Here is a 72089-nt window from a genome sequence, read left to right on the forward strand (position 1 = left end):
TTGCTTCATAATTTAACCTGGGATCAGTCTTTCACATGCTTGTTTCTTCCCTGTTAAAAGGGTGTTTTTCCTTGCCACTGTCGCCTTTGGGCTTGCTCTGGGGGTCAGGCATATGGGTTCTGTAAAGCGTCTTGAGACGATTTGACTGTAATTGACGCTATATAAATAAAATTGAATTGAATTGAACTGAATGCTTCCATTCCTACATATATATCTCCTCTGAAAGTAAAACCTTGTTCTGAAAATACTAATGATGCTATCTTTTCAGAAAGGAGAATCATCTACTTTCCCAAGCAGATTTACTCGACTTTCAAGCCTGCAGTGCTTCTACTTTCATGCAGCGTCTCTCATAGTTTGGCCACTGTTGCCTTCCACCATTTATGGGCTCTGCTAGAAAGCTAGGAAACTTCTGGAGGTGCAGTAGTCCTCTACATACGCAACATATAAGTGGTGCTGAGAGTTTCAATCTGACTAAAGATGACTTCGCTGTATTTCATCCCCAATCCTTCCTATTGCTTCTTTTATTTTCCGCTGTACACTTCCTCAACCAGCAGATACACTATAAAATATAATTGTTATAATGAATGTTTTAACTTGGGCTAGAATCTGGCCCTCTAGGCCCTTCTTCCAGACTGTGTGGTTTACTGATGCTAAGCAGCTCTTGGCATGAGTGTAACTCTACGATTAGTGCCCTTTTAAACACTTATAATTCACAGCTTATGAAAATATTATCAGAGAGGGCCAGCTCTCTGCCTGAGGGGGTCAGGAGGTTGTTTAATGGCACCGAGGGCTCAGTGTGTTGACCTCCTCAAGCTCACAGCATTACAGTTGCCTTAAATCACTTTCGATGGGTTGAGAATGCGAAGAAAAACGATACGAGATATAATCATACATGCTGTAATATAAACGTGAAAATTAGGCTTAATGTTCTGGTTATTAAAACCTTGACATAACTGCAACATGTGGAAATTATTTCAAAATTGTCACATGACAAATGGTTTGTTTTTTCAGAGTCGTGCATGAAGGAAAGCCTAAATTCTCATATGTTCACATCCGCACATGCACACACCCACACACCTCTGTTCAGACCTAAATTTCCTGTTAAGTAGTGGTAGGTGGTGTATATGAAAGATTTGTCATTTGGCTAGTGGCTCATTTCAGCCGACAGTTTACATAAGGAAGTTTAAATATCAATAAATACTTTGTCCTGCTACACAGGTGCTTTCGTTTTATAAAATATAATCTATGGTGTGTGGGGGAAAGAAATGAAACATGAAAAGCTGACCTCATGACAGCCAACGAGGCCCCACCACACCACGGTCCCACTAAACACCCAACTCTGTATGTTTTAGGTGATTTTTGGGGGTCTTACCTATTTCTAAGTCACCAGCAGCTCCCTATATGTTGTGTTTTAATAAAGGAAATAATTTGAGCTGAAGATTATGCAAAACCAGAGAGGAAACGGAACAGAATTTGCTTTTGCTGTGGGGATTTGCTGCTTTATGGGTCAGCCAAAAGATTAAAAACTGTTTGTAAATGAAATAAATAACAATGATTGTGTTATTACAGCACAGCGTTCTGCGAGAAAACCGTGTGTTCGGGCATTCATGTGGCAGTTATTTTGACACGTACCACCCACCTAGATTTTACTACAGAAAAAGCACATCCCCTGACAGTGGCAGCCTCCCCCAGCAAGCTATTTGCCCTCCCATGACACAAAAAATACTCAGTAGTGGCTCGAGGAGCACAACAGTCCTGACCTGGTCTTCAAATTTCCCAGACTTCAATCTAATTGAACAACAATGAGAAGCGTTACAAGCCCAGCAAGCTCCACCCTGAAGCCCCCAGGACCCAAATGATTTATTGCCAGTGCCATAATGTCAGACACTACAGGATGCTCCCAGATGTCCCATGTTCATGCAAAACATCAGTGGGGTGGTTTTAATGTTGAGGCTGATCTGTATGATAAGTAACAACCAGACCTGCAATGATCATCCAGTGGATGAAAAATCTCCATCTTAATCATTGGAGATGTCCAAAGCTATGAAATTCCAGTGTTAATCTGTTACCTGCTTCTAGATTCCAAAAACATGAAATACCTCTTTTTTTTATTTGAGTTATTAAAACCCCTTTAACTCCTCAAATATGGCAACTATTCAGAATAGCTTTTGCACTTTGTCTTGTTGTGCTTCATCATTGATTTATTCTGTTAATTCTTCTTATCTGATCTCAGCTGGCACAAACTTTCATTAAGATATGACATGTTTGTTCCAGGTAAATGGACACAACACTGACCTTCCACTGATGCCAGTTCAAACTGTGTCACTGCAAAGGGAAGTTCGCCCCCTGGTGCACAGAACTGAAGATAAATAAAAATCAAATGGAATCACAACTCTTCCATTTCATTATATGAAGATGCAGCTCTAGTGATTCTGTTTGATCGTCAAAATAGGCTTCATAGACCAGAAAAGACATAGACAGCAATATGAAAAATATGTGGTGGGCAGAATGTATGTCGCTTGTTTTACAAGTCTGATATGTTACTTTAAAAAAGTTGGTACACCCATCTTGATCAAGAAAACGTGACTAATAAACATACATTTTTTGTTCAACAGCAAAAGTCCCTTTAAAGTTTGAAAACAATGTGCAAAGTGATTGTTCTAATCTGTGCCAGTGCCTCCAGACACTGCCAGAAACATTCAATCCAACATTTACAGTATAGCACGTTACTTCTAAACACTTCCCTGCATGATTTGCTGCATTTGTGGGCTAAAGATTTGTCACACCTTAAGCAGAGTTGTTTAGTATGAAACTACTAGTAGTGCTATTCAGTGCAAAATCAGAAAAAAAAAACACAATGAGAATTTCAATATTTAATTCAATTCAGTTCAATTCAATTCAATATACTTATCATCCCACTTTGAAAATTTATCTTGGACTCAAAAGCTGTGCCATCAATGCCATCTCAACAACTACAAAACAGTATTGCACATATCCCAAACATTTCACTTAACACATACATACACCATTTACTTAAGATGACCAGAAATCCTCCATAAACACACGCTCAGTTTTCCTCTGTGCTCCACTGAGCTTAAACTATGCTGAGAGTCAACACAGTGATGTCAGTGTAGACTAACAAACTTCAGCTAATTTTTACTGCTATTTATCTTAATTTAACACCAAGAATCAACAGTTGCATACCGCTGTTGTGCTGCAGGATGGCAGACTGTCCAGGAGATGGCACCATCGCTTAACTTTTGGTCCTGATTGGGCCTCAGGGTGGTGCCAGAACATAAAAATTCTACAATTCTACAATTCTACAATTTCATTTAGCAGACGCTTTTGTCCAAAGCGACGTACAACACAAGCAAGAATTCAGATATAAGGAAAAACCTGTAGTAAGTGCAAAAAGTGCTTCAAGTGCGATTGGTCAAAGGTGTTGCCATCGAGCTGCAGAAGAAATTGCCCCCCGCCTTTTTTAATACTTTGTCAGCGCTAAATAAGTGCTGGGTTTTGGACCACCTGACTTATTCTACCCCTAAGGTGGAGTCAGATTAAGTGCCTAGGTGTTCTCTGAACAATTGAGTCTTCAGTTGTCTCTTAAAAGTAGAAAGAGACTCAGTAGAACGCACAGAGTTTGGTAGATTGTTCCACCAAAATGTTTGAAATCACACACAAAAAAAATATTATTCCGTCAAAAACTTTACAAGACAAATAAGAACAACACAGAGCCGGGGAAATCTTTGAATATGACCTGAACTTGATCATGTCTTCCAGTTCTACAGCATTCTGATGCACATTTAAACAGCCGACGCAGTTGTCAGTTACTGGTCAAACAAGAAAAGCACTCAGAGAGCACAGTACTCCACTAAGGCTGCTCAGTCGTCGTATGACTTCTGACAGATTAAATCTTTTAAAAAATCTTTAACAAATCCGTAGATCCAGACAATAAGCCGCATCACTGTCAAAATCTAATCACTTGGTCCTTGTGTCATTTCTGACTTTCTGTGACGATTTCATCAAAATCTGTTAGTCTGTTTTTGAGTAATCTTGCCAACAGACAAACAGACAATCCAGCGCTGACCGTCACATAGCTCCGCTCTTGGTGGAGTAATAAAAACCAAAGTCTTCAGTGAGCTTGCTATTAGAGTCCATCACTGAGGTTAAGCTGTCGCTGTTCACAAGATTGGGAAAGGATACAAAGTCATAATATCCAGCATTCATCTGGAGACAGTGGTCTCAGTGCAAATCAGAAAGCAGAAAGGGGCCCACGCGGTGAAAAATCTCAAAGGTCGGTAGCTGAAAGTAACCCCTGAACTGGAAAGAATGATAAAATCCTAGAATCACCACCAAGACCATGCTGATGAATCTGAGGAATTCTGAAACGCCAGTAGTCTGCCAGTATATTAATGCCAACCATGGAGGACTCAGCTTCTCCAGGACAGACAAAACATCACCAAACATATGCAAAAAGCTCATTTGGATGAAAAAGAAAGCTCTTGTCATCATTTCTGCAGTCGGGTGACATCATTTTATTGTTTGTTTTTTGAAAACAGGGATATGACTTTCTTTTTGCAAGTAGAAGCATTTAACCCAAGAAATCAAGAAACTCCCACAATCCTGAATGGTGGTAGCAACGTAATGCTTTCAGGCAACCTTATCAAAAGGAGAAATTAGGATGATATTAAGACTGTGGAGAAAAACAACAGGCAGTCTACAGAACAGTTTGGTCTTGGCAAGCATTAGACCTCTGTTAGCATTAATAAGAACCATTTTATTGTTGTACTACAAGCTTTCACTGACAGCTGAAAATTCTTCATTTGGAACGCTATAGAAGAACAGATATTTGGGACAATTTTGAAGAAGTATAATCAATCTTGGACATTTTAGTAAACATGAAAAATACATAGAAATAATTCAAACTTGTCTTTCATTTCCAGCCAGAAGAAAGATATTTGTCAATAACAATTCCCTATAGATCCAAATGTTGGCAATAGTATGAGTGATTATGGGATTAAGTGTAGATAGATATAATAAAACATACACTACCGTTCAGCAGTTTGGGGTCACTTAGAAATGTCCTTTTTTCTGAAAGAAAAGCAGTTTTTCTCGATGGAGATAACATTAAATTCATCATAAATCCAGTCTTGTCATTGTTAACATGGTAAATGACTATTCTAGCTGAAAATGGCTGATTTTTAATGGAATATCTACATAAGGGTACAGAGGAACATTTCCTGCAACCATCACTCCTGTGTTCTAATGCTACATTGTGTTAGCTAATGATGATGAAAGGCTAATTGATGATTAGAAAACCCTAGTACAATTATTGAGTGTGAGTTTTCATGGAAAACATGAAATTATCTAAATAACCCAAAATTTTTAAACGGCAGTGTACAAGTGGACCCAGAGAGGGCGCTGTAGGTCTAAAAAATCTTCACACTACATGGGAAAATATTTCTCCTCTGAGAGAGAAATCTAAAGCGGTTACCAGCCTAAACTACGTTAAACTGGATTCATTAAAAACATCTCCACCGCAACAAGGACCCGCCTGTTCTACACTGCGCAAGTCAAACGCCAACCGGAGATGATGAAATGCCAAAGAGGATGTCGTCGATCGAGTCGTCCTTCCTCGTTGCTGCGCTGCAGGGATTTCCCATGTTACTCTACTCCACTGTACACATCCTGCATCACGTAGGCCTGTTCTCTGTGAGACACGTGCTCTGACATGAGGAGGGAGAGGAAGCCTACAAAACAGGAGACTTTATTAAATATGCTGATAGAAGGATGCAAATGAACACAACCCACATAATAATACATGGTTTTTAATAGCCTATTATTACTTGCTGCATTTCGTATAGTGACTGCACAGTAGAGTAGTGGTTAGCACTTTCACCTTGCAGCAAGAAGATCCCCAATTCAAATCCTGACCTGGGCCTGGGGATCTTTCTGCATGGAGTTTGCATGTTCTCCCTGTGCATGCATGGGTTTTCTCCGGGCACTCCGGCTTCCTCCCACAGTCCAAAAATATGCTGAGGTTAATTGATTACTCTAAATTGCCCATAGGTATGAATGTGAGAGTGATTGTTTGTCTGCATATGTGGCCCTGTGACAGACTGGCAACCTGTCCAGGGTGTCTCTTGCCTTCACCGGAGTCAGCTGAGATAGGCTCCAGCACCCCCCATGACCCTAGTGAGGATAAAGCGGTGTATAGAGAATGGATGGATGGATGGATGATTTTTGTATAGTGACACATGCTGACACACATTGCTTACTATTACTTCTGTCTTAGACCTTTTTAATACTACTTTTTACTGCAAATATCAGCGATTTAGCACCCTTTTTTGTTGTAAATAACAATTTACACCTTTATTGTAAATATTAGCAATTTGGCATGTTTTTTCTCCAACCATTTTTTGTCATACATTCATCTTTCCTGAATGTAAAATGTGAGCTAGTGGATTCCTTGACAGAATAAGGTATCTACATCTGTCTACATACAGTCACACAAGCCAGTTTAGCAGCAGAACAGCCTGTCCCCATGGAAACGTGAAATGAATTCATGGCTTCTGGTGTTGCATCCATCCTTATGGCCACACACACACACACATACATGCTGTATCCATAGGAGATGCACTCTACAGTCCTTTACAGACCAGTGCACAGCAGAGGCCTGGTTACACAACATTTGGCTCTACAAACCTGCAGTCTTTGCCACATACAGGGAAGGACCGGACTACCAACAGCATGAATTCAGTATATTGCTGCAAGCGTAGTTTTCTGTTATTACGTGCATCAAGCAACGTGTGTTTCATCACATCCGTCCAATGTGGCGGGGAAAAAATGCTTCATCATTCCACATCACTTCCTCTCTCAATCTGTGCAATAACAATGATAAACTATGTAACATAAATACATCTCACAGTATTTCAATTCATTAAATAATATATACATTAAAAATGACGTGCAATACTGTTACGTGCATAACTAGTACTTGTGTATTTGGTGTGTTTTTGAGTTTGTATCACATTTGCTTTGCTTCCAGTGGGATTAATAAAGGTTTATCTTCTCTTCTCCCTGGTTTAAATTCTCCTGCATATTAACAACACAGCCTCTCTTCTCTAACAACCTTACAACAACCTGAACCAGAGTAGTGTCTCATCCTGTGGTTGCTATGACAGCCGCTCGGCGCTCGTGACCGACCCCTCGTTCAGAATGGATCCCAATGGCAAAGGGGCCGTGACGTCACGTCGCCCAGGCGACCAGGCTCCCGGAGGCACGTGTCCTCTATAAAAGCGGAAGGCGGCTCAGAGAAGCGCGCACACAGACTCAAGCGGCATCAGCAGAGAGGTAAGCCGAAACAACGCACTGCCTCAGAATCTTCAAAAAGAAGTATCCTTAGTGAAGCTTCAGAGATATTTACAGCTCCAGATTGCTGGGTGTTAATTCATCCTGGTTGCGCTGTCGTTACTGTGTCGTAGCAACATCAAGTTATGATAGATTTTAATACAATTTTTTATCGTTAAATAAATGCTGCATTACTTGGGGAAGCTTACTGTGCACCCAGCTGCATTTGTAATTATCCGTGTGGAGACCTCCAGAGAGGGGACGGAATGAGAGAGTGCCGTAAAGGTCATTTATTATTTCTAAAACAGCCATTTTGTGCTCGTTTTAACGTAACAGGAAGGGATGGGAGGGGATGCGGCCGTGGCCTTCTCCTCTGGAGGGAGGTTGTATAATGCTGCATCATTTAGCTTTAGCTGAAATCCACCTCAAAGTACAAAAATACGATAGAAATTAGGCTTATTGTAAAGGAGAATTCAGCATGGGGAGGCTTGTGCAGGCTATAAATCATTCATCTGGAGCTAAAGAGTCTCCTGCTAAGCGGGTATCGTGACATTGGCAGCTCGCAGTGCTGCATCTGCGGAAGTGGATTAGGCGTCATGTTATGTAACCTGCAAGAATGTATAGTACCGCGGTTAGCACACAGGAAAATGATGTGAAAGAGTTGAAATAAAAACCGATTTGCAGTAAAACGGTGTTTTAATGATGTAGTAGTAGTGCAGTCTAGCTGTAATGACTGACTGAATGAGAGTGCGCGGACAGAGGAGCAGCTACGTGCCTCCTCCGGTGTTCATCATGAAGTCTGTCCACCATTCAGAGATGAGTCAAGAGGCCGCAATGATGCAACAAGAAAAACGGGGCAAAATGAGCCACCCTGGCTTCGTTTCATGTGCAACGATGAGAGATGCTTCCTGAATGTGTCCTCCTGAAGGGCAGAGAAAAGTGTCGCATGATTCTGCCGCAGTTTTGACTTCATACTCGACACAGACCTGTTGATGCGGTTTTTGAAGCGGCCTGCGCTCTTCAAAGCAGTAATATGACACATTTACTTTTATTTTTTATATCTGATTCGTTAAGCTACCAAACCACTCAGCCAACCGTGTTCAGTGAGGGATCATTAAAAAGAGGAGAATGAAGGATATAAAACTATAAAAGCCTGGGAATGGGAGCTTAATGATTCTCCGTCATTCTGCATTACTTATAATAACGATCTGAGTAATATTATGTAATTAATTACTGCAAGGAGTTGCATATTCGTTGTAGTTACTTTGATGTGTTTCATGTAGGTATGTTACCTATAGACAATGTTGAAGGTCATTACTCCAGCTGGTGAAGGTCACAGCAGGCCCAGAACTGCTGGAGTGATGCTGCTCAGCTCTTAATCCTAAATCTCCAACTCCTTATTGACCTGAAATCAATAATTTACATTGTAGTCATGATTGGACAATCACACATCTTAACTGACTCTGAATGACTGGAGGTCACAAATAGCAGCATTATAGCATCTTCCTAGCAGCCAAGATCTGCTATCTGCTAGCTGATGTGCTTTTCTAAGATGATGAGGCCCTTCAGCCCGTGGCGGAAGGAATTTAGCACATGTGTCATTCTTCACTAGATAATATTGAATTTATTTACAGTATTATAACCTTCCAATAAGCAGAATCTCAAAATACATATGTAAGTTTAATATGAAATATATCACATTTTGTATAATTTTAGCACCTCTCCGAATTACTTTGATACTCATTCTGCTCTTCCAAGTGCTGTAGATGTGAATGTCAGTCAGACATCTGGCATGTAATCATCAGGGTCTGACTATGTTACAGACACGCTGTCCTTCTGGTGAGCAAGGAGTAAGCCATTAGGAAATGAGACTAGCTGTAACTAGAGTCCCTATATTATCAGAGTATCAACATGACGAGTCCAAAAAATTTTGGTCACGTGATGTATAGGCGCCATTTTGTTTCCTATTCATGAACGCAGGGTTTTCCTGTTAACGTTGTTTACACCACAGAGAGTAATTCTAGGTCTTTTTCGCTTCCTAAATACCTGAAAAATGACGGGCTGTTGTGCCTTTGGGTGCACAAATCGATTGGAGAAGGGAATCCACATGTTTAGATTTCCCAGTAATAGTGAAAGAAGGAAAATGTGGGAAAATAAAGTCCAAAGAGTGGGATGGAAACTGACTTCATCATCGTTTTTGTGCCAGGTTAGTCCCATGTATGTACTTTTATGTTATGATGTATGGGTGAATGACAGAAAAGTTTGATGTGATTTTAGGCAGTTGTGGTTATTTTGACTTTGACCATTTTCATGCATCTCCATGCATGAAATACGGGCCGCTGAAGTTTAACGGGTTACCCCGTTAAACTTCAGCAGCCCGTATGTGCAAATGTATTTTGCTAAATTGACCGAAGCTGCAAACTCTATGATAGAAATATTATACACCCATCGAAAGCTTAGATTCTCATGAATCCGCCGGTATAAACCACTTTCAGATGTGATTACCACAGCGGATAATATAAACACATTTGTCCAACAAACAGCAAATAACGTAAACAGCACAACTCACCTTTGAAGGCTCAAAACTAGTCACAGATGAAAATATTCCACAAAAAACGGCCATAATCCAACCTTGGACATCCAGACAAAACAAGCCAGTAAAATATTTTGTCCAAAACATGTCTTGAAATCAGTAAGCAATCCACAAATAGCTAGTTTTCGTGAATGTGCACCTCGCGCTGTGCGTCCCATATTGGGTGAATCGAAACAAAATGGCGTCAAATCCCCAGTTGTCGTTACTCTGATAATATAGGGACTCTCGCTGTAACCAGCCTGCAATACATTGTCATTCCAGTATAACAGACTACAACCATGTTATTATGGACATATGAACACACAAGCCACATGGCTTTTATACAAGTGCAAAGCTGTAAGGTCTCCACAGTTATTGTAGATGTGGACAAGCTTTTCACAGATTGTAGTTGTAAAGTATCTATATAAACTGATTTTTTCATCTATAATGTCTTGCTGGTGATGTTTGTCATGCAGGAAACCAAGGACTTGAATCATTGGTTCTTTCTGAAGCGGTTATGAGTTGTTGGGTCTAGATCAATTCGTGTTTTCCCCTTAAAGACAGAGTAGCTGTTCTAAGGCTGTGGTGAGTTTGAGTCCCCCTCTTGATTGTGCTGTGCAGCTTTTTTATCGACCAGCCCACTTGTCCAGGATGTGTGTGAGTGAGAAGGAATGCCACAGTGACTCAGCAGTCTGAATAACCGTCAGAAATTTAGGGAAATAAACCATACAGCAGGGAAGGAAGCACACAGCTATGATGTAAAAGGGCCCTGCTCCACCAACTAAGCTGTTTTGCCTTCTAATTTTTTATACTGCAGTTACATTCAGGTAGGTTTTTGCATCTAGCTAACATCCTATGAGACAGGTAGTAAATGGTGCATAAAACTGTGCTACTGCACTGTATCTTATGCAACAAGGAGGCAAATAACAGAAACTGAACCTTAGGAAAGATCTGTCTGGCATAAGCTCATACACTATATTGTCTACTCCTACCCATGCTCAGTTGTCGATTGTGTCTCTTCCTCTGTAGTTTGATACAGCACACCTTTTACTAATTCATGACAGCTGGTGCATGTTTATACGTTTGTGCAGATGAACAAATCCTTGTTAAACCACATTAGGCCTTACTTTATTCGTTTTATCCCCTTATATTGTGTCTATGCGGTCATAGGAATACACCGTCTGCTTATAAAACTAATTTGTCTCTGATGAAATGCCTCGGAAGCCATAGGCCTCTTATCGTTCTGTCCTTGCCACACCTGCTGAGAAGGACATAGCCTGCAGTGCTTGTGTGATGGTCGTGGACATGTGACTGACTAGTTTACAGCAGCAAGTGACACTGCCTTAGTGATGACACCATAAAAAGAGAGGATGCAGGTTTGCTGCTAAAGAGGAAATGAAAGAAGAGACAACCAGAAGTAAAACTCCTAAGCTGCCTGCAAAAAGAGTGACTCCACTAGTTTGTATTCATGAGATTCACCAGGAGGCGGGGAAGAAGAAAAGACATGACCTAATTGGATAGTCAGTCTGGCCTCTGGCCTATCAATCCACTGCAGTGGAAAAACACCGGAGAGAAAGAAGGTGTGACAGAGCAATAGAAAGCTGGAGGAAGGTTTGAATAGACTAAAAAAGCTGAAAGAGGTGTGGGTTAAAGAGGAAGACAAGGAGAGTGGTGCTGTGCACAAAAACTAGGAAGAGGGTGACTGAGTTCATTCACTCTGACAAATTCCTAATGAATGCACAAACTGAGGTGAAGCAAAGAATGATCATGCTAACTTTACTCTAAACTGCTCCTGGAAGAAATACAATGAATTGTTGAGGGATTTAGTCTGTGTTCTGTCTATATATGAGTCTTAATGCTGTTATGCAGTAGATCAGCTGTGCTACAAATACTTATCTACTAATAAGGGTGTGCAGGAAGTTACTGGAGAGTCCACATTGTCCAAACATTCCTAAGAGACGTTGACGTATTACAGACGAAGAAGATTCAGTGTTTCTTCAAAGCGCTTATTCAAAGCGTCAGTGCTTGATATCAGAGCAGGTATTAGCTGAGCTGCTGTGTCATGTTCCTCTCTTCTTGTACTTCTACTCACAGTTCAGAGATTTTTCCACCTGATGCAGCCAATTGTCTCCACACTTTTCTGGTCCACTGGTTTTGAGTCATCTGTCCCCCAGTGGTCTCTCTAGTGCGCGTACACATACATGGTGACCCCATTCTGCACTCATGTGGTTTGTGTGAGGAAAATGGGTTGTGGGATGCAGGGGGGAAGGGATGTGATAAGGACTAGACGGACAAAGAGTGGCAGCAAATAGGGAGGGTGCTGAATTTTATTGACTAGTTTGGGTGGTGGGAATAGGGGGAGGAGAGAGTTGTAACACAGTGCCAGACAAATGAGGGAGAATTAGGTGATACTAAAAAAGGAGACGGCAGGGAATGGGGGTTAAAGGGAACAGGTAAAGAGGAAACCAACTGAATAAGGAGAAAGATGAGGTAACACAATTGATGAAAACCAGAATGAAATAGGCAGAGGAGAAAAGTGAGTCTTTTGTTAATGAACACTGACTAGTTAGTTCTTCTCTAGCTCTTCAGACTTAGAAATGGTTGCACCCAGCCTGTAGGGTTGAAAAATTAAGCCAGTGCCCAAATGCCACAGCTGCAGTTCATTGAATGGCCACATGAAACTGGCTCCAAAAGGGAGGCAATTCTCATAGAGCCCCATGTTAAATATACAACATGAATAAACATGTCTGTAGGCCAGAGAAGGATTCTTTTGCTCATTCTTCAAGTCAGTGCTTGCAAGGTCTGTGCAAAGACTGAAGAATGTTTTACTACACGTAGTATGTCTGCCTGCCTCTTCTTTGACTAGTTTAATGAGTGCCACCAGATTGCAAGCTGCAGTTAAAAACGTGTAACCTCTCTGCTACTCTCTGCACAATGCTGCCTCTGTGAGCTGTGGCATGTCCGTGTGAGTGCTGTCAGAGAGTGTGGGCTGAATACCAGACCAGGACTGATTGGGCTACAGCTGAAAGAGCTGCTGGCTGGAAAGCAGGTTTTTTCCTACTTTAAAATAGTCTTATAGTGGGGTTTATTGTATACAGGGAAATTAACGTGTTTACAGAGTTCTAAACAAAAATAAGACATATGACTGTTGCAATCTTTTTTTTAGCCTGTCATCAACAACTTTTACGTATTTCACCATAAATGTACATGAAAATCTGTGATATTATATGTTTGACTAACAAAGCAGTTAAATCTACACCTCAGACATCACAATTAAAGAGTTATCAGTTTTTTAAACATCACATACCTTTGAACTAAACTACTAAATTTACATGCACAGTCTCACCTGTTACTTTTTCTTAGGGAGCATGAGCTCCCTGAATATGTGCAGGGAGAGAAGTAAAGGGATAGTTTGTTCATGAAGGCAGCGCAATGCAGTGCTCCTCACTGTAGAAATCAAGTTGAGAAAGTTTCCTATAAATTTTTTTGTCTACTTTTTATTTCTTTTGCTCCATTTGGAGATTTGCTGTTTGTTTAAAAAATTGCGTATGAACAGTTTCTGACTTTCAAGCACTATTCAAGACTTTCTGTACTATTTGTACAGCCCAGTTTTCCTTCTGTTTTAGCAAAAGCAGAAAAGCCTAAACTGCTATAAAAAGTAGTGCCGTTTCTCAGTAAACCAGCCATTTTGTTTTGGAAACCAAGGGCAACTTTTCTGCTATGGGGAAAAATTAGAAGGTGGTATAGAGAGAAAAGACAAAGCCAATGAGCGAGATCAATTGTGAAACGGGGCAGGGGAAGGAAATTTCAAGAAAGAGAAAAGAGAGAAGGAAGGTCACTGCACAATTCTGCAAAGGCACAATAGGTAATAGAGAAATGTGAGGACTGCATGGTCATAGTGTATGCCCCCCCCTTGCCTTTGTTGACCTTCTATAGGGAATGCTAGCAGCAGAACACAAAATGGCTGCTCTACCTCGAAAGGAAAGTACTGAAGAAAGGCAGACAGGAAGAACAACATAGAAACAAGTAAACAGGATAAATAACCCTGTGAAAAATCTCCCAGTTGAAGCCATTGAGGCATTTCTAGTGCAGACCATTGAATTACTTGATTTTAACCGTTAACAAGTAGCCATCTATCTGCATGTTGTGCTTCTGTTGATAAACTCAGGTTGAAATGTTCCAGGTCCTCATTTTTCATTGTTTGACAGCATGTGGGAGAAAGAGGGAGATGATTTACCCTAATCTGGTTCCCTCTTCAATCTATTTAAAGTGCACCCACAATGCATTTCACCAGAGCGACAGCCTGTCCCATATGCCTCCTGCGGAGACACACATGCACCCGCACAGACACACACACAACAGATTAGGAGATTACAGTAGTCTAAAGTGACAACCAACCACTTTCAAGGTCAGTCCTTGCTGCCCATAGGTGTACCTGTGTCAGTCACACACACACAGGACAGACAGCCATTGTTGTGTCAAAGCTTCTGGTGTGTTGCACCTAGAACATGTCACATGACTTAATATATTTAAGGTGCTTATAGTGAGCAGATGAAGGATTAGAAGTAAAGAGCGGAGAGGGGACGGAAATGGTAGAAAATATAGGAGGAGGAGGAGGTATCAAAAGGAGAGGAAAGCAGAGTGAAAAGGAGGTCACATAGTGGGTTCTAGGCCAGGCTTCCTCTGTATTCAGTTTGTAGACAAGTCTGTGCTTGCTGCATTGCATACCTACTACTTTCTCCCTCCCTTCTTCTCCCATTGTTCTCAAAACATGCAGCTACGTGATCCAACACCTCCCTCCTCCTGCAGCAGCTGCCTGTAAAAAAAACAAACCTGTATTTTCCTCCACTGACCCTTAAACACTTTGAGTCGAGCTTTTGCATTTTGGTACGCCACCTTTGTGTTGTTTTCTGTCATTAGCTAATTTATCACAGACTGACTGACTTTGGAAGCTACATGACGGGTGTTTTATATGTTTTAAAGCTTATTATCTGATTTTCAAACCAAGTCACAAAGAAGAGAGGGCATTGTGTTGCAGTGAAATCTGATGTTAAGAACAGATTAGTGATCAGTCGATTGTCCGATGTAGCATACAGCATTTTATGGTTTTCCACATTGCAGGATAAATGCTAAAAAGTGCCCCTTTAATTATACATGTAATAATATACAACAATCAGTAGTAGTTGTCTTTCTACTGTGTTTATGTTTTTTTTTTCCCCCTCAGGTAACTCTACATCCACTAAGCAGCAGCAGCCATGTCAGACCTCCAAGTTGGAATCAATGGGTGAGTTTTAAACACACACACACATTATAAACAGGACAATTCAGGCTGATTTTAGGATGTTTGCAATGGAACCTGAGTAACAGATATTTTGGAAGCAGTGGTCACTGCTTCCAAAACAATTTGAGGTGTTTGGTAAATGCACCAAAAAGGGCATGAAAAAGGGCAAATGCACTTGCAGTGCTCTGTTCTCTAAAACAAAAGAAGTTGATTTGCGTGAAATAATAATTTTACAGGAAAAGCTGTGGTTCTCTTTGATTACTTGTTAGTGATTTGGAGTCCATGCTGTCGTCTGGGTTTCTTCATTTAATAGGTTTACTGTGGTGATGTGTTCTTTTCATCCCTGTCTTATAATGTATTATAGGTTCTCTGTGCACATTCACAACCACTGGGTGTCGCTGGAGCACCAGTATATCAGACCAAAGCCAACAGGTCTATCAGCGACATCTCCTCCCTCCCTTCACTTTCATTTGCAACCATTAGGGTTTTGAACACGAGAGTCAAAAAATAATACAGCCACAAACTACATAAGCATTGTAGTTTCAGTCGATTGATGTAACATCATCTTCATTTCACAACTGTCTCTCCTCTGCACTCATGATCTGTGCGTGTCTGTTTCCGTGGTTCACTGGACACATGGACAGACTGGATCACCTGTGGACAGACCAGTTCACATCTTTGGGTGGAAACAGACATAAGTGGACAAGGAATAGTAGAGGAGAGCCTCAAAACAACAGGAGAAACTCTCGCTGAGTTGAAATGAAACACGTGTACATAACTAAATATAAAGCATACATTTTTAACATCAAGTTTCAAAAAAAGGGACTCACATGGACAAACTTGCAATTACATGCAATGAAAAGCTCAGATTTCAACACACACAGGGGTGTGACTCAATGACTTTGCTGCTATTCATCACAACAATGTTGTTCAAAACCTTGCAACTTTAATCCATCGTACTTGTCCATCACGGTTGATAAGCAGCCACTCTCAAGCAGGCAAACCAAACTTTGAGGCTGTTAGAAGATTCATGTTTGGTCCCAGGAGTAGTCTGACATCCTGAGGAAGTTTCCCACCATTCTCCCAAAGCAACTATTATTAATCTCTCTGTCTCCCTTCTTTTTCCACAGATTCGGTCGTATTGGCCGCCTGGTCCTGAGGGCCTGCCTTAAGAAAGGCATCAAAGTTGTAGCCATCAATGACCCCTTCATTGACTTGCAGTACATGGTGAGACAGACTTATTGCTAAATTATCCACAACACACACTTAAATCCATGTTAAGCATTAAGACAAGATTTAATGTCAGTATGTTTTGTTGAAATAGGCCAAGAAGTGACCCATAGCCAAGTAAATGTCAGCGATACACAAACTAAATATGACTTAAATACTTCGGTGTTAACACATTTTGCTGGCACAGTAGCTTATTTATCATTTAGTTGTAATCACTTTGTCATATTTGGGATTTAAACAGTACTTTAGGTAGACTGTGTGCTGTTGTAATGAATATATGTATTAACGTCTTCAAGCATTCACCATGATAACCCCATCATTGTCCTCCTGCGTCCCTCTAGGTCTACATGTTCAAGTATGACTCCACCCATGGCCGTTACCATGGTGAGGTCTCCACCGAAGATGACAAGCTTGTAGTCGACGGCAATGCCATCTCTGTTTTCCAGTGGTAAGTGAAGATAATGTTGAATGGCTAGTGGCAGTTATTATAGTGATATAAGTTAATAGCAGTGTGGAGCAAAGCTGAAAACAGATCATGTTTTGTATCATAAGAACGTTTTCTACCAATTCCTACACCAGTACAATTTCTTCTAAGACACCCATGTAAAAGTTTAGTTTAGTTACATACTTGGACACAAGTCTCACGTTTAAGGTGAGACTTTAATTCCAGTCTGACCTGCTGGTCTTTATTATTCTTATTGGACTATTGGCAGTGGAATGATGCTTTCTGCTGCCCATGGCCTCACTCATACAGCTGATCCCACCAGCCTTTGAACCAGCTGTTGTTTTGGTCCATTGAGTGATGCCGTCTCAGCTCTGCAAAAGGCAAACCAAAACTATTTTTATAGTAGTTCACAATCCTCTTTCATAGCAGTTCTTTGAGGACGATGCGCCAAGTTGTTAAGGTACTTCTGTATCCCAGAGTGTGAAATGAAAAATTGTATATTTCTTCTCTTGTATTAAATTATTCAAAGAGGTTCTGCACACTTATTTAGAAAGCACAGTGTGTACTATTCTAACAAAATAGCAGCATTACTGTTCTTCACTTTCTCTTACACGTTATGTAACTAACTCATCGTTTTGCTCCTTTCTTTCTGCCTTTGCACTATTTTTGACGTTTTTTGTCTGTCTCTCAAATTTAGGATCATTTCACTGTAGACTGACCCATTTGGTTTTTTGTCTCTAGTATGAAGCCAGCTGAGATCCCCTGGGGAAAGGCTGGAGCTAAATATGTTGTTGAGTCCACTGGAGTCTTCCTCAGTATCGATAAGGCCACTGTACGTACAAACACATCAACGCATGCACAGATGCACAGACAAATACACAAAGGCCGCCAGATATCTCATTACTGAACGCGTGTTGTGTCTCTTCTCCAATCACAGTCTCACATCCAGGGCGGTGCACAGCGTGTGGTTGTGTCTGCCCCCTCACCTGATGCTCCAATGTTTGTCATGGGAGTTAATGAAGACAAATACGACCCATCCTCCATGACCATCGTCAGGTACCATTTTTTCACAAACCAGTTTCTAAATGTAGCCGCACAACCTCACTGTAAACGAAAATAATATATAGTAGTACTTTTGAGCTCTTTTGTTCAGACATAAGGTCAGTGAGACACTTCTGAAGAAGCTGAGATCGATCTATGCACCTTATGTCTGAACAAAAGAACTCAAAACTACTGCATTAATAAGAAGACGTGATGAACGTTTTTGAGGTAAATAGGATTTGTTCCTATTGTCTGTAGTAGATTTGAGTAGTTGGCAACATATCTGTTTTTCTGTTGATAGTAATGCCTCCTGTACCACCAACTGCCTGGCCCCCTTGGCTAAAGTCATCCACGATAACTTTGGCATCGAGGAGGCTCTCATGGTGAGTTACAGTAAATATGTGCAGTTTTTAAATGCGATGTAAAGTTTATGTTGTTCACTGTTGTGAGCACAATCTTTTCATGGTTACTGATGACTTTCCTCTCTGTAGACTACAGTTCATGCATACACAGCCACCCAGAAGACAGTGGATGGTCCCAGTGCCAAGGCTTGGCGGGATGGCCGTGGTGCCCACCAGAACATCATTCCAGCCTCCACTGGTGCTGCTAAGGCAGTGGGCAAAGTCATCCCTGAACTCAACGGGTAAGGAGCTGCACACGACCCTAATCCTGTGACATGGTAGTAAATTAATAAGAAGGAAAGAAATGACAAAAAATTTCTCTTTTGTCGTCTCTCTCCAGTAAGCTGACAGGGATGGCATTCAGGGTGCCAGTGGCTGATGTGTCAGTAGTGGACCTGACATGCCGCCTTTCCAAGCCTGCATCTTACAGTGAAATTAAGGAAGCTGTCAAGAAGGCTGCAGACGGACCCATGAAGGGAGTGCTGGGTTACACCGAAGACCAGGTATTTCAGATACACTGTAAAGCCAATATAAGGCTGATATATTCTTGCAGTGAGTGAATTATGATTCATTTCACTTTTCCATTCATTTGACCTCTGACTTGTGTGATTTGTGTTTGGCAGGTGGTGTCCTCTGACTTCATTGGCGATACCCACTCCTCCATCTTTGATGCTGGTGCTGGCATCTCCCTCAATGACAACTTTGTCAAGCTCATTTCCTGGTGAGTTCTGAAATATCTTGTCCAACCTCATATGTAAAAATGTAAATTAGAATTAATCTTTAGAGGGAAACCACACCTTTCTAAAATTCCCAACTAATTTCTCTCCCTTTTATTCCTTGACTCTGTCCAGGTATGATAATGAGTTTGGCTACAGCTGCCGTGTCGCTGACCTGCTAAACTACATGCACTCCAAGGAGTAGGCACTGCCTGTCCAGAATGGAAGCCAGGAAAGGGACCACCCCCAAGCATCCTCTACCCCTCCTTTCTGTTTTACACACAAGCCCCACCCATAGCCAAGTCTTAGCATCATGGCCCTTAGCTCTACTACAGTATGCGTAGGCAGCAGCAGCAGCAGTGTGTTTCAGTGGTCTGAGTTTATCTGTTTTTCCTTTAACGAAGAAACAAGGGTCGGTGAAAGTATTTGTGTCCGTGTGCCCCCATCTCCACCTCCCACTGCCACTTTAGATGTGTCGTTATGGCTCAGTACTATGGTAACTACTGTATCCATCTCACTGTTGGTGTGTTTTAAAGACTTAATCACCAGTGGAAGGAGGAAGCTGAGAGGCAGACCTACTGTAACTCTGCTTAAGAATATGAGACAAAGAAATAAAACTTGAAAAACCTCAAGCTGTCAGGTTGTACTCGTTCATTTTTAAAGAGATATTGTAACTAAAAGCTTGTTTTATGGGAATCTGCTACATTGTGATTCATTGTGACTTAAAATATTGACTTACAATACAACCATGGTACTGATATTAAACAAATAATGTGACTGAATAATCAGTTAAATTTCAGTTAAACTCTTGCATTGTAAACTGGTATTTTGGTTGCTACTTAACATTCAGATAGTAGTTTTTCAAGCAGCTGTGTTTACTGTGATCAGGCAGACTATCTGGATTATACAAATACTGTGAGGGACAAGTGAAAATAAAAAGAATATTCTACCAGCATTAATGTGCTACTATAATGGGTTTATTAACCACGCCTGACGAACGTCAGCGGGGTTACTGCATTCGGTGCGGTATCTGGCTGGCTGGGTAAGTATGTATGTATGTATGTGTGTATGTACAGTGCCTTGTGAAAGTATTCGGCCCCCTTGAACTTTTCAACCTTTCGCCACATTTCAGGCTTCAAACATAAAGATATAAAATTCTAATTTTTTGTCAAGAATCAACAAGTGGGACACAATCGTGAAGTGGAACGAAATTTATTGGATATTTTAAACTTTTTTAACAAATAAAAAGCTGAAAAGTGGGGCGTGCAATATTATACGGCCCCCTTGCATTAATACTTTGTAGCTCCACCTTTTGCTGCAATTACAGCTGCAAGTCGCTTGGAGTATGTCTCTATCAGTTTTGCACATCGAGAGACTGAAATTCTTGCCCATTCTTCCTTGCAAAACAGCTCGAGCTCAGTGAGGTTGGATGGAGAGCGTTTGTGAACAGCAGTCTTCAGCTCTGCCCACAGATTCTCGATTGGATTCAGGTCTGGACTTTGACTTGGCCATTCTAACACCTGGATACGTTTATTTGTGAACCATTCCATTGTAGATTTGGCTTTATGTTTTGGATCATTGTCCTGTTGGAAGATAAATCTCCGTCCCAGTCTCAGGTCTTTTGCAGACTCCAACAGGTTTTCTTCCAGAATGGTCCTGTATTTGGCTCCATTCATCTTCCCATCAATTTTAACCATCTTCCCTGTCCCTGCTGAAGAAAAGCAGGCCCAAACCATGAGGCTGCCACCACCATGTTTGACAGTGGGGATGGTGTGTTCAGGGTGATGAGCTGTGTTGCTTTTACGCCAAACATATCGTTTTGCATTGTGGCCAAAAAGTTGGATTTTGGTTTCATCTGACCAGAGCACCTTCTTCCACATGTTTGGTGTGTCTCCCAGGTGGCTTGTCGCAAACTTTAAACGAGACTTTTTATGGATATCTTTGAGAAATGGCTTTCTTCTTGCCACTCTTCCATAAAGGCCAGATTTGTGCAGTGTACGACTGATTGTTGTCCTATGGACAGACTCTCCCACCTCAGCTGTAGATCTCTGCAGTTCATCCAGAGTGATCATGGGCCTCTTGGCTGCATCTCTGATCAGTCTTCTCCTTGTTGGAGGTGAAAGTTTAGAGGGACGGCTGGGTCTGGGTAGATTTGCAGTGGTCTGATACTCCTTCCATTTCAATATGATTGCTTGCACAGTGCTCCTTGAGATGTTTAAAGCTTGGGAAATCTTTTTGTATCCATATCCGGCTTTAAACTTCTCCACAACAGTATCTCGGACCTGCCTGGTGTGTTCCTTGGTTTTCATGATACTCTCTGCACTTTAAACAGAACCCTGAGACTATCACAGAACAGGTGCATTTATACGGAGACTTGATTACACACAGGTAGGGTGACCATATTCTGTTTCTCTGAAAAGAGGACACTTCCAGCTCCGCGAAAAATTTTCACCCCCCATTTTTAGGGGTTTTCCATGGGTCAGGGGGCTTTCTGTGCTTCAAACTCAGTTAAACAGATATTCTGAATTCCCCAGAAAATAACACTTTACCTGGATATACAAAAAATAGCCCAAAACACTCACAAACAGTTGCTTTATAAATAGTATATTTATTAAATTAAAGCAATTCTCCTAAACAATACAGTCACATACAAATATGGCATGCCCTAGTCTTTAATAGTTATTGACTCAAGTTGTGTAGGAACACATGTATTCAGATGTTTAACAAAATAAGAAATAATCATCTCTCTTAAGTCTGACACTTACACCTTAGTTAGGAAAAGTGAGGTAGAGTACCATTCTTCAAAATAACCTCCCAATTATCAATTATGTAAAAATAGAAATAATGCCTCAAAATATTAAACAAAAAGAAAAAGGAGAGGTAGCCTATTTTTCAATGTTCAGTTAGCCCATTCTTCAAAATAATGTGTCTATGGCAAATGAAAAAATATAGAAATAATGCCTCAAGTCAACAGTCCTTTTTTTCCTTCTTTTTCCTTTTCTTATTAGCCACAGAGACATATGTCCCAGCTTTGCAGACTGTACATTCTGCCTCCCATTTGACACGACCCCGACGAAAACAGGGGTACTTTTTTTCGCATTTCATCAGTGAAATGACATTTGCGTTTCGGCGTTTTCTTTCGGTTCGAGTGCTCTCTCGCAGTGTGCCTACCTGCCTGTCAGCCTGCGAGGAAGCGAATCTCCAGCGCCGTGGCGCGCACCGGCGCTTCAGAGACGCGGCGCTGGCGCTCCGCAGCGTGTGCAGTGGAAATTTTCTGATAGAAGAGAATGGGTTCTAAGTGCTGCGCAGTACGATTCAAGAGCGCGGCGCTGTGCGGCGGTTTCACGTTATGTGGAATTTAGGGGATCAAAAACCCGGACATTTGAAGGACTTTATAAACGCCGGCCAGACAGGCCGGACAGCCTCTGAAAAGAGGACATGTCTGGGCAAAAGAGGACGTATGGTCACCCTACACACAGGTGGATTCTATTTATCATCATCAGTCATTTAGGACAACATTGGATCATTCAGAGATCCTCACTGAACTTCTGGAGTGAGTTTGCTGCACTGAAAGTAAAGGGGCCGAATAATATTGCACACCCCACTTTTCAGTTTTTTATTTGTTAGAAAAGTATAAAATATCCAGTAAATTTCATTCCACTTCACGATTGTGTCCCAATTGTTGTTGATTCTTGACAAAAAATTACAATTTTATATCTTTATGTTTGAAGCCTGAAATGTGGCGAAAGGTTGAAAAGTTCAAGGGGGCCGAATACTTTCACAAGGCACTGTATGTATGTACACTGACAGTCAATAGAAACTTTGAGACCATATTTTTCAACATGATTTTTATTTTGAAGCCCGAAACTGGATTTTCTTCATATGAATCATTTGTTTAGCATATTGGCATACAGAAACAAAAATCTAAAGTTTCAAGAATGATTTCAAAATAAAGAATTTCACAAAAGAAAATGGCACCTGCCAAACACAAAGTCACAACAGTCAATAGTATGGCCACCATTTGCTTCGATGCAGGCAGCAATCCGTCGGCGCATGCTTTGGACCAGACTTCTGATTGTGGGTTGGGAACAGCTCATACGCCTGGCTACATCACTGATGCTGTTCACTGGACTAACAATGGTGGCCTTTTTTGGGCCTTTATATAGGCCTTCAAAACCCATTCTCAAATTGTGCAGATACTCACTGAGTATTGCTTGGTGTGTATTTGGTTCACTTTTGCAAAGTGACCAACCCATCTACAATGAATCATGACAAAATGACAACTCATCATTATCTCAACTACCAGGGCACTAGATCATCAGTAAATCCACAATGAGTAATTACAACCCCCCTACAAGTAGAATTCTGTGTACATTTCTACCTCAAAGTTTCTATTGACTGTCAGTATATGTATGTGGCTATGTCCAATCCGATATCTCTGCAAGTGCTGAAGTCAGGATAATCAAACTTGGCACTGAAGATCAGTCTAATGTCCCCTGCTCAGTTGTGAAGTTACAGGTCAGCAGATCAAGTAGGAAGGGAGATACGTATGATGATCAAAATTGATACATATTGCATCATTTGTATAGGGAGGACAGGGTTTTGGCCAGTAGAGGGCGTGGTTCTGCCCTCTACTGAGGGCTCGTCTAATTCTGTCATGCAGGTGTAAGTGCAGCTGATTTACCTTTTCACTGAAGCATGTTTAGATCAAAGAACAAATGGCCAAGAGAAGACAGAGGATGCTGTAGTCAAGAGTAAAGTATAATATTAAAGCCTATATGGTGAAAAATCCTTTTTTTTTTTTTTGCAGTTAATATAAAGTTGGATATGTAAAGCAAAAGCTGTATGAAGATGTTCATTTCTGCCCCTCCACCAGGTTTATTTATTTTCAAAAGTTGCTTCTATTAACTCTGAAAATACACCAAATGTTCTGCTGTTGGCTAAAAGAGTGAACACAAGAGGCTGCACCTTCAGCATCTGAGGAACTGAAAATCCAGTGGGTTACTTTTGTGAATGATGACAATTGTTCTACAACAAGCAGAAAATGTTTGTGTTCTGCTTTGTGATTCAGTTGCACCCATGGAGGCACGAGGAAACTCCCTAGGCTGCCTCAGCTAGTGTTCTGTCTTCTCTTCATTGTTTAAATTTAAAATTAATGATAAAAATCTGCCGCATTTTGATCCCCATGTATTTTCTTAACAAAACTATGATGGGGTTGACTGAGATGCAAGGCACAGTGGGTTAGTGTACACTCTGTGCACGCTATGTTTCTAAATTTAGTGTCTTCCTTTTACTGTCCCTTAAACTTACCATTCACATTTTACAACCTTTTTTTTGTTTGTTTTTGCTACAAAGTTTTTATTTTACAAAATAGAAAAAGACAAAGGAAAACCGTTAGTATTATTGTATATTAACGATACATAGTTGTGTGGATGATCTCTCCAGTCGCCATTGTTTGGTCATAGCGTCTGTCTTTGTCAGCAGTCTAAAAATTTGTCAGGAAAATGCAAATGTTCATTTCGCCTGCTCTGAGCTGCTTTGCGTGTGTTGTTTGACGGGACAGTGTCTGCTGAAGCTAGGCAGAAATAGACAGGTGGACAGTGATTAGACCAAGACCAATGATGTGGTTATTAGCATTTTCTTTCGAAGGAGATTCAAATTCAGTCATTTACCTGTGACCTGATTTGCCATCCAAGCCTGATATCTGGACAGTTTTGAATGCAGAAGATTTGAATTAAGCTTTCAAATGCAAAGTCTTTAATGGCACCACACATGACTGCATATGGATCCACTTTAATTGTTTTATTAGATTTTTACCCTTTTAGAAATCAAACTAGATGAACAACTCCATAATCTTTCCAGGTAACCCTGCAGTGCGTTCAGAAGTAACCTACAAGTTTGTCACATTAGCATTATGTGGACACAAACTTTACATAGACCTGATGCAAAAGTAGATTTAGACTGTAGTTGGGGAAACAGTACCTTAACCCTTCTGTTGTCTTCATTTAAGGGCACCAAAAATATTGTTTCCTTGTCTGAAAAAAAATCCCAAAAACTTGCAAAACCTTCTGGAAGAAAATTCCAATAATTCCTTACAATTTTCGCTTAAAAGTTTTATTTAAAATAAATCCCCCCCGAATTTGGCAAGAAAATTTTTCTAAATATTTTCAAAAAATGAGTAAAAATCTTCCCAAAAAAATCCTAAAAATATCTAAAGTGACTACATATATATCAGTAAAAGTTCTAATATTTTCTTAAGAACATATTAAAAATCAAACATATTAAAAATCAACCAAAATCTGCTGGATTTTGGTAGATTTTTTTTCTGAATGTTCTTAAGAAACTTTTTCTTTTAATATTTCTTTTTTCCACCAAAAAATGTTCAAAAATTTCCCAAAAGTGTTGAGAACGTGGACACCAGAAGTTTCACTGTGAACGTATTTTTTTCCTCCATATTTTCAAACTTTAAAACGGTTCAGTTTGACCCCCTGGGCAACACAAGGGTTAAATTAAAAAAAAAATTTAAAGATGAATGACTATGAAACAATAGTAAATAAATGTTGTCATGACTAGTCCATCTGCAGTGTACCAGCAGATGTGGATAGGTGCTACTGGTCAGCTGCACCTGGTGAGGTGTGTCCAGGTGACACTGACCAGACGTGTTACTATAAAAGCAGAGAAACAGACCATAAACTGCCCTCGCTAATAGAAGCCCTCTGAACTGATTTGAAGTGAAGACCGGACCAGACATGGGGGGAAAGAGCAGCATCCAGCTCACACTCTTGCTCCTTCTCATTGGTGCTCTCTGCTTAGAAGCACGACCACAATACCTATTTTACCCTATGTTTGATCTGAAACTGAACTGGACAGAGGCCAGATTGTTTTGCCAGAGAAATTTCACTGACATGGTCGGGTGGAACACAGCGTCCAGAGCTGATCTGACTGACCTTATGCGCAGCAATGAAGTTGCCGAGATCTGGATTGGTGACCATGGATTTTCTATGGGAGCATCAGGCAATTCCGAGTGAGTATCCTATTTGAAACTATCTTTATGCAGATGTTTAAATATAAATTAGATAAAATGTGGTTGCTAAGCTTGATATCGTTCTGCCTACAGAAGCATGGCATCAGAAGAGCAAGTCAGAGAAGACTGCGTCATTTTTATAGATCGGCCAGGACAAGAACAGGCCTATGTTGAGTGCCACGAGGAGTTTTCCTTCGTCTGCTATGAAGACAGCGTGGTGATGATAAATGAGAACAAGACATGGGAGGACGCCCTGAAACACTGCAGAGAAATGAAACCATCCTGTGTCGACGATAAGGGGAACCTGACGCATTGCTATGACCTGCTGAGCCTGCCAGACCCGTCTGACTACGACTTTGTCATGTACAACAAGCTCTACACAGCAACCACTGATGAGGTTTGAGCAAACTTCAATTACGAATATGTTCAATTAAAACAGAGAGGAGTCTATCCCAGCTGACTCGGGCGATGGCAGGGGGACATCCTAGACAGGTCACCAGTCTGAAGCAGGGCTACATATACAGACAAAAAATCACACTCACATTCACACCTATGAGCAATTTAGAGTAATCAATTAACCTCAGCACATTTTTTGGACTGCGGGAGGAAGAAAACCCACACATGCACAGAAAGATCCCGGAAAAGCCGAGATGCGAACCACGGATCTGCTCGCTGCGAGGTGAAAGTGCTAACCACTACGGCACTGTGAGGCCCTTGCTGTTTTCATGTGAATGAAAATTAAATAATTAAAATCCAAATATTTTTTTAATGTATCACTTTATTGATGCATTCTGCATAAAACACTGTTAAATTTGTAAATTGTACATTTTAACAGACTGCATTGCCTTATGGTAGCTTCTTGCCTTATCAAGAAGCTACCATGAGATATCAGTGCACTTTTAAAAGGATCAATAGTCAAACCAAACAGGGTTTGGCTTATTTTGCACATGCACTTGTCTGTATGAGGAACAATTACTGTCCGTAGTTATTTAGAAGTCTCTCTAATTAAGAAAGCATAAGTGGAATGAAATGTCAGCAGCCGCAAACAAAACCAGTCTCATTCAAATCTTGTCTTGTGTTTCTCAGGTTTGGACAGGCCTCCGCTTTCTGGGAGGAGAGTGGTGGTGGCTAAATGGAGAGACGGTAGGAGACCATGAGATACTGCCAGAGTGTCCTCCCCAGTGGAAGCGCTGTGGGAGCATTTCCAAATATGCTCCAAACCACTCCGTGTACAGGGACTGTTCAGAAAGAAAAAAAATCATGTGCAAAAGGCTGCAAATGGTGACCAATAATGGATGACTTAATGCTGTTTTGTGTGCAGGTTAACAGATTAAGATCTCTCTATTGTTTTTTGTGATATGTCTAATCATTTCTGAAAACAGATGTTTAGATACTCTACCACACAGAGAACAGGAAGATGCCATCTGACTCTCTTATCTTTGCAACAAACAAATATTTGGCAGCAAAGTTTTTCATCGTTCTGTTCTCTGTGATGTTTCACAGCCTTTTACATTCCACTGGAAAAGTTCAAATGAACATCGGGCGTAATGTAAATACTGGTCACCTGCTTTTCACTAAATCTCTAATCATCAAAATGAAATCTTCATGTGAACCAGTCTGATGACTCTGAGGTAGTGTGAGTTCCTAATGCACTGTTTGACATTCAATGCTGTTTGTTTTTTCATGTAATGCTTAGTCTCCAGTCTCCTATTTTCTTATTGGCTATCAGAATTATGAAGGTTATTGTCATTTTATTTGTAAAATATGCGAAAATGCTGACTAGAAATTGAATTCCTCTGTCAATACCAATGTACTGTACTCTGAAGAAACAAGCAAACAAATAATCTTGGTTATTTAATGGCCCTCAAACTACGCTCTCTGTAAATGCATGGTTAGAAAGAGAGGGACATTTGCATGTCTATGTATAGGCAAGCGGTTTTAAGGATTTTACACTGAACAACAATATTACTGTAGGCAACAGCAAATACAAGAGCAGTCACTTGTTTCCAGTTATTTTCTTTATTTCCTAAATTTGATGCCAGTTCACCTCAGTGAAAACTACATATTGTTTTTTATGTATTTAGTCAGTCTGTTTTTGTTTCCTTTTTGTCTGCTATACATTATCATATCTTATCATAATTATGACTTGAGTAGATTTGAAATAAAGCTAAAAGCCTTCAAAATGCCCATGTTTACATGTTTGTCTTGCAAGGTGAATTTCTGACAAGATAAATATCAGTTAAATGTTGACTGCGGTGCCTCCATCATGGAGCCTATTGGTTCACAGCCACCTCTGAGGTCTCACTGGTCGCACCTTAAGCCACTGCAAATCTGATGGATCAAAGTTATTCACTAAAATGTGCATGTTACAGTAAACGCAGCTATGGTGTTTGAGAGCAAGTGAAAGTACCATTAGATGATTAGAATATGTTTGTGTAGCAGTAGCTGGCTGTGCAGATCGTCTATAAACATCACAGAGTGCAAAAGACACAATTTGTGTGTATTTAGTTGATGGAGGTGCAGGCACAGACCTCAAAACAGTTACAGTAGTTGAAGTTTAGTTTGTTGCTTCCAGCCGTAGAAGTTTCCCCTCTGAGTTTATTCAATATCTCCAGCTTCAGAGAGCAGCAGATATATCTGAGTGTCTCTAAGAAACGACTAAGGAAGGTGCACACATTTCTGCACAGCATAACACAATACAGCATGAAAATCATTAAATATTTATAATTATGAACAACCCCCACTATGGAAACACAATCATCATGACACGACATGAAGGTATGACATTGTGTACTTTGTATGCCTTTAGGCAAGTGAGCTGTCACACACAGAACCACAGTTTATGCGCCAGTTTAAGCATTATAATCACAGCAGTTGTTGCTCAGCTAACTATTATTTTACACAATGAGTTTGATCCGTTTACTAAAATTAAAGAATTTTTTCTGTCATATCAAGTTTTCTATTTGGGAGATTTTTCCATTTCACAGCAGGATATTTGCAGTAGTGATGTGTCTCTTGGTGTGTTATAGAATGTAACTCTTTTAGTCAACAGGAAACACCAAAATAGCAAAGCAAGGACTTTCACTTAGATTCTATTAGAACAGTTGCTGTAGTTACACAAATTTTCATCACAGATTAACAAAATTTTCAGTGCTGAAATCATGAGCTATGGATATAAGTAAACATTCTTCCCTCAAAGGCATCTCTTCTGGAATATTAATAATGAAAATGATCCCTATACATGCGTTAATCAAAATAGATCAGATAATTATCTATACTGTACAATAGAAAACAAAATTATATAAGTATCTAATTTCTTAACACTTGTGTTGAGTTTTCAGCTAGCGTGTAGGGGAAAAACAGAATAACTGAAATTCTTCGATGACTTTTGGTATTTGAAGATGTTTGAAAGACCTGAAGATTTCCAGTGAATACTTTCTGGAGGCACCAGTGAATGTCAGGGTGTCCCAATGCACCACACAAAGAGCGGTTTTGGTTCCTAACAAAAGTGCGTAATGCTACATATTACCATAGATTGCGCACATCACACACACACATACGCAAACATACACAGATTTAATAACTTAATTTAACGACGAAGCAATTTTGTGGCATCTATTCGGTTCCTACCTGTGACATGACCGGACACATTTCCAGGCGGGACCAGGCTTACTTCCGTTTGTCATTCAACGAGGCGACGGGTCCTCGCAACGGTCTGTTTCTTCTCAGCCCTTTAAACATAGTAAGTTCTGAACTGAAACTCTTTGTCTTACAGGTGCTGACATATTATTAAACTGTCCAGCTTCTGAAAACGAGCTTCGTGTTTGTCCTCGACATAGAGAAACTGTCCTGCAGCCTGTTGGCTCGATGTAGCGGCGTGTCTGCACCAGTGAAGGGACTGTAGCTTAGCCAGCTAATGACAGATTCATTATGTCCCAAACGACAGACGCGACTTCATAGCTCCATAAATATGAATTATAAACACACGTTAAACGTTTTACTCCATGGCATACGTGTAAATGTGTCATGTCACGAAGCTGTCGATAAGGTGTCATTATACGGAAATTGTATCACATATTACAAATAACAGTTGGTTAAGAGAAAGTATGAGTACCACATCAAGTTTAAGTTTTACATAGTGTTGAAACAATAACTTACATAGTTACTTAGTCAATCATAAAATGTACCAACGATATAAATAACTGATAATCAATGATGCTAGTAAGCAAGCTCATTGAGACACTCTAGTTTTAGGTAAGGTGAAGATATGGAGCTATTTACTCTGTTTTATATCATTTTAAATTGAAATATAATAGGATTCCATTGTAATTTATGGTAAGAACTTGTGGTTGCAGATACTATTTTCTATTGGACTTGTCAGGACACTGGGAAAAATTAACATTTAGATATTTTGTTTGTCTGTGGTATGTATTGCAAATAAGGAAATGGAGGAATATTCACCAGAAAATTTGTAAGTCTGTTCTTAATTGGGGTGATATTGTGGCAGAGGGCATCTGCATCAAAAATATAAAAATGATCACTTTGTGCATTATGCTTCGGATAAGATTCAGACCTGGCTTTGTACTTGTGCACAGTTTTGTGGGGCTGATTTAAATGGTCAAACTTGTTAAATTTGTGCCTCAAGTGGTGGCGACAGTGGTTTGTTTTTGCAATCTGCCTTTTCTCTGTGTCTCTTTCACTCCTTGCTCATTTTGTTGTGCACACATGTAGCCTTCATGTCAGCAAGCTCTATGTTTTGTAAATGAAATTTGAAAACTAGATCTCTGTGTATCCACTAAGCCTTAACCTGAAGTAAATAGTTTTCTGTTGTAGATTTGACATGGGAAATTATAATCATGCAGGTTTTGTTTTCGTATCAAGCAGCAAAAAATAGTTGTAGCATGTTGTGTTTGAATTAATTTGCTTTACTTCACTTTGCAATTCCTATGTTGTGACCGCTTACTGTAAGCACACTGCAGTGTCAATGCTTAAACAGTGTCTTGTACAGCTATTATTTTTAACATAATAATGACTGCTTATTGATTAACGCACTAAGCCTCTCTTTCTCTCTGTCTCTATTTCATTACAGGGAGCTGAATTTTGTGACCAGACATCATGACACTGTTTCACTTTGGAAACTGCTTTGCTTTGGCGTATTTCCCTTATTTTATAACCTACAAGTGCAGTGGCCTGTAAGTGTTTGTTTGCATTGTGGATTGAATGTGAAATGATGCTTGACTGATTTCCACATTTCCAGTCACATAAAAGTACATGTGGAGGAAATGATTGGCTGCTTCATTATAGAAAACTACTGTCTTGTGCTCCTTTTGACATGACTGTTTCATGGAGTCCTGCATTGTAGCAACATATGCTTGAAGTCTCTGATAGTAATCTCCTTAGTAATGTTAAGGGTTTGGGAGTGGGTCTGCATAATCCTCTTAAATCTGTGTAGTGTGGTTTTGAATTTGGCACTGATGAAACAGACATTCTTTCTGACTATTGTCGTGCACATTTTATAGAGTTGCATCACAAAACAGAAATTTCTGCCTTCTTTATCTGACTGATACTAAACTGACATATCCTGAATTCTGCTTTTGACAGTCTTACCTTTTAAATCTGTGTGTTTAATGTTTAGTTCAGAGTACAATGCCTTCTGGAGATGTGTCCAGGCAGGAGCAACGTACCTGTTTGTCCAGCTCTGTAAGGTGAGAGAGTGTTTCTAGATTTTAAATGGTCTGTCCAGTGCCTGGATATGAAATAAAAAAACAACATAAATAACAGCAGAATAAGCACAAATGTCAGTATCTGCTCTGTGTTTGAGTGTAACCTGTATTTTCTTTTGTTTTTGTGCTTCGACAGATGCTGTTCTTAGCTACGTTTTTTCCCACATGGGAAGGAGGAGCAGGCGTTTATGACTTTGTAGGAGTAAGTGTTGCAACTTCATCATGGTAACAACATCAGAAAAGAAGATTATCTTTTGTGTAATTGCAAAGCAAGGAAGCCACTAGAATACGAGCTTGAAGCTGGGGTGTGTGTTGTTTTGTCTTCTAGGAATTTATGAAGGCCACAGTGGACCTAGCAGACCTGCTGGGTCTCCATCTGGTGATGTCTCGTAATGCTGGTAAAGGAGAGTACAAGATCATGGTGGCTGCCATGGGCTGGGCCACAGCAGAGCTCGTGATGTCGAGGTGAGCAGTAGTACTGTTCCTTCAGAAGAAACATGCACAAAACTTGTCAAATTATTCCACATACAGTATCTAAACAAAGAAGCTTACTGTTTGTATCCTATTTTACTTCTTCAGATGTCTGCCTCTGTGGGTGGGGGCCAGAGGGATTGAGTTTGACTGGAAATACATCCAGATGAGCTTTGACTCTAACATTAGTTTGGTGAGTAGCTTCTCGTCGTTTTCGATATTCACAGTCCTCACATTGTTGTTGATAGCAGTGAGGTACAGTGGAGATCGAGCAGTATGGGTTTTTCAGGGACGATACCAGTGTTGATTATTGGTAATCAAGAAAACCTGACAGCTGATACTTGGAACGATAGATATTATATGAAATGTTTTAACAGCATGTGACAGCAGAGAACCTGTCATTTATAAATAGGCTTCGTCATTAATATGGATGACTATAACTGAATATGTCAAATAGAAATAGGAGTGATGAATTTAGGACGCTCTCCTCTGTTTATGTTGGATTAATCAGTTTGTCTCCTGCAGTTACGTCTGCTGTTCTTCTCTATTTTCTTAATCTTTCCCTGTCCTATCACTTTTGTTGTCCACCAAGGTCCATATCTTAAAGCATTAGTAATTATTGTGTTGCAGTCAGTTTCAGGTTAACATGTTGCAGCCTTCTACCTTAGCCGCTAGCTGTTACCCAGCATGAGAGAAGCTAATTTCCTGGTTTGTGGCAACAGCTTGTGTTCAGATTTTTGCAGTCTCTGCTTTAGACAGACAGAGAGAGGAGCCTGCATCATTTAATTTATCAATGAAAATAATCATTTGCCAATAAAAATGCAGAAAATCAGAAATATGGCAGAAATCGGCCACAATAGTCAGTCAGGCTACCCCTAATGTATGGAATAGATTACGATAAAATAATTAGCTCTTATCTTTATGAACTAACTCTCACTGTACTTTGTCTCATCAGAAATGTTCTAGTGTCTCTGTAACGTGAATGTTTAGATGATGGTACCTGTTTATGCAATAAATACAAGTTAAAACCAGCAGTTCTCTCTTTGTGTATAGGTCCATTACATCGCCATGGCAGCAGTGGTGTGGATGTTTACACGATATGACCTTCCTAAGAGCTTCAGGCTACCTGTCACTGTGCTGCTGGCTCTGTGTGTCTATAAAGCCTTCTTAATGGAGTAAGTCTGCTGTTTTTACACTCGCTCACATGTTCACAGCAATCATATACACACCAACACATATGCTGCCAAGAGAGAAAAACTCATAACAGCTTGTCTCATTTAATATAACTGAAGATTCTAAGGTGAAAATCCACTTCTGCCCATTTGAATTTCTGTGCTGTGGCTGCAGTTTATTTTCCAAACCAGAGGATGGCGCTAGAAAAACACTGCAACTAGAGTGCCTGTATAATGATATAATCATTATATAGGCACTCTAACTGCAACTAAACAAAATGTAATAATAGTTTTATTTCAACAGAGAGCTGACAAGCAGTTAGAGGGCCACATTAAATCTGGTAATTGCAGAACACATAAGAACGTGAATAAGAGAAAGACATCAGAGCATAACTGAATATAAACTGGCAACTTCAGAGCAACTTTTCCTAACTATTTCTGCACATGCCCTATGTATGTCTGATTTCCTTGTTTATTGTGGTGCCGGTCATGTGGGTCAAGTTAACTATCTGAGCCCAGGATTAAAAATATGCAAACTGAAGCAACATTTTTTTTCCACTTATGAAACAAGCTTTCTGAATATCTGAGCTCTGCTAAAACTGTCAGCTCAGGGTCGGAGCTTTTCAATAAATTTAGTGTTTTTTGTTTTAAATATCTTTACTGTTTCTGTGTTTATTGTACTTTTATATGCAGTTTTAGTGTAGTTTTTTTTGTGGTGCTATACACATAAACTTACCTCATCTTGTATTTTGCTTGATAAAAATGTATAAATTGTATTAATTGAAAGGCCACAAAAATGTCTAAAATGTGTTTATATGTTTGCATAAAGAATGCAAAGCAAATGAATAAGATGACTTCATTTGATTTAATTTCCATTCTGTGAAAGAGTTCATTATGGTACTAGTGTGAGAGGACCATGTTGTTTGAGCAGATATCTGATATATTTTGGAATTAAGTCAGTCTTTAACCATTGATAGATTTATCATCATTGTTTTCTTTTGTTCTGTAATAATATTACTCACATTATGCTTCTCTCTGTTGTGTCCTCAGGTTGTTTGTTCACGTCTTCCTGTTGGGCAGTTGGACAGTGTTGCTGGTGAAAGCTGTGCTGACTGGTGCCATCTCTCTCTGCTCACTCTTCCTCTTTGTCACTCTGGTTCACAGCAACTAATCAAACCTCAGCACCCTGGGACAAGCCTTTGACAGTCTTTTTTGGTCCAGATTGGTCCAGGGATGTCGTAGATCAGAAGCTGACCTCAGATACCATATCAGTCACCTCATATGACCATACGACATTAAAGACAGCTGAAAAATAATTATGAATATTGGGTGGTTGAACTGGTTTGACTGGTGCAGAGGTTGTAACTACCAGCTGGCACACTCACCAGTTCTTCCAGTTTTGATCAGTGTCTATGGACTCATGATGGGACACTCAGAGGTGAAGCTTTGTCTGCTTTCAGACCAGTTTAAACTGTAGAATGAGTGGTGACATCAGGAGGCTTCTGTAATGTGATTGGCTTACCAAAGCTGTGTTTGTTTCATGTGAATTTTGTATCAGATTGACCACAAGTTAATTAAGACTTCATCAATTACAGATTTCTTTTTATATGTTATCCAGTGAGCCAGATTGATGCTTAGATTAGAGAGTAAAGAGAATCAATAACAATGAATGACAGCGACAGGCCCTTTATAGTTTGTGTGACCACAAATAAATCAATTTATTTATATTCAAGTAAATATTACAAGTAGTTAAAACATAAATGTTGGACTTTTGTCCTCATGAATGGAAAACGATTTAAGGACTAACTAAGAAATCTTAACAATCCGTAATGAACTGAGATCTACTTTGCATTTGGACCATATTATATTGACTTTTACACATCTGTGAATTTGACAGAAATAAATGTGTTTGTATTGTCTTCTTTTACTGTCATTGTTTTGATTGATCAGACTGTGAAGTATTAGTTTTATGGCGAGTGATCAGCAATATTTAGGAACTTATGTTGTTTTCATAAAGGCTGCATAGTAGTGTGGCGGTTCACACTTTCACCTTGCAGCAAGAAGATCCCTGGTTTGCGTCCCGGCTTTCCTGAGGCTAACAGTCAACCTTACTTTAGCCCCATGTCAGAGAAGGTTCTGACGAGCTTCAGAAAGACGCCTGTGAACCGCATGTTACACATTAAATTCATCTTGATCTGTAATCAATGATGTTCTTGTTCTGTGACATACATTGAGACCTTTTTTAAATAACGCTGGAATAACCGTGAATCAAACTATATCATATTATACTACACGTTTTGTCACAGTGGTTAGTGTGTAGTCAAGTAGATTAAATGTGGTTTCACTTTTCATTGCGCCGTGGGTTCGAATCCACCAGCGGTAAATACTTGGAAATATCTGATTTTCTTTCTTCTTTCACCCTCAAAGTGCAGTCAACACGTAACAGGAATAGGCACAGATTGTCTTAAAATAAGCAGGACACAACAGCCACAGTTTTCCATAAAGAATACCTTCCTTTTACCAGCGGTCCAATCTGATCATGATGATAATCCAAAGGTGATGCCAAATGATGAGATAACTATTTTGTGTACAAGCTCATTTGTGTCTTCTCCCTTATTTAAATGTAGGGCACAGTAGCACTATCATCTCTAATAAAAATGACATCTCCTCTATAGGCCTACATGTTTTTTTCTGCTTTTTTATTCAAAGTTTGAGTGTTTGATGAAACATCTCCACATGAAGTTGCCCCTTTTTTCCAAAGTATTCCTACTTTGGTTTTAGGTGTTACCTGCTGCTTTATTCATCTATGGTGGATATATATTTGTCAGATCAAGAACATGAATTAGGCCTACCAGAGTAAAAAGTGAAAACCGCCATCACATTACACAAACCAGGCTATGTTGTAGCCTCTTTCTCTCATATATGTATATATGTATATATATATATATATATATATATATATATACATATATATGTTTATACACACATAAAAATGTCTTTAATGGGTTTTGAAAAGCTTTATTTCATCAAGATTGATCTCCTCTGGGCCACAGTAGTGTGACAAACTTCAGGATGAGGAAAAAAAAAGTCATCAACCACTGCAGTTGTGGGTTATCCCTAATCGCTGTCAAAAACTTGCCCTCTGAAAATTACATTTTCAGACGTGTGCGTGTGTACGCTCAGACTAAGTGATTCATTACAAAGAAAATAAACACTTACGCATTTAAACGGTCGGCAATGCTTTGCCAGGCAGCGTCTCGAGCTTTATTTATCGCAAACGCGTTGCCTTTTCTTATGATAATCTCCCTGTAGTCCTCCTACAACTCCGTGAGAAGTCTCCGCTCTGTTTTTAGATATAATATCATCATTTCGACGATCGACACGTCGGGGCTTTTTATCTCCCCCGGACGCGCGCTCAGCCTGGCTTGGATCAGCGTCTCTGAAAAACAGCTGAGCCTCGTTCGTGGAACAACTTGCAGCTGAGATTAAAGTTGCCGCTTATTCAAGCCACGCTTACCGGCGTATGCCCAGCCTGTTTTAACCAGCTTCGTGGAATACCCCCCAGGCTTGTCGCTCTGGCTGAGTTACCATGGTTACCAAGCCAGGCTGGCCCTAAGCCTTGTTGGTGGAACAAAACTCTCACTAAAGTTAGCGAAGCTGACCGAAATAAGCCAGGCTTAGACCTAAGCCAGCTTCGTGGAATACCCCCCTGATCACCATGATAAGCAGCTTCTAAGTTTTATTTATTTAGTCTAGTGATTATTCCTTTTTTGTGCTGCATTTCCATATGGGATTAACATCTTTGAACAATTATCTTGAAATTACTTTGAAGTTTAATATTAAGTTAATAAAAATTTTGAGGGTTTTTCTCTTTTCTCATTTTCAGTGCTTTACGACTAAAGAATTTTCAAAGCTGGCACAAAGTTGGAACCATGCCTAAATTCTTCAATTTACTTGTGTTCCAGGCGTGCATGAAAAAAAAAGCTAGATATAATATTGATTTCATTAACTGCTCATCAAAATCAATATATCCTTTTCTAAGTTCAGTATTAGTTTATTTCTGAAACCCAATTTGCCATCTCTGTGTGCACTTCTCCAAAGATATAGCCACATCAGGAAGTGACAGACTGACAACGTCTTGGTATCATACCATGGGTTTCTGCTACAATATCTGGTGAAATCTGTGAAAAGTTCAATAGAAAGGACATACTCACTTGTGGAATGTGATTCCTTGTGCCCTTGTGTTTGGGTTGCGTTGCATTGTACAGCCCCAGGCCGCACAAGACTGTGGCATTTTGAGATTTGTTGTCAATCGGTGTGTGATAAACACGCTTATCGCTGGTTTGTTTACTCCCGCTTGCTCCCGTTCCAAGATGGCGGCGCACTGACACATCGCTCATTGGCCGTCGAGGCATCTAGCATATTTATGGGCTGAAGTCTATCCCAGCTGACATAAGGGGAAGACGGGACACCCTGGACAGATCACCAGTCTATCACAGGGCTACATCGAGACAAAAATCACACTCACACCGACAGACAATTTAGAATTATCAGTTAACCTCAGCATGTTTTTTGACTGTGGGAGGAAGCCGGAGTACCTGGAGAAAACCCGCTGTGAACAGGGAGAACATGCAAACTCCATGCAGAAAGATCCCAGGCCCAGGCCAGGACATGAACCAGGGATCCTCTAGCCGTGAGGTGACAGCGCTGACCACCAATCCACTACACAGCCCTCATGCCCAACTCAGTACAGAAAATAATTCTCGAAATGACTAATCTAGAAGGAAGGCTTGTTTTGGGGGAGAAGTGGGAGGAGCTGGATACGATGCATTTACATGTCTGGCCAGGGCTCCTTATCCTGGTTGGGGTCTATAAGTCAAAGGATGAATCAGCAGCCAGTCTGTAGGATGCAGAGACAGGTAGGGCTATATTTTGTGCCACAATGTCTCTGAAGACAAATCCTTATGACTCATTTGTCTTGATTTTAATTCAGCAGGTCAATTTGACCCTGAACACAAGAGGTGTCTCGTGTTAATTTATAAATGTTAGGGAATTCTGTGATGTTGAGAGACAAACAAGGAGGCAGACTCAGAGACACTCTGGAGACTCAGATTACTTATGTTGAGAATAGAGTTTACTGATGTCAGGAGAAGTGATACAACGAGCAACACAATGATGAGAGCACCGGCAGCGTCGATTCTGAGGATTCTCTTCGGCCTTGGGTATATACTGAGTTTGGAGGAATGCCATATTTAGTTACAGCCCAATACGGAGACAACTTGTCTACTCTGTAACATCAGACTAAACAGTATCTAATCTCAACCAAGTCATGTTTTTATTACAGCATTTGTCCCTATCTCATTGATCTTTTTTTGCAGCATTTGCCTTTCTAGCAGTCATATTAGGGACAGAAAAGGCCTGAATGTGCTCCAAGCTTCACTTTGGGAGAAGCAAATAGGAACAGGGGTCAAAGGGGTGGCATTGCTCCGTGGGTAGAGTGGCCGTCTTGTAACTGGAAGGTTGCTGGTTCAATCCTTGGCCCATCGTGCTCATGTTGAGGTGTCCCTGAGCAAGACACCTAACCCCTAATTGCTCCTGGTGGGTTGTGGTTAGCGTATTGCATGGCAGCTTCCGCCGTGTGTGTGAATGGGTGAATGTGACGTATCATGTAAAGTGCTTTGGATAAAAGCTATATAAATACAACCATTTAAATGATGGTGATCTATAGGATCTACAACTTGATTTAAAGTGACTGTAGTTGACAGATGCAACCTGCATGATATTCTGGGATGTCTTCAGCTAACAGCTGTGAGGAAATGCCTCAAAAAGTGGAAAAACAGTAGTTTTTCCTTCACAATAAAAAGAAAATAGAGTATGCCAATGTCAAAGTATATCCAATGTAGGTTAAAAATGTTTTAACATGCATTTTTTTTAACAAAGAAACAAAATTATTGCTGTTTGTGAGAAATGAACGTAACAAGACGGTTAATGATCAATCAAAATTTTGTCATCTGAACATCTGAACATCTCTGCTGAAGAGAAAACTTGTTTTGGTCTGTGATTAATGTAGTTAACATATCTATCGAGTCCGCAAAACTGTAGCTCTCTGCAACAGCTTAGTTCAGTTCTTCTATTTACAGATGAATAAATGCAAACCTTCTCGCTCTCTTCCCACACTCCTACTGTTACACTTGACAGAAAGACACTGAAGTCCTGAGCAGAGAAACAACAACCTGAACATACCTAAAAGGACCGGTCCCCTGGGAGGAAGGGAATGAAAGCAGCTGAAGGAGTGTTTAAGAAAGGAGCAACAAAGAGGATAATAGGCATGAGAAAATTTGGTTTTGAAAACACCTTCAGTGGATAACAACAGAGACATTTGAGTGAAAAGTGTGTGTGTGTGTGTGTGTGTGTGTGTGTGTGTGTGTGTGTGTGTGTGTGTGTGTGTGTGTGTGTGTGTGTGTGTGTGGGCGGAGACGGGAGATGAAGGATAAAATAAAACACAAAGTGACAGGATACAGCTAAATGCCATGTTTAATACAAATAGTTTTTTTAATTTGTGTTGGATGAGTAGAAGGAGATAAAACAGGATTAGCCACAGCTGTTTATTTCTACAAAGCATTCAGGCTGCTTTGTTAATAACTTAAGTCTGACCATTTTTCTGCCAAAAAAATGCAAATGAAAGCATTGTTAATCATTTATATTTATACACAGTTTTGTTCCATCTGAAATAAATATTAACATCACTTGATAAAAATGAATTGAACGATCAACGATCATCAAACAGTAGAAGTGTAGTGCTAACTAATTAAATATATCCCTATGAATATTGCTATAGAATTGTGGATAACCATGGGAAATGGAGTGACATGTGATGGTCAATATCTGTAGTAAAAGGTCAGGGATTTTCTTCATCACATTGCATGTTAATCAACTTCTAAAGCTGACAACAGGAGGTCAATTTTCAATGTGATACAGAAGTCCACACTTATTCTAACTGCATCTTTCTCTTTTTATTAGGTTTTATAAGTGTTTAAGTGTGTTCTGAAAGATCTAATTCATATACACATCTACACATCCCATATCTAATACAAGAAAAGCACTCAGAGAGTGCAGTAGTCCACTAAGGCTGCACAGATAAGTCCCGATAAATCCACAACGGTTGATTTGTTGTAGGATCAGAATCATGATTGTCAGCAGAAAGCTGACATAGCATTCACTTGTTGTCATAGTTACAGGGATGCTGATATGGAAATCTTTAACAAATCCGTGGATCCAGACTATAAGCCGCATCACTGTCAAAATTTAATCACTTGGTCCTTGTGTCATTTCACTGAAAATTTCATCCAAATCTGTTTTTGAGTAATGTTGCTAACAGACAAATGCGTAGCAAGTGAATAGTAATGAGCTGGTGGAATGAATAACACTTGCTAAATTCTTGAAGTTTTGCTCTAAACGCAGAACAACTTTTAAAAAGTTAGCGTATCATCTCAGCTGTTTAATGCACTAAAGAAATGCTGGTATCAAAGTCAGCCTTTAGCTCTTTCATTATTGTTATCATGAGTTACTGCAGTACAAATTTCAGATGGGGGACAGAACCAGACAGAACCACATCGTCTTAAATAGTATTTCTTCGAAATGAGAAAGCTAAAGGAAACCGTACAACAGGAAAGTTTAAAGAGAGTTTAAATACATGTGGTGTCTCCTCTGTTGATTTATTTGTCCATGTCGTCACACAACATATTTTCCCAGTAGTTACAGTTTTTCCCTGTCACCCCTTTTCTGCCAGTTTAGCTAAGACCCTGCCTGCATTTTTTTTCTGCTTTTCTCTTTCTCCCTCTCTCAGCTGGGGTCTGGAGTCCGACAAAGCTCTCATTATTCAAATGCTACAATGGACTTTGCTGTTACCTAATGTGCACGCACACACACACACACACACACACACACACACACACACACACACACACACACACACACACACACACACACACACACACACACACACACACACACACACACACACACACACACACTACTGTCTGTTTATACACTGTTGCTGCTTGTATGTGTTTGGAGGAAAACAGCAGCAGCACAATGACATTAATTTGACATTGTGGATTCCAGTGAGAATTGGAGGGTGACACTAACCCCGCTCCACTTGGGTCCGTTAACACTTTACGAGATTAATAAAGCAGCAAATATCTTCTCACACCCAGAAACACAGATTGCTCCAAATCTGAAAGAGCATTATTATCCATCTTGATAGCATGTACTGCAAAGTTCATTCAGATTTACTACTACAGTCTGCAGCATTGCATTGTATTCTCTCCTCAAATTAACTTTACTAAATAGGGCCCAACTCCTGCCCAACTTTGTGTAGTGAATTTGTGCAAGTCGACTCTCTGAACCTGCTCGTCAGGTCTCAGTTCCAGCCCCTAAATGATAAAACAGCTGATTATCTGCAGTACAGAGCTGCCATTCAGAAAAATACACGAGGGAAAAAAAGCAGTCCAGCCCTGCCGACTAGAGTGACAAATAAAAGGGAGCTCTGGGAAAAGGGGATTGTATTAACAGGAGGACAAACACCTCCAACAGAGAGAGGTAGGAGCACCGTGTGGCTTTCAGACTCATCAGCTACCAGTTCCCTGGGAGAATCATGATGTCCGGTTACATCCGATACCACGGCCTTCTCCTGCCGCCCGTCGCTCACACCATGAAGAGCCTGGAGTTTGCCCAGAATTTTGCTGTGCAGGACTCTGATGTGTTTGCTGTGACTTACCCCAAGTCAGGTACAGTGCATTTGTTCTCAGTGTAGTTTGCTTCCACCGATTTACTAACTTTTTCAGATTTATCCCACCTTTTTGTGTACATACCGCTGGAAGCATAGCCTGATTTAAAGTGGTACATTCATCAGGATGTAATATTAGAATCTATGCACGGTTTTCATCAGTAATCAGAATACATTTCCATGTTTTAGGTGCTCTAGAGATGCAGAAAACACACCAGATGTTTCAGGATTAGGGATTGAGCATAAATGCTGATGTCTGTGTTCCTCACCTCCAACAGTGATGTTAGTCTTTTACTTTTTGTGGTTGATGTTTATGGAAAGATTTTAGATTTTTTGCATGCAAGGGACATCCAGTTGTTTGTTTGTTGTTGTATTTATCCATACACCGGATGTCAGGTGTTTGTCTCTGCTATAATTAAAATGCTTTCCTGAACCTGAAGTTGAAACCGTTCAGCAAAGAAAACTTGATCCCAAAAAAAGATAACAAAGATTCATGTGAGGGTTTTCTGCCTGTTTTTAAGATTTGTTGGTCTGATAAAATGCAACACGTGGGTTCTTCATTTAAAAGCAAACTGGTATCTCTGCTTGGATTGTCAACACTGTTCATAGTTTGATTGGTCTGGTCCAAGTTACAGGGTGGAGAGATCCCTGCCCTGATGAGGAAGTTCTGTGCTGCGTTCAGGTGACCCTCGAAAAGCAGAATCTTCCCAGAATATTACTTTTGTTTCCGTTGACTTGGCTCGTAATGTGGTTAAAAAATAGAAAAATACTACATGAGATGATTAAAACTTAATGTAGAATCGAGAATATTGGATATTTTTAGTCTTTATGTACGCTGAGTGGGATTTTTACCACATGTCAGTGAACGCAGCAGTGCAGCTTTTTCGCGTTTTTGCGGTGGTTAGATTTTCAATCGTCAAACATGTCGGCTGCTAAGAAGATGTACATGCTCCATCACGGACTTCTGCTTCCCACTGAGACTCATTCCACAGACAGTCTGAAGTTTGCGCACGACTTCCGTTTTAAAGACGATGATGTTGTTGCTGTCACATACCCGAAGTCAGGTCAGTGCTGCTGTCACGGACTCAGATGGGTTTTACTACAAAGGAGAGTCAAAATATAAACTTTGTCGTAATTCTTGATGTGTATTGTTCGGGTTTAGAGTGAGCTGTTATGGTCCGTTGAGTAAATAAAAAAACACCTACAATGATGGAAACAAGTTTCTCTATCAGGCTTCTTTTTTTTTTAATTTTTAATTTTTTTTTTGCTATTCTTGACTTTAGAAAGTTCTCCTTTGCACAGAATGCATTATCTATTAATGGCTGCACAAACTGGAATACTTTACCTACAGCTATTAGAGAAAGCTCCACTTATATATGTATATATATGTATATATATATATATATATATATATATGTATAATTTTTTTTTTTTTTTTTTTTTTGCTTTTTTTATTTGCTTTTTTCACGTTTTTACCAGGAAAATCTAACAGAGTGACAACGAGAAAATCCCTGTGGAAAAAGCTCATGTTAAATTTAGACTAGAGTTTACCAGGAGACGTGGGACACTCTGACATTAACTGGAAAAAGGTTCTTTGGTCTGATGAGACCAAAATTGAGTTTTTTGTCCATCAGACTAAAAACAGTGTTTGGCAGACACCAAACACTCCATATCACCATGAGAGATGGTAGTGATAGCATCATAATATGAAGCATGATGGCGGCAGCATCAAGATGTGGGGATACTTCTCATCAGCAGGCCCTTTAAAGTTTGTAAAGGTAGATAGTAAATGCAGAAAGTTATAGAGAAATCCTGGGGGACAACCTGATGCCGTCTGCAAAAGAACTTTCTGTTGTCTAGCAAGGGAATAAGCCAAAGCAAACAGCCAAAGCTACACTGAGAGGGACGAAACAGAGCAACGTGAATGTTCTGCAGAGGCTGAGTCAGAATCCAGACCTCAGTCAAATAGTGAATTTGTGTCTAGACTTGAAAAGTGCTGTTCACTCATGGTGCCTGTGTAGCTGGGCAGATTTGCAGAGAAAAATGGGGTAGAATTACAGCATCCAGATGTTCTGGCTGATTGAGACCAACACAAGCTCAGTGCTGCAATTTGAGGCCAAGGGTGCATCAATTAGACACTAACTTTTACATGTTAGATTTTTAATTAATCAACATTACTTACACAAAAATAAAAAATGCTTATTATATTAACCATGACTGTTGAAAAGCAGTGAAAGTGGAAAAACTTCCAGAGGGGGACAAATATTTTTGATAAATGCCAATAGAGAGACAGATAGGTGCTGGAGCTTTGATCAAATATCCCCAAGCAGTGTTGAGCGAGTTCATTTTTTGAGATAGAAGAGAAACTACTTCTCTCCAATTTAGCTGTTTATTTTCTAATATCAGTGTCTCAAAGGGCTTGATCAAGGACCTTTTCCGTTTGGAACTACCTCCCAGAAAAGGATAAAGTTTGATATGAACAGAACATTTTATACAGGATGGTGAAATGTGATTGGTTACAGAACACAAACATACTGCACAAATACAGTGCCTTGTGAAAGTATTCGGCCCCCTTGAACTTTTCAACCTTTCGCCACATTTCAGGCTTCAAACATAAAGATATAAAATTTTAATTTTTTGTCAAGAATCAACAACAATTGGGACACAATCATGAAGTGGAATGAAATTTATTGGATATTTTAAACTTTTTTAACAAATAAAAAACTGAAAAGTGGGGTGTGCAATATTATTCGGCCCCTTTACTTTCAGTGCAGCAAACTCACTCCAGAAGTTCAGTGAGGATCTCTGAATGATCCAATGTTGTCCTAAATGACTGATGATGGTAAATAGAATCCACCTGTGTGTAATCGAGTCTCCGTATAAATGCACCTGCTCTGTGATAGTCTCAGGGTTCTGTTTAAAGTGCAGAGAGCATCATGAAGACCAAGGAACACACCGGGCAGGTCAGAGATACTGTTGTGGAGAAGTTTAAAGCCGAATTTGGATACAAAAAGATTTCCCAAGCTTTAAACATCTCAAGGAGCACTGTGCAAGCAATCATATTGAAATGGAAGGAGTATCAGACCACTGCAAATCTACCAAGACCCGGCCGTCCCTCTAAACTTTCACCTCCAACAAGGAGAAGACTGATCAGAGGTGCAGCCAAGAGGCCCATGATCACTCTGGATGAACTGCAGAGATCTACAGCTGAGGTGGGAGAGTCTGTCCACAGGACAACAATCAGTCGTACACTGCATAAATCTGGCCTTTATGGAAGAGCGGCAAGAAGAAAGTCATTTCTCAAAGATATCCATAAAAAGTCTCGTTTGAAGTTTGCCACAAGCCACCTGGGAGACACACCAAACATGTGGAAGAAGGTGCTCTGGTCAGATGAAACCAAAATCGAACTTTTTGGCCACAATGCAAAACGATATGTTTGGCGTAAAAGCAACACAGCTCATCACCCTGAACACACCATCCCCACTGTCAAACATGGTGGTGGCAGCCTCATGGTTTGGGCCTGCTTTTCTTCAGCAGGGACAGGGAAGATGGGTAAAATTGATGGGAAGATGAATGGAGCCAAATACAGGACCATTCTGGAAGAAAACCTGTTGGAGTCTGCAAAAGACCTGAGACTGGGACGGAGATTTATCTTCCAACAGGACAGTGATCCAAAACATAAAGCCAAATCTACAATGGAATGGTTCACAAATAAACGTATCCAGGTGTTAGAATGGCCAAGTCAACGTCCAGACCTGAATCCAATCCAGAATCTGTGGGCAGAGCGGAAGACTGCTGTTCACAAACGCTCTCCATCCAACCTCACTGAGCTCGAGCTGTTTTGCAAGGAAGAATGGGCAAGAATTTCAGTCTCTCGATGTGCAAAACTGATAGAGACATACCCCAAGCGACTTGCAGCTGTAATTGCAGCAAAAGGTGGCGCTACAAAGTATTAATGCAAGGGGGCCGAATAATATTGCAGGCCCCACTTTTCAGGTTTTTATTTGTTAAAAAAGTTTAAAATATCCAATAAATTTCGTTCCACTTCACGATTGTGTCCCACTTGTTGTTGATTCTTGACAAAAAATTAAAATTTTATATCTTTATGTTTGAAGCCTGAAATGTGGCGAAAGGTTGAAAAGTTCAAGGGGGCCGAATACTTTCACAAGGCACTGTATGTCCATGTCTCTTGGCACCCGATTCATCCAATCTCCAGTAGCCGCACCCCGTAAAACGAACTTTCCCAGAACCCTCTTCCCGCTCTCTACCTTTTAGTCTTATTGCTTTGTTAGCTGTGATGTGATGCAGCTTTTGATGGTATCTCATAGGGAGGATTATTATGGTTTCCACCCTTAAACAACCCCGAGTTTAGCAGTTTCAGTGCAACTGGTTGTGACCTTATAAGGAAATAGGAATATACTGTGAAGCAAAGCCAATCTTTTTATCTTTTTGGTGTGTGTATGTGTGAAAACACTCTTTGTACTGATGTGTGTGTTTGTGCAGCTGTAACTTTCCAGCTTGATCTGTCTGTATCCATCATGTATTTAACTCTTCAGAACCTGAATTAAATGCTCTCCCTCTTTTCAGGTCAAAACATCTTACACATTAATTACACAATAAATGGTTATTAATATCAATATTGTATTACTCATATGTGACATCAGTTTCAGTGTTCACCTAGCAGTGCCTTAAAAAATAAATCCTAACAGCAGGTAGTAGTAACAATAATAATAATAGCTTTATCTGTATTGCACTGCACATACAGAATGAATGCTTAAGAGGCCTCAGTTAGACAATTTTGGGGATCAGATATAATGTGTGTGTGTGTGTGTGTGTGTGTGTGTGTATATATATATATATATATATATATATATATATATAAATCCATAAAATAGTGAAAAAACTAAAAGAAAAATCTTAAAGTAGACTTTAAATTGAACAGGGAACCAATGAAGGGAAACTGTTGTGCTTTTATGTCTAGTTTTTGTGAGAAGACATGCTGCTGCATTTTTGACCAACTAAAGTTTGTTTTAAAGATTTTTTTTTGAGAGGCAAGACAACAGTGTTACAACAACAGTCTAGTCTGCTAAAAATCGCAGCATTAATAAGTCTTTTGGTGCCACTGTTAGAACGAAAAGGTTACACATATTTCTGAGATAGCAAAATTTATTTCTAGTGATGTTTCACATGTGGAAGTCAAATGATAGATCACAAAACAGAACAGATTTTTGGCTCAGAATAGGCCTCTGGAAGCTGACTACACACAACAGTAACACTTTGTTTATACATAGCTTTTAGTATGTACCAGAGTCAACCTGATAATAATGTGGAAGGGAACTTCCATGATGCCCCATGTGTTTGCATAACTCTTGCATGTGTTTTTTCTGGAATGGAATTTGCCTCAAGTACGCTGAAAAAATGTAAGTTTTGCAGTGGATTTTTAAAGAGGCCACACTATGAGGGAGTTGGAAAACTAAAACAAATAATAAGCTACAGTACAAAGACGAAGGCTTTAGCACGCTGCTTAATGCACAGGCTTTCATTGTGCAAACACATTAATGTTTCAACACCAGAGTGTCCTCATCTGATAACTCTGATGGAGACACTGTCATGTTGAAATGCTAGGCTGAGGCTTTTCAGTTGCAGGAACCTCCTCACTTCCTGATCACCAACATGATTGGTCCTATTTTATCACCATAATTCTCCAGCAACATAAAACTCGATAATACAAAACTGATAAAATTAGCCTCTCTCACATGGCGAGAGTGAAGTTGCCATTCATCGGTAAAGAAATAGATTTCCTAGCAGCCTTGGACAGCATATTTAACAGTATTACTGACACCAAACAAGCCTGTGATCAGTTTGTATACAGCAAAGAATATGATTCTGTGTTTCCTCATTTAGCAGAAATTTGCATTTTTCTGTTTTTTTCTGAAATGAAACAGCAAAAATCCATCTATGCAGTAAAAACCCTGCAAAAGATAAGCTGAAAGATAGACTCCAGTCAGCTTTATTTCATATGGAAACCTCCAAATAAGAGTTCTTAAAGAGCTGACAGACCTGACTTTTAAATACCACTAACAATCAAAAAAAAAAACAAGAATTCCTCCCAGTTGAAAACCATTTGGGGCTAATGGACACTGCCTGAAGCAGTTGTTAGTTAAGTTTCTGTAATGAGGACTGTGCAGTCATTAATTGAAAGGTTTCATGTCTAAAGTGATATGAGATGTGACTTAATACTATGATTTCTGTTTTTTGGTTTACAGTTGGCTTTGCCCATTTATAGAGTCACACACCATCCTGCAGGGCATAAGATCATGGCTTTATTAAGGGGTAGATACTAAAATGCCACAGTGGACTTAACTTTTATCTAATATACTTATAGACACCCCCGTACCTTCTCTGCAAATGCACTGTTGCTGCCTCCTGAAAAGCAGAATGTTTGGCTGCACTGACACATTAGCTTGAAGTTATGGATTGTGGGGAGAATTACAGTGACTCTGGGATCAGGGTGGCACCAGATCTGCTCCATGTACACCAGTTTACACTTTCAAATATTAATATATTCAAATAAATCTGCTCAGTTCGGCTGACTTTCAATTGTGGTTTCGCGCAGAGAAAAACACCCACATATTTAGATCAGGTCAGAGACAGAAAACAGAAACTGAACAAGCTGACAGCTGTTCCCAAGAGACATAACTTCATTAACACAACACCAGCATGTATTGTTTGTGGCTTGTGAGTGTCATGTGTGCTCAAATGTCTTTACCTCCTGATTCCTAATCAGGGTAATGGGTTTTGGGACTACAATACATACAGAATAAAATGGAAACTATACAATCTTCGAGGAAAATCCACCTCGTTGCAGATTTTTTGGGGACACACACACTACATTGATTCTTCTAAATTGCCACGAAGACATGAGACTTGAATTTATAGCTCATGAGGAGCCACTTTTTGGAGGCACAGAGAACTTTGTCATTTGAGAATTTACTTGTAAATCGAACACAGTGTTTACAATATAGAAAAATTCACTCACATTGCTGCATAGTTATTGAGTCAAACTTAATCAGAATATTAACAATTCATAAATTACTTCAAAGATTATTAAATTGTTCCTGATTTTTTTCTTAGTAATGTCAAACTGTAAAGTGATCGTTGTATGTACATTGCAGCAGGAATTGTTTTTAACTAATTTGTCATATGCAGTTTTCTCCGTTCTGTCTGAGTTGTGCCCACAAACTTAGACTCTCAAAATCCCTGATTTTGATCGTATCGTGTTTCTTCGTCTCTCTGTTAGTATCTTTTCATTTAAGTATTATTTCATCCACCTGTCATATCTGCAGGTACTATCTGGATGCAGGAGATCCTCCCACTGGTGCTGAATGGAGGAGATCTGACCCCAATCCACACCATTCCTAACTGGGACCGGGTCCCGTGGCTGGAGGAGAGCAGACTGGCGTCGGTCGTGGATCAGCTGGTGTCTCCTCGAGCGCTGGTCTCACATTTTCCCTACAACCTCATGCCTCCTTCCTTCTCCACCTCCAAAGCCAAGGTGAACTTTTGGAGAACTGGTGTGATAAATTTGTTCCATATTTATTAGAAGACACGCTCATATGTTTGCGTTTGTATTTGTGCTGTAGGTGATTTATGTCATGAGGAACCCGAAGGACCTCGTGGTGTCCTCTTACTACTTCCACCAGATGGCCGAATTCCTTGAGGATCCAGGAACATTTGATGAGTTCGTGGACAAATTCCTGGAGGGAAGAGGTCAGAGGTTACATCCCATATAAAGACTTAAGTTAGAGAAGTGTACAGATGTTCCTCGGTAGAGGGAAGTTAGGTTCAGCAGCCTAATTTCAGCAACTCATTTCAGATTTTCTGGTGTCATGTGAAAGACGTCTGTGCTTGCTGTTTTTGCCAGAGCAGAACAGTGCGTTATTGCAAACTTTTAGTGGTTCATTGTCTGTGTCGTCTGCAGTGCTGTTTGGAAAATGGACGGACCACATGAAGAGCTGGATGAACGCGGAGCTGGGTGACAGAATAATGTACATCACATATGAAGACATGCTTCAGGTAAAGCACTTCCCAGAGTTTTTCATAAACAGAATATTTCATTGCATTCCCCATACAAAAAAGAGTTGGCTGTAATCTATAAGCATTAAAAATACTTTGAAAAAATATGTCCAATGTATTGTGTCTTAAAACAGTGTCGGAGTGTTGCACTGACGGTGTGTCTGCTACAGTTCAGACGGACAGTTTTTCAATGCGCTAACAGTGTGTTTTTAGACATGATGTGACAGTTTTTCAGAAGATCAGTTATATTAAAATAGATGTTCCCAAAGTCTAAATGTATTACTTAATTTTAAAACACACAAACTTAAACTTCCAGTGTTTCCTCATGAATTTAACATCCCTATGTCTCCATCCAGGACCTGCCTGCAGCTGTCAGGCGTATTTCAAATTTCTTGGGCCGCAATCATAGTGAAGAAGTCATTCAGAAGATAGCAGAGCATTGTTCTTTCAAGGCCATGAAGACCAACACAATGTCCAACTTCAGCCTGGTCCCAAAGATATACATGGACAACGACAAGTCTCATTTCTTCAGAAAAGGTGAGGCTCCATGTGTCTTTATTAGCCTGACTGAGGACGACAGGTTAACTCAGGTTGGATGTCAGATTTAATGAGATTTAATCAGGTCTGTTATTAAAACATTTCTGGATTTTTAAGAGGCTGCATCATTGCCTCGCAGCTTAAAGATCCCAGGTTTGCATTCTGGCCTGGGCCTGGGATCTTTCTGCATGGAGTTTGCATGTATTCTCTGTGATGTGGGTTTTCTCCGGGTTTTCCGGCTTCCTCCCACAGTCCAAAAACATGTTGAGGTTCAATGGTGATTCTAAATTGTCCATAGGTGTGATTGCGAGTGTGATTGTTTGTCTCTATATGTAGCCCTGTGATAGACTGGTGTCCTGTCCAGGGTGTCTCCTGCCTTCACCTTAAGTCAGCTGGGATACACTCCAGCCCCTCAGCGACCCTATTGAGGATTAAGCGGTGTATAGATAATGGATAGATGGATTTTTAAGATTTTTTGTCTCTTCAGAGTGTTGTTGCACTTTTGTTACTTTATCTTATGATGTGTTTTTGTGTCAGGCATCGCAGGAGACTGGAAGAATCATTTCAACTCAGAGCAACTGGCCCGATTCACATCAGTAATTCAGAAAGAGCTGGAGGGTGAAAGCTTCTCTCTGCCGTGGAACATGGACTGATGAAGAGCTGGAGCAACGTAAAACCCTGATCTGAAATGATCCATACATTCAGTCATTACTGGGCCAAAATGTGCATAATTACTTTTAGTCTGGATTGTAGGGAAAGAGTATTTTATTGACCTTGTTAATGCGTCATCTTCTAAAGGATTCAAGTTCTCAGGACTGACCTGCACATACAACCACCTGAAGCATGAATGAAACATCTCTACAGATGCAGAGTGGATGAGATATTTTGTGTCCAGGATGTAAATGCTGCATTGACAAAAGCTCAGCCTAGACATCAGACACATTTGTACAATATTTTTTTAATCGGTAACAAAGAAATGGTGCTGTAACACTTATCATTTATATCTCTCACATCTGCTTATTACACATTTATACACCGGCACCAGCTTTTCTGTTACTTAACATGATGAAAACATGATTTTGTGCAAAGTTTTATAAAAATCATTCAAGTACATGCTAAATATTGTCTTTAAAATGTGTGATAAGCAATAACTGGACAACAAATATGGCATTTTATTTAAGACGACAAGCTGCAAGGAGCTACTTCATATTTACAGTTCAATGCAGTGACAGATTTTGTTGATTTTAAAATGAAAATAAGTGAATACAACCTCCGCAGTAAACGTGACTTTAGAAATTGAGTATTTACTTTACATGATAATGCACATTTAGATTTAGCTCTACACTGTTGCCTCTTTGAGTATGTGCAGATTTCTGAATCTTGCTGCAGTTCCAGCTCACCTACAACTCTGCTCAAAGTTCAGTCAAAAGTCAATGAGTCAGTACATGATGACTTTTATTACACATCACAACTTGCTTTTTGTAGCAGCACAGCATTTTTCTCTGACTTCTTTACTTTAGGATTCTGTGTTGGATTTTTGAGGTTTGAGGTCATTTTTCTGTTGCAGAAATCGTCCTCCTTCATTGAGTCACTGGTTACATCAATAACAATTCTTGGTGCCTTACGATGTCAGTGAAAGTCTAACATGTTCTTCAATTATTGTTTTCGTGTTTGCTGGAGGGACTTCAAAAACCAACAAAATGTGTAATAAAGCCAGTGATGCCCAAACTTATGCATACAACTGAACACAGGAAAAGCTTAATTATCAAATATAGTGGTGACTGATTTTTTTACATCATAAAATGCAGGTAATTTGTGTATTTGTGGGGTCGATTAGTGTTTTACAAATCAAGAGGGATTTTGCCTAAAAAATGCCCTGATGTGATGTAGAGCAGTCGGCTGAGTATTTAACGGCAGGATTTTTTTTTTACTGCTTTAATTCAATAGTCTTCCATTACAATGTGCTAAACTCTCTATTATACATGGTTTTAACTGCATTTCACCTGACTGGATGATTATTATGAGGATGGTCTGACTTTTGATAATTACTGCATTTCTATTGCTTGTTGCACACTTGCTAATTAAAGCATACACTAAATAAAGAGTAGTAGGAACTGTTTCTCTATATGTCCTTCTTATCCAGGAAATGAAGTTAAGGCAGAAGTTGAAACTTGGAGGTATGAGTAAGGTCCAAAGGGACTGGGACATTAGTTTCAGACGATGCTGTTGAATTTTTTATTTATTTTTTTTAAATGTCCACAAATGAATTCTTCCATTGTTCAAAAAGCTGGGCAGAAAAAAAACGACAACAATATTATCTGCATGGCCGAGAAAAATAGTTTTTTTTGTTAAGTGAGTGACCAAGTTAATTTGATTATTCTGCACAATGCAACTCCTGCAGCCTCATTTCCAGCCTACACAGACTGAATATCCTCGTCTGCACGCATCAGACCACAGACAGCTGCTTGCAGAACAAGCTCAGACAAGTCGACATACATCCCACCTTCAAAACACGAAATGACAAAGAGCTGATGTAAAGTACTGCAAATACATGAAAAGTCAGGCAAGCTGCAGACAGATGTTTTACTAGGATGTGTATGGAGAAAATCAAAGAAAAAAACTCAACACAGTTTTATGTGTTAGTGCTCTCTGTTTTCTGACACATTAACCTTAAGATTGAACAGTAATTAAAGCAGGTTTTGTGAAACAAACATTACAGCGCAAAAGTTAACAGCAGCTGACAGACCGAGTCTTTTTCCACCTCCAAATGCAATACAGACATGAAGCAGTGGCAGACATACCATGTTGAAGAGCTGTTGCTTGAGAAAACAACATTCCCTGGACACTGAAGGCAAACACACCCAAACATTCGTCTCCATGCAGACGACAACTGTTGCTGGAAGAACACAAACACACACTCAGCACTCAGGAAAACAATAATTAGGAAAGCTGGAAGGATTAAGCCAAATAACTGATTGTTGCAAAATATAGGAAGCAACTCAAACAAATGATTGACCAGCAGGAGGCAGTAAAACATGTTTGCTGTGTGCAGATCCTCAGTAACCATTTCAAATACAGTTAATCTTGAAACGATGAGGCTGAAGACAGACAGGCAAGTACAGACTAGCACATTCATAGACACAGAATAATAATAATGATAATAAAAACATTTACTTGTTAGGGAAAACTGAAAACTGAAACAAGACAGTCCTGCATTTGAAGGCGCTCGAAATCTTGTCTTCCAGTCCAAATGCTTTTCATTCTAATAGCCTGCAGTGCAACAAAAAAGAAGTCAAACTTGTCAGCAGTTCAAAAATAATAAAAGTGTTAAGCCTGATTTATTACTGAACTTTTATCTACATGCAAAAGGAGCCTTGCAGTCTTGAAAAAGCTACTAAATGCTCATATTCAGTATTTGATCTAAAGATAAATAATAATCCCACTCAGATATTCAAAAATGTTTAATTGTGCCATGATTTCAGTCTGAAAACCTGACAAATTTGAAAAGATAAGAGGCGGCCAGCTAGCTGCAAATTCAGTCCCAGATTGTTTCATGTCGTTGTCTGACACTATCTTTCCCCAAACTTCACTAACTAAAAATGACCCCAGAAAAATATGCTTTAAAGATAACATATATTACAAATAACAAATAACAAATAGTCTTCAAGGGCTGTTGCTGTTGTCATTTTTTCTAATTCTTCAACTTCACTTTTCAATTAAAATTTGTCATAAGAATAAACAAAATGCAGGTAACAGACTTCTTCATGCAACATAAATAAATGTTTACATGATGTCATGTCACTCATGTTACCTTGTTTTTTTGTTGTTGTTTAGTCGATGTTTGTAGAAAAGATTCAAACAAAACTGAATATGAATATTCTTCTAATACACATCAGTGCAATCTAACTTCAACATACCATACATATATACATACATGTGTGTGTGTGTGTGTGTTAAATGAGAAACTTTATTTCTACATAGTCAAAATATTAATGGGATAATCATCTGTTGGCCGTTCTATTGAACACAACAGCTGCTTTAACATCTGTTTCATTCAGTTTGCGGGTTGTTTACTGTCGTTTCTACATGTGCGCATAAATCCACGGTGCTTCCACCACATGACAGTTTCTTTTACCTGAGGAAATTTAAATAAAGTTGACAAAAAATGGTAATATTGTTGTTGAACGTTCTACTTAAACAAAAATTAAAAATGGTGTTAAAATGTTAACATTATTGTGATATATTCAGCACCAAAATCTAGGTGAAGTTGGTTAGTAGAAAAGACTGAGTAAATGTAAACAGTGTTGACAAAAACATGTTAATATTGTGTAAGTGTAGCATGTAGGGTATATTCACGGTCAGTTTGTTATCCTTGTCTCATAAAACTGCAACATGAATAAAGCAGAGATTTTGATGGAACATTTAAGGTAAAATTAACACAAGAATGACAAACTCCTTAATACCAAAGTGAACTTGTCAATCTAAACGATGCTGGAAACCTCTAGTGACAAACACCAGTTATATTATATGTACATTTGTAACAAGTTGCTCCTCTTGTGAAATTAAATGCAAATGCAGAAGATCTCAAAAAAACATCTTGACTCCTTAAAAAGATCATTTTCAGTGATTACTAATTGACTAAATGCCTAAACCAGGTGTTAAATCTTCTATGTGAACACAAATAATTGTTGTTTTTGTCCTCAATATTAGTTTTAAAATGCTTTAAAATGCTGACAACACTGTAGATTAATTTCTAGGTGAAGTTGGTTAGTAGAGCAGCGGTGTGTGTTTGTGTGTGTTTGTTTGTGTGTTGGTCTCCCCTGAGTTCTGACACTACTTCAATTACATGGTGGCCTTTTGTGCCTGGAGGGGTGGGGTGTGTGTGTGTGTGTGTGTGTGTGTGTGTGTGTGTTCTTGTACTTGCTACATGGTGAGTACCATTTTCTGCATTTAACTATCAAAGTGAGGACATTTTTACAAAGTGAGGACATTTTGGTCGGTCCTCACTTTGAAACAGTCATGTTTGAGGGTGAAGACTTGTTTTTACAGAACAGGTATGAATTGAGGTTTGGTTAGGGTTAGGGTAAGGATTAAGTTTAGGCAATCAGTTGTGATGGTTAAGGTTAGGGTAAGGCTCTAGGAAATGCATTATGCCTATGGATGTCCTCACTAAGATAGAAGTACAAACGTGTGTGTGTGTGTGTGTGTGTGTGTGTGTGTGTGTGTGTGTGTGTGTGTGTGTGTGTGTGTGTGTGTGTGTGTGTGTTTGTGTGTTTGTATCTGTGCAGGCAGACGATGGGCTCCAGGACACCCACTTCGCTGCCGCCTTGTGCCCACTGGTCCTGCCCTGGGCTGCCCACAGGATGCAAGACCACTTTGATGCCTTCTTCTCATCAACATGGACACACACACACACACTTACAGTACACAAGATAGCCAATAACTCCTCAGAAGGTCTGTAATCTTTTAAAAGTTTCTAACAATCAGTCAGCCAAGTCTTCTAAAGCCTGCTGACTTCCGCCGCCCAAAGCAGTGTTCGCATTTATCCAATGAAGCTTCACTCAGAGTGTTTTTAATCAGCTGCAATGTGCGGAATCAGCTCAAGGCTCACAGAAATCTTTGATCTTGTGTCTGCTGCAAGTGTCTCTGTTTTTTTCTACTCACTAACTTGCAACAAGTTGTTGCTTGGATATGTGCACAAGTGTGAACTTGACCTCCAAAGTACCAACAAGTTTGATTTGTTGTTCTGTAGAACCTGGTATTTCTATTTGGGACCTACTGAAATTTCTGTAAATATAGACTGTATCCTCCCTTTTGTCTAAAGGACAAGTTGAACATTTTGGCAAATACAGTCGTTCACTTTCTGGTTGAGAATTTAAAGAAATGAAGTTGTAACAAGCAGCTAGTTATCCTAGCATAGCAAAAGACTGGAAACACAAAAACTCACCAGTTTTTAATGAAGTTGTGTTAAAAAGTTCAGTCAAGTTACTGTTATTTATAAAGTACTTAAACAGCAGCTGTTAAGTCAAAGCGATTTCCAGTAAAGTAATTATACTGACAAATTTACCCGTCTTTAAATATTAAGACCCTTCAGTGTTATTTAAAATGCTAATTTATCGTACTAAATTAAATATTAAGGTTAAGTCCTTACAGTATTGATAATTATACTTTGTAAACACCTTGTAAAATGCATCAATTGAACACTTTTTTTAGTCGATTAAACAAGATAAGATGTAACGTACGTATCTGTGATGTGTAACAGTGTAACAGTGCAAAATGTGCTCGTGATAGGGTTTTGCTAAAGCTGTTGTCCCAGTTGCTGTTTCCTCTGGTTTCCAGTCTTCAGGACCCATTGATCCCAATAGTATGTGTCTGCAAAGGCTGCACGAATACGGCTACAGGAATACGGCCGCACCCTTCCGGTAAGTTTAGAGCACTCTTTAAAGAGAACGCCACCTACCACAATTTACGTTTTAAATTGGGGATTTCACTCAAAATATACTTACATCACAAAAGGCTTATTCAAGAAGAATTCTCCGTTCATTTTAACCCCTGTAAGTTTTTCTACAGAGCCAGAGGCTGCTCTTTCTGGACCACACCAAGTATTCCACACAAAGTACTACTTCATGTCCTACCTATGACTTTAAATGTTTAATTCACCCAAGTAGTACTTATTACAATGTCACAAGTTATCACTCATAACTTGGTTGCTAAGGCTAGCATTTGGACAAATTGTTCAATAAAATATTAATGGAATCATCTGTAATGGCCTTTGTGGAATCTGGATCTAACAGGACAGTCTAAAAGGTTGGAAAGAGACAAAACACAGGGACAGCTCTGAAGACAGATATACATTTATTTTACACAATAATATGAAATAGAAATGAAAGCTGAACACACACACACACAAACAAACATAAGTAAGTGAAGTCTATGACTCCCGCTGCAAAACCTCTGATCTCACTTCCTCCTGACAGACACACAGACAGACATTAATAAGCATAAGTACACTCACGCAACACTTTTGTTTTTGTTTTCAAAGATCTAAAACTTTTTCCACATACACAATATCACCATTTCTCTCAAACATTGTTCACAAATCTGTCAAAATCTGTGATAGTGAGCACTTCTCCTTTGCTGAGATAATCCATCACACCTCACAGGTATACCATGATTAGTGCACAGATTAGTATATCTCTCCAACGTGCCAGACGCCTTTCCATCACAGGTTTTAGTTGAGACACATGGAATGTGGGGTGAATCCTCAGGGAAGAAGGTAAATGGAGACGTACTGAGCTCAGGTTCACTACACGATCCACTTCAAAAGGCCCGATGAACCGAGGGGCCAGTTTTTTGGATTCCACACGAAAGAGGATGTCCTTAGCCCTGGTAGGTAGATGGGAGCTGGCCTACGATGGCGATTAGCTTGTGTCTCCATTCGTTGGGCGGCTCTCAGAAGGGCCTGCCGCGCTCTCCTCCAGGTGCCTTGCATCCTCCGGATCAGAGGATGGACCGAGGGAATATTTATCTCCATCTCCTGGGAGGGGAACAAAGGTGGTTGATAGCTTAACGAACATTGGAATGGGCGATAGGCCAGAGGAAGAATTTGACAGAGAGTTATGGTCATATTCTATCAATGGAAGTCTTTCACACCAGGAAGTCGGGTTTTCAGAAGCCATACAACGAAGAAACACTGCTAAAGTCTGGTTAGTACGCTCTGTTTGCCCGTTAGATTGGGTAAGAAAACCCGACGTAAGACTAACCTTAGCTCCCAATGTGTTGCAGAACGTTCTCCATACCTCAGATGTGAATTGAGTTCTGCGATCTGAAACAATGTCCACTGGGATTCCATGGAGGCGGAAAACATGCCGCACCAGCATTTCAGCAGTCTCTTTGGCTGTGAGAAGCTTAGGCAATGGAACAAAATGTGCAGCCTTTGAAAAGCGGTCCACTATGGAATGGGCGTAACGGACGCGGGGTACACGTGGGACATGTCCCCCACACTTTCCACATCTGTCCCCTCTGTCCCCCGCACTTTTTTTCAGCCGTTACAACAGCTAAACCCGTTATTAGTATCCAGTAACGTGTTTTCCCGAGCCGTCTTTGAATGCACCATGAGCGCATGATAACGCAGGTGTTCCACAGGAGACGTGCTGCTGTGCTGAGCAGTGCTGAACGTGCGTCTGGAGTAATGTTTAGCAAACCAGCCAGAGCCAGCAAGAAGCAAAAAACTTTACACAGTTCTTTCCAAACAAACCGTGTAAGTTGTGTGACCTTGTTGGATGCAAACAATGTTAGACTTGTTAGCTAAATGATGACAATGTAAAACGTGGCAATATATCAATATGTTAAGCTAGTTAACAATAATTTAAATGTTGTTGCCTCTGTTACATTACTGCTAATTAGTTTATTCTTGGAATAAACCCAGTCCTCTTTAATTTCTGGGCTGAAGATGTGCTCACAATTGCTCTCCATGTATTTAAGTCTTTTGGTCCCAAAAGAGGAGAGTCGGGGAGGAGAAAAAAGAATAGGCTATCTATGGTATAAAAGTGGTTAAATTTACAACTATTTTTTACTGCTTCTCTTTCAAATTCTATCTCAGAATTTTGATTTTCAGATTTTTTAATGATTATTTCCATAACAAAGAGCAGAGTCAGGCAGGAGATGGACCAGAGGCGGCGGCCAGCAGTAATGTTGACCATGCAGGGTCTGCAGAGGTGAAAAAAAATATAAGTGGCTGAGAAAAAATATGTATCTATGGGTTAAAGTGATTTTGAGGTTAAATTCTACTGCAAGTTTTACTCTTCCTAATGCTATTTCAGAATTTTTATTACCACATTTTTTTATGTTTATTGCCATAACAGAAAGAGCAGAGTCAGGGAGGAGATGGATCAGAGGCCAGCAGCAGGGACAAGGATGTAGGGTCTTTACAGGTAAGGAGAGATTATAACTTCCTGAAAATATGATATCTATTGCAGGGAGAAACCAGGCAGTACTGATCATTTCATGTTCAGTGTTTGGCACCTTTGGCTACTCGTCCAGTAGATGTTCAAGGGACATTGTTGTCAACTCAACTAGAGTTTGGCCACTAAAACTTTAGATTTTATAGTTTAAACTTTTATACTTTATAGTTTAAAGAACTAGCCTAGTTGGTCCCCTGGTATTGTACTGTGGCTGTTAGGGATTATGTGGTTCTTTAGCCACTAAGGACGGTGCAATTAAATGTAAGAGAATGATAAATCGCTCTGAAAAATTTGTCCCCCTCACTTCTGAGATGGTGGTTACGCCCATGCACTATGGTTAAAATAACTGAGTTACCTTGAGAAACTGGTAGTCCAGTAACAAAATCCACAGCACTGTGGGACCACGGGCATCTGGGAACTGGAAGGGGCTGAAGAAGACCCGAGCTAGCCTGGTTTGAGGTCTTGTTGCGTGCACAGATGGTGCATGCGGCTATGAATTCCTTGGTATCTGCCACCATAGTTGGCCACCAGAACTTCTGACGGAGGATCTCCAAAGTCCGGCTAGTTCCTGGATGGCAGGCAATACGTGAAGCGTGCCCCCATTGGAGGACCTGGGAAGGAACAGTGTTTGGAACAAACATTTTTCCCTGTGGGCCGTTACCTGGGTCTGGATTCTGCCTTTGAGCCTGACGAACTGCTGCTTCACTTGCCAGGTTAGTGATGCCACTAAACAGGACTTGGGCAGGATGGACTCCGGCTTGTCAGTTTCCTCCACTGCAGAGAACTGGTGGGAGAGGGCATCAAGTTTAATGTTTTTAGAACCAGGGCGATAAGATAGGGAAAAATTAAAACGTTCAAAAAATAAAGTCCATCGTGCTTGGCGAGAGTTAAGTCTCTTAGCGGACTTAACGTACTCAAGGTTCTTGTGATCTGTCCATACAATAAAAGGCTGTTCTGCCCCCTCCAGCCAGTGTCTCCATTCCTCCAAAGCTAACTGAACGGCAAGCAGTTCTCTGTTTCCAATGTCACAATTTCTTTCAGCTGAAGAGAGGCATCTGGAAAAGAAGGCACAAGGGTGAAGTTTTTGATCTACAGGGGAACGCTGCGATAGGACTGCCCCCACCCCGGTGTTAGAGGCATCCACCTCCACAATAAATTGGAGGGTTGGGTCTGAAGTGAAGTTATGAACAGTGCCCCCGGCAGGTCGACCTCCCTTCTCCCGTTTTCTTTCTCTCCAATGGTTGTCCAATCTAATGGCTAAAGAAATCCAAGTTTCCAAGGAAGCTGGTTCATCTCGGCTAGTCAATTCGTCTTTCATCTCTTCATTCAGGCCTCTGTAGAAGGCATGTCTTAGTGCAGACTCGTTCCAGTCTACTTCAGCTGCCAAAGTCCAAAACTGACAGGCATACTCTGCCACTCTCCGGCCTCCCTGTTGTATAGATCCCAGCCGAGTGCCTGCGTCTCTGCCGCCGACCGGGTGATCAAAATTTCTCCTCATCTCGTCCAAAAAGGCGGTATAGGAATTACACAGGGGTCCCTGACGCTTCCAAACTGCCGTCCCCCAGTCTCGAGCATCCCCGGATAAAAGCCCGATCAAATAAGCTATCTTAGATCTATCTGTTGCATAAGACTGGGGCTGTAGTTCGAACACAAGGGATACCTGCTTGAGAAACGCCTGACAAACTCCACCGTTGTAACGTTCAGGGGTCGGAGTATTAGGTTCTTTAATGGCCGTCCGTGTTTACTACTGGAGTAGCCTGATTCGAAAGTAGTTTTAGCTTTTGGGTAAGCGCGGGGAGCTGCACATACAAAGTTGAATTACTAGCGGACAGCAGACAGCGGACAGCGGACAGCGAACGCAACGTCTCATCGTGTTTAACTAAGACAGCAATCAAACCCGGCCAGTGTGTTCTGGAGAGACGCTCCAGAGGCAACATCTGCGTCTGCTATATCCCCTGCTGAGCTCATGTTGTGGCCAGATTGCAATGTTACGAGTTCAAGGGAGCTCAGGCGCAGGGAATGAACAGATGGGGTTTTAAATGCGAGTGAGGTTTATTTTCTCAAACAGAACTGTGACTACAAATCCCAAATAGGGAACCACAACAGGAAATACTTGAGAACAGAACTTAGCCGCACTACTAAAACAGGAACAGCGACAACTAGAGGCTAGGAAGACTTAATTCCAAAAACACAAAATCACTGACTCGCTATGGGTATTTTCCATGCAAGCAAGTATTACTAATACTAAGCTATATAACCAAAGGCGAAGATAACTGGAGGATGCAAAGTGCAACCGTTACTGTGACTGAATCAAAAATACTCGAGAAGCTAGACTTACTCTACAACGAGAGTCATCGAAGGTTCACAAACAATCATTCACTCTACTTTAGCTTAAGTAATTAATCAGATCTCTCAGTTACCAAGAGAGGAACGAACTATGATGCTCGGACTGGGTTCTAGCGAGACTGGAAGCGTTTGTTGCAGCTGACTTGGGGTTCAGGTGGCGAGAAGCGACAACAGGTGAGTAGAAGTGACGCCCGGAGACTGGATCTGCACGGATGATGATTCTAGACTTGACCACGGACTAAGTGGTAAGGTGGTGGAGGTTCTTAAACAACGCAAACAGGAGCGGCTGGACCGGGAACTGAGGTAGAGGAACGGAAATTGGAGTTAGTACGAGGGCAAAAACAAACTAGAAAAGCACTCGGAGAGTGCAGACCTCCGCCAGGCCATCGCTCAATTGTACAGATGACCAATCGGAGTTTGTTTGTCTGTGTTTGTCTGTTTGTCTGTTAACAGCATAACCCAAAACGTAATGGACGGATTTAATTTAGTTTTAACAGTTTGTGCACAAAGCATAACATGCATGTACAGTGTAACAGCACAGTGTTTTGACGCACGCACATAATGGTAGCGTTGCGCGCGCGTGTGACGGTACCGTACGTGTCGCCGCCGCGCTTCATTTTGTCGGTCCCGACTTGCTCGGGCAGCCCGAACCGGCCGCGCGGAATTCGGCCATCGCCCGGGATCTTTGTGCACAAAGCATAACATTCATGTACAGTGTAACAGCACGGTGTTTTGACGGCGGCGGCGCCGCACGCACATAACGGTAGCGTTGCGCGCGCACGTGACGGTACCGTACGCGTCGCCGCCGCTTCGTTGGCGGCCATCCCTCGCAATTGTCCTTCGACCTTCAAAAAAAATCCTGGATCCAGACGGTGATCCGGATCACCTCCAAAATCTAATCGATTCTTACTCTTGCTCTTCCGGACATCCTGTAAAAATTTGGTGAAAATCCATCCATGACTTTTTGAGTTATGCTGTTAACAGACAAACAGACACAGACACAGACACAGACACAGACACACACACACACACACACACACATGTTTGTTTTTCTATACCAGTGGGGACTTACCATTGACTCCCATTCATATCTAACTCCTAACCCTTACCCTAACCCTAACCTTAACCATCACCAAATCAATGCCTAACCCTAAACAAACGTTTTTGCACTTTTACATTTTTTATTAACAACAATATGGCCAAGAAAACGGTGTTGCCACCCGTGGGGACCTCATTTTAGGTCCCCACCGTAAGACAAGTCCCCACCTTTATAGCAAATAGTCAGGTCAAAGTCCCCACCGGTATAGCAGAAACAAGTACACAGACACACACACACACACACACACACACACACACAAACCCTGGTGATTACATTACCTCCTGGCGGAGGTAATGACTGAGGCGAGAGTTCTGGCTGCATGCATTACAGGCTGTGTTACAATCCGGCACTGAGAGGTGGGTAGTGTCTGCTTATATTGTAGAGGAAGAGGATCTGATTGTTAGCTCCCAGCTGCTCCTGCACCAGCTGATGATGATTGCGGATGAAGAACACCTGTTGCCGCTGTTGCCTGCAGGACCAACCTAGAAAGGGAGAAAGGTGGAGAGAGAGAGAGAGAGAGAGAGAGAGAGAGAGAGAGAGAGAGAGAGAGACAGGGAGGGGAGGGGCACTAACTGGGCCTGGCTGCAGCCGGCCTGACAGGTCTAAGCTGGAAATACTAATAAATCTTTCATGTTGACATCCTCCTAGCATAAATAAAACATCTTGTCATTATACAGATGAACATTTTTACAGCCACAAGCATGATTTGGTATTTTCTCTACACTCACTAGGAAGTTGGTAACAATGTTGGTCTCTGTGCGCTTCCATGTAGGAATGAAATACATATCCTCTATATAAATGTCTTTACCCTATGAAAAAATAAAGAAAAACACAATGATAACAAAATGGATTGTACAGCTGTATTGTTTAAGCTTTAAGTGCCATTTTTGCTTTACATTACATACGTGTTGCTGAGCTGCTTCATAAATCAGTTTCATACAGGCATTTCCAATCTGTAAGAGGCAATGTAATACTCAGCAGTGAAAAGGCATAAACACAAAAACAAACATGTTTTTGATTTTATTGTTTTTACCAGTTTACTACTCACATTGGAATCCATGTTTCTTTGCAACCCTAGGGTCCAGAATTCTTCTGGTGGAACACACATGGACTCTTCTTTCACAATAATTTCTCCTGCAGGCCATGTCTTGTCAGCACGTAGTTTAGCTACACATAACATGTATTAGTTAGACAGTAATATGTGCCATCACAAAGTAATAATATTTCTACTGATTAACTTGCCACCTGTTCCTGGATAGGATTCCAGTCTTCTTCCCAAGCTTAATCCGAGAGGTGGACCAATACATTTAAAATTTTCTGTCCTTGATTCAGTCTGTGTAATGATGCAACTTCATACAGGCTGTACAGTAGACAGAGTAGAGGACGTAAAGGAGTGAAGGATAAGCCTACATCAAAACTAAGCATTAGATATACTAAGTGTCTCATCATCACAAAAAAATGTGGTAATGAAAAGTCTAACTATAAAGAAAATGTACTTTCACAGTTTAACCTTTTTCACAGCAGACATTTGAACTGGTCACAGGTGGAAAAACTAACAGAGGTCCATAAAGTTTCTTGGTAAACTATGCCAGAGAACCAGCAGAACACCAACAGTTCTATCAGAAAGAGATCATTTCAACATGCTTTTACCATCTGATGAAGGGTTAATTAATTTGCTGCTTGTAGTTAATTATCATCACCTGGACCTGGGCTGCCAAAATCTGGCTAAGACTCAATTAAACAAATTATCAAACAAGGTAAGCGTTGGTTTTACCGCAGCGAAACTATATAAAGTAGTCGTCTGTGCTAATTAACAACTTCTCTCCTGTAATGACTGCATACTTGATACTTCACACAGCAGCAGCAGAGGTGCAGATGTTGTAGCTGAGAAAGTTTGGAGGTTTTCACTTCTTGCATTCCTGAAGTAGTAGGGGAGTGAGATTTTGTTAAGTGACCCAACAAAATCTGACTCCAGATTTTATTTCATATCATACAATCTGCAGTTAACTCAACCTGCATATTTCTGTTAAAGTCCTACTTTTGAAATAGTCTCTCTGTTCTTCATCTGCCATACTGTGATCATTTAGCCCCGTATTTTATTATTCTGTTTTTAAAGACTGTAATTTACTAGTTTTTTTTTTTTTTTTTAAAGTTGTGATTTGGTGTTTTAGCTGTTGTAGCAAATAATTTCCCAGGTGTGGGATAAATAAAGAATTTCAATTCTATTATATTGTTAACTGGCCCAATAAAAATAACAACAATAACAAATGACTTTATACTTAAGAACTACACTTATATTAAAGACTTTATACATAAATACCAGACATATTTTGATGCCATATCTTGGATTCTTAGGGGAGTCCGATTTTAATTAAGGAGATATAAAGTTTTCTCAGTGAACAATTATTTTATTGACATGTGTAGAACACTAATGGAATATGAACAATATTTGTCGACTACACCCTGTCCTGTCCTGATGTCCTCATAGGAGTGAAGCTGAAAGTAGTAGGATCTCCAACCGATGCCATTTAGGGTGCGCACATACGGATGAGAAGAGGAGGAGAAGCATGTCACCTAATCATATTTAACAGGAAAACATGTCTGCAGTTTGGTACTTAATCACATTTAACCCGAAAACAACAGCAAAAACAGTAAACGTACAACAGAAAAGTGTCAAGTGGCTGCAGAGTGAAACGTAAGTTGCGCGCGTTCACTCGAAGGGGGAGTCAGATTTTTCCGGGGAGTGTGAAAATTCTACAACACCAGAAAAGTACAGCCGTATTCGTGTAGCCTCCGGCTCTGCAGACACACCCTTCTCCGTTGACCAGCAGCTGCTGTTTACAGTATGTCCACAGGACAATCTGTATCTGAGCGAAGAAAGCGAATAAATGTACATCTTTCCTAAAATGTACTCTTTTAAAAAATAAAAAGTTTTAAATTAAAAAGCTCTTTTTCAAATCTGCAGTTCGTATCGTACATAGACACGCCTGAAAGCCTGGCAGTGAAGAAGCCTTTAAATGGAAACTACTTACAACTGCATACATTAAACCTGCATTCCCTCTGGCAGACTGTTTAATCCATCGGACTTCTGTGTCATTTCTTGTGCTGGTGTCTTTGTCAGACACATTTAGCCGGCTGCCAGCCTTCCCCTAGGTCATATAGGCTACTGTAGACAGCTGCAGATAGACCAGTGATAACCTACAGTACATCATCTAAACATCCTCTCCTTCCTGTCTGTATATTAGGAAGGCCAATAAACCTTCACCCTCTAGCTACGTACAATATATGACGTAATCGAGCTTTTGTCACGTCTTGACCTTTTGCTTCATGAAGACGACACACGCTTTTCTATACATACTCTTTCTGTCTATATTTAACTGTTGTATGAGTCAGTGTTTATTAGTAGATATGAATGAAGGATGTGTTTTAATGAGTGCATCCTGTAAATAGATTAATTCAGGGATCCAGACTTCGACTAAATGGTCGCATTTTGCGACCAAAATTTGAGCGAGTCCGAGTAAATTTTTCATCCACTCGCGCATGTGCAACCAGTAAATTTTCCGATTATTTTTTTAAAAATTACTATTGAGTATTTTTTGTTGCTGACAAACTTCTGCTCCACACTTCAGCCCAGTACACAGTAATGCGCAAATGAGCTGGTTCAACTGACATTAACTACAAAAGAAGAAGAAAGGAGACGAACACCAAAGAAGAAGAAGGCCAGCGAGAGTTACATAGACTGTATATAAAGATGGACGTAGCATCTGGCTCCAAAATTGAAGCCCACCCGGAAGTGTCAAAAACTTGCAATATCACGCCGTCCGCTAGGGTTGGCTTCAAAAAGCTTTTGCTCCATAGACCCCAATTCATTTTTGGAAAAACTAAAATTTGATGGACTGATTTTCTACAGCTCAGGAATTTTTCCCGTTAGTTTTCATGGTCAAAATGAGAGATCAGGTGGCCGATCTTAAACTAAATCAATACTGAATTTCAAATAAATCGTTAAAGTTGGTGGAGCCAGGGGGCGTGGCTATACTTGATTGACAGTCTCATAGACTAGTCCTGCCCCGAGTTGCTCTCCGGTCCAGCCTGTTTGATGACGCTTTTTACGTCACTGGCTCCAAAAAAATTCCAAAATGGCGACCAGGAAGTAGCAAAATCAGGGCTTCATTTTCTCGGCGTTGAAACCAACGGGTGACGTCACGGTTAGTTCACGCCTGGAAGCTCCTGATGTTCCACAAAGCCTTTATTTACTTTCAGCCTTATTTTGAACACAAATTCACCTTCCTTTCCTTCCCTCCTTTCTTGTCCCCATTCCAGCTGCTTCTAAGTTTAGACACATCCTTGGCTAGACAGCAACAGCGTGGAACCGATTTTTTCGTCTTTACGTGAATTTTCGGACTTTTCAGCAGCATCTTCGTCATGTCAAGAAACCCTGTTTTAGAGAAACACTTCCTGTGCCACTGAATTGGTCACGAAATAAAAGCCCATAGCATTAAAAATACATCTTCAAAATAAAAGCCTGAAAGGAACGGTTATTTTTAACACTAGCAAAACAAAGGCTTTCCAAAATTGATGAACTGATCAACAAACCTTTATAGGAGTAATTTACAAGTGATTCTGTATAAATACATAACATGCACATGCATAACACATGCCTGTACTCAGCACAAGCTTTTTTTTTTATTTCAGATTTCATCTGTCGGAAATGATACATCAACTGAGCAGTCTTGGTGGAGTACTGCGCTCTATGAGTGCTTTTCTTGTTATGTTGTGTCAAGTGCTGCACAGTGAAATGTGACTTGAAAACATAGTTTCTGCATTTACTCTGCAAGTATTTATCAGTAATACAGTGAAAATGAGAGAGAATGTGAATATTTACTTTGCAAGTCGATTTTGGTGTGCGCCCCTAAATTTTCTGGTTGCACTCCTAAAATTTTAAGTTAGGGGCAACTGTGCTCCTTGGAAAAAAGTTAGTCTGGAGCCCTGTAATTGTAGTAGTAAATAGAGATTTAAAAGTCAAGAGGTTTATTTTCATATGCACAGAAAATGAGACAATTACACTGAACAATGACCTTCTACATAGTTTAGAAAAAACTAAAGCAATTTTAAATAGCACTCTTAAACTGACAGAGGTAGTGGTTGTGAAGTGCACTGTTTATTTGGAAACTTTGGGTTGAATGAAGACACACTTCACTAAGGAGATAGAACTAAGACTTCTATTGCACTGGAAACTTGTTTTTTGCTGCATATGACAAAAAAAACTTTTGAATTCACATTGAGTGAATGTTTTTTACGCAGTACGCAGTACTTTTACACAGTATGACAGTCAGACATTATGGAGAAGGAAGGTTTTAATAATCAAGTTTTGGATATAAAATCTATCTAATTATCAACAAAGTTTGTTGAGAGTAGAGTAGTTTGCTGCAGAGTGGAGATGAGAGAGAAGAAATGACAATTTAGAAGGCTTTTCTTTGCATATATTTGAACTAATTTGGGCTAATGACACAGTTTTCCCATCTAATTGCAATAAACATCTATCCTCTCCTGCAGTGATGTTTTGCACAATACTTATTACAAACATTTTATTATCCCTAGCTATTACACTTTGTACTTAGCTAACTTCTGCTAATACTGTTTCTACGTATGTTTGCATTTTAGGAAATTTTATTCTACTTATGTTTATCTATATATCTATATTTTTTGTGCTTTTTATATTTCTGCATGTATCATAAGCAATTTACCCTTAGGGATCAATAAAGTATTTCTGATTCTGGAAAAAAAAAAAGAGACAAAAAAACCCTGTACAGGGCTTACTAAAGTAACCTCCAGAGATGTGCTTCTTTTTTTAATTTTACTTTCGCACCATTGGTGCATCATTGGCACCTATTTACCAATGATGACTGAAATATTTTAATTGAATGTAATATAATTGAATATAGCTATTTAGCCAGCTTTAATTAAAATTTCTGCTTTGTTATAGACTTATTTCACATTCTGTCTAGCTACACATCACGTCCTCTTTTCACCTCTTCCTGGCCTACATACTGTACTTCTCATCATCTCCTGGGTTTTTATGTGAAATCTATGAAAACACCACATCATCCTCAGGGCAGATGTCTCCAGTGTTGAATAAGGACACGTAAACATACATTTTCAGAAATGTGGATAACCTAAATTTCTGGAACACACATACACTGGACACACACACTCCTCAGTCACGCCCCACCCAGGGTGTCTGCTCAGTTCCGGGCCGTGGGGCAATTAGCAGTAATGGCAGGAAGCTAATTAGCGTTATCTGCTGCCACGGCGGCCTCCACTGGCACTGACAGACTCTGGACCGGTCACGTAGAGACACAGACAGTCAGACAGGGAGCCTGGAAGGGAGGAAGAGGAGGTGGACCAGGCAGCAAACCCTCAGGGCAAATGGCCTGAGAGAACATCTAAACTCGTCACCTGCTGAGTTGCATCTTAGACCAGAAAACAGACTTGAGGAACCAGAAGGAGCTGTCCCACTGAGTCGAATTTTACACGTTTTAATAATCATCAAACAAGTCAGCACAAAGGATTCCCCAAATGTCCTGTGTTCCCTATAATAAAAATGACGTATTGTCTTGTCCATGTTCCACTGGCTCGTCTGCATCGTGGCTCCTGGCTGCAGTTGAGATGCTTCTATTGTTTCAGCAGCACGTCTCTCTTCCTGTACGCATGACACTATACACATGCCTAGCAGTGAGACGGTGGGTGTGTTTTGTGGAGGGCGACAGGGATGACGATAGGAGCAGGGACGAAAAGCGTAAGAGGATGTGGTTAGGGAGGCCCAGAAAAGACTAAACAAAACAAATAGCAGAAAACCCTGCAGGAGGCTCAGACACAACAACAGACATGTAGGTTCTACCAGCTTCAGGTCACATCGTCAGACTGGCAGGCGCACAGAGCTGGCACAGCTCAGGGGGATTGTTCTAATGCATAATGTAACATCCAGCAGCGTTGTTGTGATACAGCGTGCCAATTAACTTCAAAGACCAAATTAAAAGCAGCAGCGATATTTGTTGGAACTCAGAAGGAGTCTGATCCCAAATGTCTATAGTGTGTCAATCTGCTTACTGTCCAATTTCATGTATAAATCATAAAATATTTTCTATTTGTTATGTTCAAAAGTAAAAAAAAAATAAGCTGGAGACCAACTGTAATCTTGACTATTTTAAGAAAATAATATTTTGCACCTACAGCTTTAGTTTAAAAATCAGTTTCACAGCCAGTACAGACAAGAATATTTATTACATTGATCAGCAACTCATTTAATCTAAAGTAGATTCCACAAAAAAGCAAAAGAACATCCTTTGATAATCAGTCGGCAAAATATGGCTTCGCTTATCTTTTTTTGACAAGAATTTGCAAAAAGAAAGATTCTTTCAGGTCAAAGTGAAAAATCTTTTCTCAAGTTGGAATTCTCTTGTAGACAGCATAAGGTTGTCTTCCAGAGTTTCTCTATGTTTTGCTGTATTAGGTTTTCTTTGTTTTTAAGGTTGTTTTTGGCCTTTTTCACATTATTATAGTGTACAGTGGAGAGAGAGACAAGAAACATGGGCAGTAAATGGCTATAGGTTGGACTCAAACCCATACCCGCTGCATCAGGGACTATAGCCCCTGTTTGGCCCGCCCAGTGAACCTGTTGATCCACAGGGGCACCCAAGCTGCAATCATTTTACCCTCTGCCTTTACAAGCCTTCCAGTGCTTGCTGTTCAGAAGTGTCCTCACAGCATGATGCCACCACCATGCTTTGTATCATGATGATGCCACCACCATGCTTTGTATCATGATGATGCCACCACCATGCTTTGTATCATGATGATGCCACCACCATGCTTCAAAGTGGGAATGGTGTGTTTGTGATGACATGCAGTGTTTGCTGTATGAACATAGTGTCTCTGATGGCCAAAAAGCTCAGTTTTTTGCTCATCAGACTAAAGAAGCTTCTTTCAGTTGACTTTTGAGTCTCCTACATGCCATCCAGTGAAAAAATAAAAACTATACACACGTGGACAAAATTGTTGGTACCCCTCAGTTAAAGAAGGAAAAACCCACAATTCTTACTGAAATCACTTGAAACTCACAAAAGTAACAATAAATAAAAATTTATTGAAAATTAAATAATCAAAAACAGCCATCACTTTTGAATTGTTGATTAACATAATTATTTAAAAAAACAAACTAATGAAATAGGGCTGGACAAAAATGATGGTACCCATAACTTAATATTTTGTTGCACAACCTTTTGAGGCAATCACTGCAATTAAACGATTTCTGTATTTGTCAATGAGCGTTCTGCAGCTGTCAACAGGTATTTTGGCCCACTCCTCATGAGCAAACAGCTCCAGTTGTCTCAGGTTTGATGGGTGTCTTCTCCAAATGGCATGTTTCAGCTCCTTCCACATATGTTCAATGGGATTCAGATCTGGGCTCATAGAAGGCCACTTTAGAATAGTCCAACGCTTTTCTCTCAGCCATTCTTGGGTGTTTTTGGCTGTGTGTTTTGGATCGTTGTCCTGTTGGAAGACCCATGACCTGCGACTGAGACCAAGCTTTCTGACACTAGGCAGCACATTTCTCTCCAGAATGCCTTGATAGTCTTCAGATTTCATCGTACCTTGCACACTTTCAAGACACCCTGTGCCAGATGCAGCAAAGCAGCCCCAAAACATTACTGAGCCTCCTCCATGTTTCACCGTAGGGACAGTGTTCTTTTCTTCGTATGCTTGGTTTTTGAGTCTATGAACATAGAGTTGATGTGCCTTACCAAAAAGCTCCAGTTTGGTCTCATCTGTCCAAAGGACATTCTCCCAGAAGCTT

The 72089-nt window shown here is 40.1% G+C and overlaps 3 protein-coding genes and 1 long non-coding RNA gene across 5 annotated transcripts; all 4 read left to right on the forward strand.

The window, feature by feature from the left end:
- Positions 1-7272: 7272 nt before the first annotated feature.
- Positions 7273-19668, forward strand: gapdhs (glyceraldehyde-3-phosphate dehydrogenase, spermatogenic). Its single transcript, XM_022216307.2, has 11 exons — positions 7273-7353; positions 15147-15206; positions 16334-16430; positions 16775-16881; positions 17620-17710; positions 17816-17934; positions 18221-18302; positions 18411-18562; positions 18661-18823; positions 18944-19041; positions 19172-19668. The coding sequence occupies exons 2-11, from the start codon at positions 15178-15180 to the stop codon at positions 19239-19241; spliced, it is 1008 nt and encodes a 335-aa protein (XP_022071999.1). The 5' UTR covers positions 7273-7353; positions 15147-15177; the 3' UTR covers positions 19242-19668.
- Positions 19669-25382: 5714 nt separating this feature from the next.
- LOC127536358 (uncharacterized) lies at positions 25383-27526 on the forward strand. The gene is made up of 3 exons (XR_007945357.1): positions 25383-26060; positions 26154-26457; positions 27147-27526. It is a non-coding gene; the product is annotated as an uncharacterized LOC127536358 (long non-coding RNA).
- Positions 27527-29682: 2156 nt separating this feature from the next.
- On the forward strand, positions 29683-35345 carry tmem147 (transmembrane protein 147). The gene is made up of 8 exons (XM_022216309.2): positions 29683-29802; positions 31150-31252; positions 31696-31765; positions 31920-31985; positions 32112-32248; positions 32363-32447; positions 33308-33429; positions 34477-35345. Exons 2-8 carry the CDS (start codon positions 31176-31178, stop codon positions 34595-34597), a joined length of 678 nt encoding a protein of 225 aa, XP_022072001.1. The 5' UTR covers positions 29683-29802; positions 31150-31175; the 3' UTR covers positions 34598-35345.
- A 6573-nt stretch (positions 35346-41918) lies between these two features.
- sult2st3 (sulfotransferase family 2, cytosolic sulfotransferase 3) lies at positions 41919-52946 on the forward strand. 2 transcript variants are annotated; one of them, XM_022216312.2, is made up of 6 exons: positions 41919-42215; positions 49561-49769; positions 49858-49984; positions 50196-50290; positions 50647-50827; positions 51365-52946. In XM_022216312.2, the coding sequence occupies exons 1-6, from the start codon at positions 42083-42085 to the stop codon at positions 51478-51480; spliced, it is 861 nt and encodes a 286-aa protein (XP_022072004.1). In that variant the 5' UTR covers positions 41919-42082; the 3' UTR covers positions 51481-52946. The 2 variants fall into 2 exon arrangements, with proteins under 2 accessions (XP_022072004.1, XP_022072003.1); XM_022216311.2 differs by lacking the exon at positions 41919-42215 and adding an exon at positions 43087-43278.
- Positions 52947-72089: the final 19143 nt, after the last annotated feature.

The sequence above is a fragment of the Acanthochromis polyacanthus genome, chromosome 12, assembly GCF_021347895.1.
Source record: "Acanthochromis polyacanthus isolate Apoly-LR-REF ecotype Palm Island chromosome 12, KAUST_Apoly_ChrSc, whole genome shotgun sequence".
Taxonomy (NCBI): Eukaryota; Metazoa; Chordata; class Actinopteri; family Pomacentridae; genus Acanthochromis; species Acanthochromis polyacanthus.

Bases quoted from the DNA above. Each gene is read 5' to 3' on its own strand.
- tmem147 (XM_022216309.2), top strand. From the start codon at position 31,176: ATGACACTGTTTCACTTTGGAAACTGCTTTGCTTTGGCGTATTTCCCT. The intron at 31,253-31,695 runs GTAAGTGTTTGT...TTTAATGTTTAG, and splicing joins ACCTACAAGTGCAGTGGCCT to TTCAGAGTACAATGCCTTCT. The intron at 31,986-32,111 runs GTAAGTGTTGCA...TTTGTCTTCTAG, and splicing joins GCGTTTATGACTTTGTAGGA to GAATTTATGAAGGCCACAGT.
- sult2st3 (XM_022216311.2), top strand. From the start codon at position 43,137: ATGTCGGCTGCTAAGAAGATGTACATGCTCCATCACGGACTTCTGCTT. The intron at 43,279-49,560 runs GTCAGTGCTGCT...TCATATCTGCAG, and splicing joins TGTCACATACCCGAAGTCAG to GTACTATCTGGATGCAGGAG. The intron at 50,828-51,364 runs GTGAGGCTCCAT...TTTTTGTGTCAG, and splicing joins GTCTCATTTCTTCAGAAAAG to GCATCGCAGGAGACTGGAAG.
- gapdhs (XM_022216307.2), top strand. From the start codon at position 15,178: ATGTCAGACCTCCAAGTTGGAATCAATGG. The intron at 15,207-16,333 runs GTGAGTTTTAAA...CTTTTTCCACAG, and splicing joins CTCCAAGTTGGAATCAATGG to ATTCGGTCGTATTGGCCGCC. The intron at 18,563-18,660 runs GTAAGGAGCTGC...GTCTCTCTCCAG, and splicing joins GTCATCCCTGAACTCAACGG to TAAGCTGACAGGGATGGCAT.